The 72,089-nt window shown below is 41.4% G+C and overlaps 1 protein-coding gene across 1 annotated transcript; it reads right to left on the reverse strand.

Annotated features, from left to right (window-relative positions):
- Positions 1–5,362: 5,362 nt before the first annotated feature.
- On the reverse strand, positions 5,363–33,256 carry LOC134603697 (mucin-3A-like). Its single transcript, XM_063449875.1, has 14 exons — positions 33,217–33,256; positions 32,927–33,079; positions 31,461–31,586; positions 29,739–29,843; positions 28,899–29,003; positions 28,659–28,777; positions 28,509–28,567; positions 18,476–18,630; positions 14,762–14,824; positions 10,443–10,608; positions 10,012–10,167; positions 7,251–7,354; positions 5,717–5,790; positions 5,363–5,398 (listed from the first exon to the last, which is right to left on the reverse strand). Exons 1-14 carry the CDS (start codon positions 33,254–33,256, stop codon positions 5,363–5,365), a joined length of 1,461 nt encoding a protein of 486 aa, XP_063305945.1.
- Between the last annotated feature and the right edge of the window lie 38,833 nt (positions 33,257–72,089).

A 72,089-nucleotide genomic window follows, 5' to 3' on the forward strand; every position in this document is an offset into this window, starting at 1 on the left:
CGCCAAACTCCAGCGCAGCAGCCTGGCATTGTCCCCAGCCACCCGGTTTAGCCAGACTAACGGGTTGTGATCCGTGAGCAGGGAAAAAGCCTGTCCATATAAATACGGTTGTAACTTCTTCAAGGCCCACACCACAGCCAGGCATTCCTTCTCGATGGCGGTGTAGCTTACTTCCCTGGGTAATAACTTGCGACTGATGTAAGCCACGGGATGTTCTCCGCCATCGGCCCCGACTTGGCTCAGTACTGCCCCCAATCCAAACATAGAAGCGTCTGTGTGTACAAGAAAATGTTTCGTTGGATTGGGAGCTGCCAAGACAGGGGCATTTATCAGTGCATTTTTTAGATGTTGGAATGCCTGCTCACACTCCGGGGTCCAGGTTATCTGGCGGGGAAGGTTCTTACGGGTCAGATCAGTGAGGGGTTTGGCCAGGGCACTATAATTGGGGACAAACTTCCTATAATACCCCGCTGTCCCTAGAAATGCTAACACCTGGGTCTTAGGGGTAGGCCATTGGGCTACAGCCTCTATTTTGGCTGGTTCTGGCTTCTGCTTGCCACAGGTACTCGGCCATCCCAATGCTACATTTAGCTGGTTTCAATGATAAACCGGCTTCCCTGATTCTGTCTAGAACCGCTCCTATATGGGCCAAGTGCTCCTGCCAGGTATTGCTGAATATGGCAATATCGTCGAGATATGCACAGGTGTAGTCTTGGAACCCATCTAGGAGTCGGTCCACCATCCGCTGGAAGGTAGCCGGAGCGTTTGGGGTGAATGGGGTGACAAAGGCGGACTTAGGGATGGCGTCCGGAGCCAATGGAATCTGCCAATATCCTTTACACAGATCAATAGTGGTAAGGTATTGGCCTCTGGCCATACAGTCTAGCAGCTCATCTATCCTAGGCATAGGGTATGCGTCGGATACCGTCTTTTCGTTCAATCTCCTGTAGTCCACGCAAAAGCGGGTCGTACCGTCCCGCTTCGGTACGAGGACTACGGGAGAGGCCCAGGGACTATCCGAGGGTTCAATCACTCCTTGCTGGATCATCTCCTCGATCTCCTTGCGCATATTTTCCCGCACCACTTCAGGGATGCGGTATGGGGTCTGGCGCATGGGAAGATGTCCTGGGGTTTCTACTCGGTGGGTAGCCAGAGGGGTGTATCCAGGTACATTAGAAAAGGTCTCCTGCTTCTCTCGCAGTAGTTGTTGTACCTCGATATGCTCCTGTGGACTCAACCGATCCCCCAATATAACCTCTCCTAAATCTCCAGACAGCTGTCCGTCTCCCAGCAGATCGGGGAGGGGAAGGCTGTCACATTCTTCAGAGGTGGGTGCACAAATAGCCGTCACCTCCTCTGAGCGTTCCTGGTAGGGCTTCATCATGTTCACATGGATCATGCGTCGCCCTCCAGTCCCTGCGCAGGGGCCAATTATATAAGTGGTGTCACATCTCTGTTCCACCACTCTATAAGGGCCTTGCCAGGCGGCCTGTAGCTTATCATGTCGGACAGGTTTTAAAATCAAAACTTTCTGCCCCACTTGGAAGCTACGGTCCCTGGCGCCCCGATCGTACCATGTGTGCTGGCACGTCTGAGCCGCCTGTAGGTTCTCCTTTACCGTATTTGTTAGCGCTTCTAGGCGGTCTCGGAGGGCCAAAACATATGGTACAATAGGGGTGCCGTCTGCGCTACGGTCTCCCTCCCAATGTTCCCTAATTAAGTCTAGGGGTCCCCTTACCCTCCTTCCGAACAACAGTTCAAATGGGGAAATTCCTGTGGATTCCTGCGGCACCTCCCGGTAAGCAAATAGGAGGTGAGGCAGAAATCGTTCCCAGTCTCGGTGGGTCTAAGCAAAGGTTCAGAGCATTTGTTTTAAGGTGCCATTGAACCGTTCGCAGAGCCCATTAGTCTGGGGATGGTAGGGAGCACTAATTATGGGCCTGACCTTGCAAAATTTCCAGAGATGTTGGGTGACTTCCGCCGTGAACTGAGTACCCTGATCCGAGATGATCTCCCTAGGTAACCCCATCCGGGAGAAAATCGGCATCAGAGCCTCAGCCACGGTGTCTGCGTGAATGTTGGTCAAGGCCACCGCCTCTGGGTAGCGAGTGGCGAAATCCACTACTGTCAAAATTTACTTTTTGCCAGATGGGCTAGGTTTCCAGAGGGGGCCTATGATATCCACTGCTTTTCTATAGAAAGGTTCTTCAATTATGGGTAGTGGGTGTAACTTGGCCTCATGCCTATCCCCCCTCTTTCCTACCCTCTGGCACGTATCGCAGGTGTTGCAATATTTGCGCACCTCCTGGCTAATTCCTGGCCAAAAGAAACTTTGGGTCAGCCGATACCTGGTACGGCTGACCCCCAAATGTCCGGATAGCGGAATATCGTGAGCTATCCGGAATAATTCGGTTTGGTACCTCTGAGGTACTACAAGCTGTCTTACAATCATGGGGTCTGACCCAGCTACCTGCTTATCAGATTCCCTGTACAATAACTGCCTATCCTATACAAATCTTTCCCCCTACGCCCCAGGGTGGTCAGAGGTGACTTTATCTCGATATACCTGTAGGGTAGGGTCAGTGATCACCTCTGCCGCAAACTCGTCAGGAGGGGCCCAAGGGACACAGTCTAGGGGAGGGGAAGGATCTCTTACCTGGACCTCCGGCAGTGTGTTGTAGTCCTGGGTGCAGGCCTGTTGCCTGGTGACCACTGGGTGTGCTTCCTCAGTGTTTTGGGGCTCAAATGCAGATGTAGTTTTGCAGATGTAAATGCAGATAAAGTTTTTAAATGTGGCTTTTGGAGCTGCCGGTTTTGGTTGCCTGCGTGCATCCAGATACTTATCTGCCTTCCTGGCAGCTTCGGTGAGGGATGTAGGGTTTCTGTACCTTACCCACTCCTGGACTTCGCTGGTCACTCCCTCATAGAATTGCTCCATCAGCATCATCTGGATTACATCCTCCATGGACCGTGCCTTGCTAGCTTGCACCCACCCTAGTGCTGCCCTTTGTAATCTGCATGCCCACTCTGCGTGTGAGTCTTTCTCCACCTTCTTTAAATCTCTGAATCTCCGCCGGTATGCTTCTGGTGTTATAGCATACCTGGCCAGTATAATTTCTTTTACTTTGCTGTAATCTAGTATTTCCTCATTAGGTACAGTACGATATGCCTCTGCTGCCCTCCCAGTTAACCTTCCGGACAAAATAGGTACCCAGTCCTCTGCACTGATTTTATGCAGTGCACACAGTCTCTCAAAGTCTTGCAGGAAAGCGTCTATCTCTTCCTCTGCCTCCACATACGTTTTAAAAGCCTGATATGGTATCTTAGGCTTACCTTCTTGTGGCATATTTACTGCAGAGCCGTGTTCTGGGGATGCTGTTGTCCGATTCCTTAAGATGAATTCCTGGACCTCTGTCATAGTCTTTGAAATAATTTCTGCTGGGGGGCTTTCCCCATAAAAAGACAGCCTAAATTGTAGCTGCCTCTGGAACTCCATCTGTTCCTGTGTTTCGCCCGAATCCCCCTGTTTGGGAATTGAATTGCCATCCATTTGGTACTCCGCCATAAGTTCAGTAATGAGTACCGCTTTCTTCTTGTTGCTGGCTTGTATACCCCTTGCCTCTAGGAGGTCCTTTAGCGTGGAGCGTTTTAGCGTAGCAAAATCAATCTCCATCCGTACTCCATTTACGCATGTTCCTCTGTGAGTCTGTATCCCAGCGCTGCCAACCAATGTAGCGGAGATACAATATTCTCCCGGTTATCTCCGCTTATAATCCAAGTGACGCTCAGGAACAAGGCAATTGTAAATCCACAGGCAAGGTTTCAAGCAGGCAAAGTAACACAGCAGTATCCCAACAGCAATCCCAATAACTGGACGACACACAGTTTCAGGAGCAGAACTGCTGGCTGGCACATCCAGCCTGGCTTTTATTTCCATCTTACACATATAAGACCGCCCACAGGGGAGGTGTAAAATAGCCAATAGCATAACGGTTGCAACCCACAGATTCCCTCCCCTTAGCCTGATAAGGAAATCCACTTATTCATACAGTAAAAACATAACTTTTACACAATATTTATAACTTCTACAATATTCGTGTCACAAACATAAAACATACATTTTCTTAATCAGCATACTTCAATTAGGAACACTCTCAAAAAACATCCCAATCCCTCCAGTAGATCAATAGTTAGCTGGAGGTCCCTTTATGACCGACCGCAAGCACATTTTCCTGCCCAAAACAGTTCCATGGATTTGGGCTGTGCGGTCGGTCAATTTCTGGCATAAAAACGAAGTCCCGTTCGAAGTGTTGCCGGTACTTCGACTTTAGTCGAAGTGTCGAAGTGGAGTCGATGGTAAGGGTCGGTGGTGTTCGAAGTTAAAATGGCCGCCGCCACGTGGTCCTTTGTTCGAATCCGTTCACTTCGGCGACTTCGACCACTTCGACTACTTCGGCACTTCGACGGTATCCGAAGTGCCCATTTAAAGTTGCAACACTGCTCTGAAGTAATCTAAGGGCCAGGAACAGTATTTGTCTTTAGGGACAAGATAGGGTAGGTGAGGGCAATAAAACCATACAGGGAGGGGGCAGCCAACAACAGGGTTCCGCTACACACAGTTACATAGGAATGGTACAGGACAGGCTTAATGCGTTCTGCTACAGTGTACTAATATTGTTTTCATATTTAATTGTACCCTATTGTATCAATGCAATGTTTTGTGGACACTGGACATACTTGAAAACGAGAGAATTCTCAATGTAATTTTCCTGGTAAAATATTTTATAAATAAATAAATACATTTGTGACAGCTACAGTTTTATTTATCCTGCCCCAGTAAACACTATTGAAATTAACATTAGATCAGTACAAATTCACTTTCTTATACTTTTCTTCACCATCATCACAAGAATCTTTGCATGTTTGCTGGGTAATGTATCCTCATTATTCTTAACACACATTTAGCAGTCACACACAGAATCATGGGAACTCATTAATTTTAACTAGTTGTCAGATTGTGCCAGAACAACCTTGCATTTAATGTCACAGTAAATGGAAATTAAATTTACAGTGAATTGAAAACAAATCCTATACATCAAACAATAAAATCGAGATCTGCAAGGTCATACAAAATGTGAGTTACATTCTTGTGTGTCTACTCTTCTGTGGTGATGGTTAAGAGTTTCTTGTTCTATCGCATAATGTGGTGTATAATTATTCAATTTTGAATGATAGTCATATTTAAGTTTCCCATGAAAATGTCTTCATAGAGAAAGTATCTGGTCTGGTGGATTGTCATCTCTGAGTTGTGTTCTGCCTCAATGATTGAAGAGAAATGGCAGAAGATGTCCTGGTTGACAAATCAGTCTTTCAAAACCTCTGGTCTCTGTATTTTAACCTGTACAAGAAGTAAAGATTATGTAAAGGTTAGTGAAGAAAGAGGACCAATAATTAAATAAGAACACGGGGAAAAAAAGTTGAAAGAGTTTCAATAAATGAATGTATTGTACAAATTCTAAAATTCTGATATGAAAATTCCACCCAACAGAGATGGAAAAGCACAATGCCATGACATAATGTTCAACAAAATACAATGTCAATCTATAAAAAGCAGTCAATCATAAATAAATATAAGAATGGAAATAACAAAAGTCATTTAGGGAAGGAAAGAAAGAGAAATTATATGAAGAGGAAGAGAAAGTCAATCTTTGCCTACCTGGATGGTTGTATCTACATTCTCGAGGGCTGGTCGGAATCTCTCTTTGGCAGATAAAGAACTTTGCTGATAATCTGGACAAAGAGGAACATTTAGTTAGACATGGTTACTAAACATCCTTCCCTGCATAGGGGCACAATAAAAGAGCAATGCATCCATCCCTCTGCTTGCAAGGTGACACCAACAGAAGAAGCTATGAGACAGTCTCTACTCCTGCGGGCTGATACAGTGATACAAACAGAAAGAGCTATGAGTCTGTCCCTGGAATGTTTTTAGTAACACCAACATAAGGCTGATTTATAATTCTCAGTCATTCTAGAGTAGCTGGATTGTGGTACTTTTAAGCTGTTTACATACTATTACAAACTGCCCTTTGTAACTGGCCCTTTAAATTACAAATTACCCTGCTTCCCTGGGTTGTGGAGAAGCCTATTTGCCAGCCTCCTTCCTTATTACTATGGCCCCTGGGAGATTGTGCCCCTGAAAACGTATGGACTTTTATTGGATGTGTATGGCCCTTTAAGAACCGGCTGGGGACATATTGTGACTTTGGTGAACCATGCCCCTTTAAGACTATGTCCCCAGACATGTAAAATAACTTGTTCCTGGTTTTCTCCCACTTGGTTCAGTAAATGGGGCTTACTGAACCAAGTACCACACAGGCGGACCACCCAGAAGTGGAAGTGTGTCATCAATTTACCTTCCAGGCTGGGAGCCTGCTGTAGGTAAATTGCCGACCGCCGGGTGGCCACAGTTTGTGCAAATGAACACGTGGCGGTGGCTATCTTTGTTCATTCGAACGAGATCAGTGATATGTAGCCAAATCTATGGAACTGAAATCGGCTACACATTTTCACGAACACCGCTGACCCTTACCTTCTCCTAAACTCCATTTTCAGCTTTAGAGACTAAGTCCCGTTCGACAGTTTGAACTCACCGCTATACATATATTTTTAAAGTTACAGTGTATGTATAAATACTGTATTTTTCCTGCCTGTGATAATTATGTTAAGCATTGTGTACCATAATTATATCACAGGCAGAGGGGGAGGATTTTGTGTGTAATTGCTGGGTGTGTTTTCTGTAATGTACGTGTGTTGGTTGTTCTGTAAAACCATGTGGGTGGTCCTATGTAAGGAAAACCTGCATAAAAGAAGGCCTTTTGGTGCCAAATAAAACAGAATGACTTGACCCTCTAACTTGCAGCCTTGACTCATGTTTGTAGGGGACAGCTATAATCACTACAGGGATTGCTATGCTCTTCATACTCCCTTAGCCACTGAGCTCTTGTAAGAGCTCTTGTTCCTGATCCTGCTTCGCTCTACAGAAGGAAGAGGTTCACCTACTGGAACCTGGAGCCTGGTCGTAGGTCCAGGGTGGATAGCAGACGGCGAGATCCTAGCCCAGCAACGTCAGTTCGTGGAGTCTGCAGTGCTTATAGTGTCTACGGTGCTGATGGTCCTTTGGTGAGCGCTAAGAGAATCCTTTCTATGCTCCAAGTTCCAGCTAGCCTGGAGGCAACCGTAACACATACCTTCATATACTGCTTCACTTAGGTTGGTGATTCCTCGCACAACACTCCATTCATCGTCATTGTCTTCATACCATGATTTTTCATCATCTTTGAATAACGTATGCCTAAATTCACAAAGCGTTGCAGTTATATAACTATCTGAGCGCACAATGTACAGGTATAAGGGAGCTAGAATATTACAAATGATTGAGATCAGGCCAGATTATATATATATATATATATATATATATATATGCAGAAATAAGGGAAGCACTCTCCGGTCTTCATAAAAAGTCCTTTAGTATTTTATTTCCAAATTTTCAAATAACGATCGACGTTTCGACCCCTCAGGGTCTTCCTCAAGATCAGTGTATCAATAAACAGATCGACAATAAACAAAAAAAAAACAGATCGAAATACTCTACTCATGGCTTCCAGTTTTCATCCCAAACAGTTTAAAAGATCATTACCGATATCACAGTTTCTGAGGGTCCTCAGATATAACACAGAAACGGACAAACGAGACACACAGATCCAAGAGATGTGGGAAAGATTTAGAGAACGAGGATATCTACCGTGTACACTCAAGGCGGCACATACTAAAGCAGTGGACATTTGGAATCGTGAGAAAACTACTTCCAAAAATAGGACAACACCCAAAACACCGAGGATCTATCTCCCTATCACTTTTCATACAGGGACCTCGATCATCAGAAACTCCATTCATAAAAACTGGGGTATGCTTAGATCGGACAAATCTTTACCTAGAACATTCTTGGAAACACCCATATTAAGCTATAAAAGAAACAAAAAATTGAAAGATCTCCTGGTCAAGAATGATCCTATAGCCAGTTATCGCAAGCCCGCTCTGATCTCCAAGAAAGGTTGCTTTAAATGCAGTGGGTGTGTGACATGTGGTCACATGATCAGTGGTACAACTTTCGCCCATCCTCATAGTGGCCTCAAAATCAAAATACCACACTATATTACATGTACCACTGATCATGTCATATACATGATCACATGCCCCTGCGGACTCTCATATGTGGGGAAAACCGACTTGACCCTACGGGATCGCATAAGAGGACATAGATCTACGATTATGACCGCATTCAGGGATCAACATAGCGACAAACCAGTGGCCAAACATTTTTTAAACTTGGAACACAGACTCCCGACTCTCAGATTTGTGGCCATAGATCATGTGCCTCCCATGTCCAGAGGAGGGGACAGATCGAGGATCTTGCTACAACGAGAGGCCCAATGGATATATCGATTGGACACTGTCGCCCCTAAGGGGCTCAATGAAAATATTATTTTGTCTATGTTTCTATAATTGGGGTATAGAACACCGTGAGATGTGTTGTATATATTTGAACTTTTCATTTAGTCTCTCCAGCTGTCTCTCTTGCTCCGTTCTCTCTGTGTTGCATTCTTTTTCAGTCTTTCTCCAGTATCTCCTGGTGGCTCCTGATCGATAGAATAGGTCTTCAAAATGACTTACTCCTCAAGAATATGGCTATTTATCCCCGAGCCGCCGACTCTATTATACATAGAGTTGGAATAGTTATTTTTGACAGTTATGACATAGCTGCCCTGCTTTGCGTCTTTACATAGACTATGGTCATCATAAGCTAGTTCTCCATTGTTATGTTGGTTATGATATGGTGGATATCACCTTTATATGTATTTTTCTATGTCCTATGTATATATAAGATTAGGTGATATAGCTCTCTGGGGAGATCTATATGACATCTATGCACATTTTCTTCACTGCATGCAATTTGGCACTATTTTCATTGCGTGATCACATACGTGGATTCACTGTAAAAGTCTTACAAATTTGTTTGCATCTTATATAGCTGTATGCATAGCTATTCCTACATTTTTCATAGTTCACATTTAATTTACATAGATATATATTCACATATCTATACACTGCTCGGGATAGATAACTCTGTAAATGTTTTGTATATGGGTTTCCTAGCAACACATGTACACGTCAGCACGCACGTAGCACGACGGGTCACGTAGTCACGTGATCGCTAATTCACTTCCGGGTTTACACGGAGGAGGGGAGGTGATTCAGTCACGATTGGTGAGTACATTATTGATTATGCTATATATTTGGTTAATGTTTATTGATACACTGATCTTGAGGAAGACCCTGAGGGGTCGAAACGTCGATCGTTATTTGAAAATTTGGAAATAAAATACTAAAGGACTTTTTATGAAGACCGGAGAGTGCTTCCCTTATTTCTGCATATATATCTTCTACACGTGGGATAGCACTAAGGCATCTATAACTTGATTTTTGAGATAGGGTGAGTGCCAAGCATATTTGTTTTTTATATATATATATATATATATATCTCAAAGCACAGACACATAACACAAGGAAGCAAACAATACATTACAAAAACAGTATTTTAATAAATATATAGGGGTGTATATAAAAAATACCCCTCTCTGTCTCATTAGAGATATCTTTGCCAGAAGCTCAAGGAAGCAGGCTGAAGGGTCAGTGTTAGGACCTGCTTAGGGGGGTCTGCCTTGATGTTGGCAGGCGGGCATTCCCTCCAATGGCCATTGGAGCAACTAAATGACCTCCATTTGTCTAAATATACATAGGGCTTAAGGTGAGAGTGCAGGTAACTTTTTCTTTTCTTTGGTTTTTACTATATATTGGGGCTGATGTGTACTGTAGTCATTGCTGCCGGCCCAGTAGGGATGGGAGTGAGCGCAGGACTTCTCTTTTTGTATTTACAAAAACAGTACTTACTTTTTCTGGTGTTTTCGAAACATGAAGAAACTCAAAGTGAAAATAAATATTACAAGCACTGCAATTGCCGCACCAATGCCACCATATAATCCTGCCTTTAATATCTTTCCCTGGCACCCCTGGGAGGTATATATGTATGTTTCTGTTTTTGGACAACTGCAAAACAAAGATAGAGCAATACAAAGTTACTAAACAAAAACATATCACAAAAACACACATTTTAGGCCAGACAAACAACTGTTAACATATAATTGCTAAATCCGGGAAGCATTGCATTCAATATTAGATAATGGATTCATTATAAGTGTCTTTGCGTGAGGCTGTATTTATGTACTATCGCACCATATCTCATTACATAATAGAATGATGTATCAATTGGAAGCATCATTTTGTACATAGTGATTGTTCTATAAACCATAACATATACTCACAAGCAATGTGCTCCTGTGACCTTTTGTAATTGGCAGGTGCCATCATGACAATTTAAATAGCTTTTTGAATTTGGACTGCAGCTTGAAACACAGATCAGGCTATTATTAACAACGATTGGTTGAAAGTGTTCCTGAAAGCCAGACTGAACAACTTCATTGCAGCGATCTGCAAAAAGACAATACAGATACATTCAGATTATTTCTTTCATGCCTACTACCAATCAGGGCTGGTGCAAGGATTTTTGCCGCCATAGGCAAAAAAAATATGCCGCCCCCATATGTTCTGCTCACCATGTGACATCATAATGCCCCACCCAAATGATCTGCCATATAGGACAACACCAGTGCTGCACACAGTGTCTTATCTGAAAAGGCAATGTGTTTACCTTAAAAAGCCTGCAGGGACAGGCTATAGACACCAGAACCACTACATTAAGCTGTAGTGGTTCTGGTGACTATAATGGCCCTTTAATGTGATGTAAATTAGAGACTAGTGCCACTGAAAATATACTGGATTGCTTACTTACCACCAGATGAGGACAAGAGGATGAGGATGGGCTCAGGCTGCAGTCTGGATCCACTGGTCTGGTGTAGAAGAGGATCTCTGGAGACTGTTTGTAACAGTGTCCACAAAAATCAATGAACAAGAAGCAGACCCATTTTTTTGGGTCACTTACACAGCTCAAGGTCTGGGCCCCCAGGGCCTGACCATGAGTATGTCTACAAGGCCCGTCCACTGTAACGGATACCTTCCGTTAATATACGCTTCCTAGCTTGCGCCGAGGACCACAAGCACCGCACTGGACACCACAACCACCGCAGACTCCACAACTGCCATAGCTTAACTGGAGCCTCGCCGTCTTCCGTCCACCCTTCCATCAGCTTCTGTCCTCCAGGACCGTGTGGGGAAGACCTCTCCTCCAAGGAGAGTGTAACAGGAACAAGCTCTTAAAAGAGCTAAGTGATTAAAGCTCAAGGGAGTATGCAGAGCATAGCAATCCCCAGTGTGAATATAGCTGTCCCCTCCAATCACGAGACAAGACTACGTGTTGAGGGTCAAGAAGATTTGATGTTTAATGGCAGGTACTCTGCTTTTATTCAGTGCTCCCCTGCAAGGGAGACGCCCCCAGGCAATTAGCCATTAACCAATCAGACAACGGTTACATCCCACAGATTCCCTCCCCTCTGCTTGGGAGATAATTGAGTTTCTTACTGTATCTCCTCAATTATCTCCAAGCTAAAAACTTATACCTTTTATGCATTTTTATAACTTTCTGATTTTTCATCACACAGGAATAAAACTTATATTTTTATGAACAACACAACTTCGAAAAAAACATATTCAAAATTCGTACAAATCCGTTCAGGGGTTCCAGAAATATTAAAAAGTCTCTTTGGACCGACTGCACACCTGTTTGCATGCCCAAAACAGTTCCACAGATTCAGGCTCTTTGGTCGGTCTATTTCTGCCCTGAAAAGTAACAAAGTCCCATCCGAAGGCGGCGTTCGAATCGTTGAACACACTTCGACTTCTGTCGAAGTGTCGAAGTGAAACCAGGGTTGTGTTTCCGTGGTGTTCAATTGTCTACTGGAGGTCTATTTTACACCCAAAATGACAAAGTCCCGTTCGAACGTGTGTTTGAATCTTCGAACGGGACTTAGTCTCCAGCCGCAGTGCCGAAGGGCAGGGGAAGGTACAGGTCAGCGTTCGACTGGATTAAAATGGCCGCCGCCACCACGTGTTCGACTGTCTAATGGCGGCCACTTCGACTACTTCGGCACTTCGGCTGTATCCGAAGTGCCATATCGAAGTACCAATCTTTTGTACAAAACAGTTAAAGGGCCAGAAACAGCATAATATAAGTCCTTAAGTCCCAACTCAGTTCCTTAACCCCTTAAGGACACATGACATGTGTGACATGTCATGATTCCCTTTTATTCCAGAAGTTTGGTCCTTAAGAGGTTAAAGGGCAATCCATCCCAGGGCCATAGTCGCAGGGCAGGAGGCTAGCAATCAGTCCTCTCCAATGCCCAGTGACAAATGGTAGTTTGTCACATCCACCTACATGGCCCACCCATGAGTTCGCTCACAGGGAGTGGAGTGTACGTGTGTAGGGTATGTTTTATGTGTTATTGTAGAGGATGTAATGTGTATGTGTTCTTATGGAATGTAGTGTATAGGGATAACAATTTGTGTAAGGTATGTAGTGTGTGTATAGGGGATGCAGTGTGTGAGGAATGCATTGTGTGTTTCTGGTTGTATGTGTAAGGGATCCAAGGTGTGTTTCTGTGTATGTAATGTATTGCAGTGTGTGTCTGTAAAGGGTGCATTGAGTGTGTGTAAGAGATGCATTTTGTTTCTGTGTGTGTGTAAGAGAAGCAGTGTGTGTGTGCTTAAGGGATGCACTGTGTGTTTCGGTATATCTGTGTATGTGTATGGATGCATTGTATATGTGTGTAGTTTGAAAGAGAGGGTTTGTGGGGTAGGAAAAGGGTTGAGAGGGGAGCAGGGTCTTTATTTTTTTATAGTGCTCTCCCCTCCTCTCCTGTCAATTACTGCTCTCCCCTCCCCTTCTGTCCATCAGTGCTCTCCCCTCCTGTCCCTTAGTGCGCTCCCTTTTCCCCCTGTCCCTTAGTGCTCTGCCCACCCATCCCTCAGAGCTCCCCCTCCTGTCGCTTAGTGCTCTTCCCTCCACTCCTGTCCCTTAGTGATCTCCCCTGTCCCTTAGAGATCTCCCCTGCCCCCTGCCCCTTAGTGGTCTCTCCCCTCTCTTCCCTGTCCCTCAATGTTCCACTCCCCTCCCTGTCCCTTTGTGTTCTCCCCCCCCCCCACTTAGTGGTCCTCTCCACTCCCACCTTTTTCCCCTAAGTGGTCCTCTCCACTCCCACCTTTTCCCCCTAAGTGGTCCTCTCTACCCCCCATTTAGTGGTCCTCTCACTCCCCCCTCAGTGGTCCTACCTCCCCCTCCTTAGTGGTCCTCCACCCCTTAGTGGTCCTCCCTCCCCCCTTAGTGAACCACTCTCTCCTCTGCCCCCTTAGTGGTCCTCTCTCTCCCCCACCCTCTCTTAGTGGTCCTCCCTCTCCCCCCCTATCCCTTAGTGGTCTTCCCCCCCCAACCCCTTAGTGGTCCTCTCTCTCCCCCAACTCCTTAGTGGTCCTCCCTCCCCCCTAGTGTTATCCTCCCTGTTTTATCTTCTATCGTTGTAGCGTGGGCGGATACAATCTGTCAACATTGAAGTTGCTGTTTAGTAGATAGGAGAGTGCGCTGGATCTTGTGTATTGTTTATTGTATAATATGGCCCCCAGCAGCACCCCATTTAAGCATGTTCAGGTGAGTGCAACAACCTCCCCATGTTATATATATATATATATATATATATATATATATATATATATATATATAAATAAATATATATATATATATATATATATATATATACATACATATTACACTCTGTTAACCACCACAATCACACTCAGTCAAGTCCCGTACACAATCATACTCTCTAAACCCTTGTACAATCACACACACATTGACCACAGATAAGCCACTTATGTCTGTAGCTTAGGGAGGGGCAACGAGAGGGCCCTTCTTTGAATCTTGCACTGAGGCCCAGCTCATCTTAGTTAAACCCCTGAATGAAAATATGAAATTATCAAATAAATGTACACAGAGTTATTCATTAAAGTAAGAATTGTCAGAAATCCGACTTGAATGTCAAATGGAATGCCTAAATAATCAAAATGAAGAACAAATTTGACTTGGAGAATTTTTCCAATACAGCTATTTATTTTAAAATTCACTTTTCCAAGCAATTCTCACTTCAGAGAATAACCCCGACCGTGATTTTTAAAGACATTTTTAACATTTACTTAGTCTTTAATATTTTGTCTTTGAAGGGCCCCGGATCTAATTTTGTCCGGTGGCCCAGATGGCTGTCTGTCCGTCCCTGCCTCCTGGTGTTCAGCTATGTAAGTGAAAAATAGCCACTAATGCATTATAAATTAAACCATTAAGGATTATTGTTTGAGGAAGTTTTTTTTACATTAAATCACTATGTTTGTTGTTTTTAATTTTCAGATGCAGCTTATAATTGTTTGGGCACCAATATTTTTTATGTTTATTGGTCAAGTTTGCTTGTCGATGCCAAGCACTGTTGGCTGCTACATGAAATATCACTTTACTATTTTATTATACTATTTCTCCTATATTTTTATTACATAAGGTGTTCACTAATTTTGAGAGCCAATTTTAGTCACCTTATTAGCGGATTTATCTGAAATATTTTGTTGAACAACAGAACTAATATTCACGTACCTTTTTCACTTTTTGGAAAAACAGCAGTTAATTTGCTGTTGTCTACGTCAATACACAGTTTTGCTGCAATGGAAAGAAACAAAAAGGTAAAGATAAGCAGCCCCGGTGGGCTTACAAACATCCATTGCAGAAGGGCGAGACAATCGGGGGATTATTCAGTAAAGTATGAATTATCGAGAATTCAGCTTGAACAGGAAGCAAATGTTTAAATTTAGGTCAAAACAGAAAAGAATCAGACAATTTACATGGTTCTATTTGAATGCCCTAAAATTCATACCTTAGTGCAGGGGTTCCCAACCCAGTCCTCAAGTAGTACCTACCAGTCCAGAAATTAGGGATTACCCTGTTGTGTCTAAAGTGTTATTTCTTTTCTAAAAACATCATAAACACAATTGGGTAATCGTTAAATCCTGAACTGTAAGGGGTTACTTGAAGACTGGGATGGGAACCACTGCTTTAGTGGATATTTCTGTTGGTTGGAGGCAACATCTCCTGAATAAATCAAGAAATATTTTTTGCATTTATTTTTATGCCATTCTCAAGTCACGGTGTAGAATAGTGGTTTTCAATCTTGTTTGGAACCATTGATACTTCTTGGAAGGGAGGTCTGGCCAGCCTGGCTTCAGAGCACCTGGGTTATATGGTACGTGTGGTATCCAGTACAAGACATACTTCAGTCACAGAAAAATGTCCATGACACATCTACTTTATTTTTCTTTTTACCTAATCAGTAGCTTAAATTGAACCTGTCATGACAGATATAGGTTTGCTGTTTATTAACCTTCTGCCTTGACTCATGTTAACAATTAAGAGTTTCTTCCCTTAAAGGGACACTATAGTCACCAGAACAACTACCGCTTATTGTATTTGTTCTGGTGAGTATAATCATTCCCTTCAGGCTTCTTGCTATAAACACTGTTTTTTCAGAGAAAATGTAGTGTTTACATTACAGCTTAGGCTAGGGATACCTCTACTAGCCACTCATCAGATGTGGCAGTGCTGCAGAGTGAGCAGCACTGCCATTCAATGTCTCCAACCTCTGCATGCAGACACTGAACTTTCCTCATAGAGATGCATTGATTCAATTCATCTCCATGAGAAAAAGCTGATTGGCCAGGGCTGTGTTTGACTTGTGCTGGCTCTGCCCATGATCTGCCTCCTTGACAGTCTCAGCCAATCCTGTGGGGAAGTATTGTGATTAGCTCAGACCACCACTTCTAAATATGTCAACAGAGTCAGGTAAGGGGCAGAGGCAGCAGTTGCAGACTTGAATACAAGTAAGATTTTACTATATTTAGGGAGTCAAGGTGAGGCCAGTAGAGCTAGATTGTGGTTTTAACACCATAGGGTCCAGAATACATATTTGTGTTCCTGACCTATAGTGTTCCTCTAATACTATTAGAAGCTCATATTCTAATGTATACCCATTATCCCTGTCTCCTGCTGAGTGCATCAAACATGTTTTTTAGAGGGTGTTACACTAAAACATAGCTCTCCTTTATAACCCTGTTTGAGAAGCACAATCTTGCATTCCACAACAGGTGAAAGTATCCAACACTTTATGTTGGTTTTATGGTATGTAAATAAACCTTATCTGTTCTCCCTCACCCTCTCCATTCTCAGATTGTTTGTCCAAAGCTCCTGAACTAAATCATACTGACTTTTTATCCTTTGCTACTGACTCTTTCACACAGAGCCTGCCCCTCTCCCTCCTTCCTATTTCAAACATTGTGTTCCGTTAGCTTTTTTTTTATCTCTGTACCAATAGGCACAGAAATAAATGAATGCCCTTTTCCATCTCTTATTTTAAAGAAATCTGTTCAGTTCTGCTAGTACAATTTATATTGTTTATGCCATGACACAGGTATGCTGTAGTGAAGATGGTTTTAAATGTGAAACCTTTCTTTTAATACATAGTATTAAAGAATAGGCAACACTTAGTTATTTGTAAAGGCCAAAATAGCTTGATTGATTTGTAAAAAAGAGGAGACCCTTGAGACAAACAAGGGGATCCTAAGTAGCAGTTCTGAATACACAGAAAGAAAAATGACTGGGTAGTACAGGGTAAGAGGCATAAAATAAATAACGCAATTACGCTAGGTAGTGGAAGTAGAGTGCCCCAGCAAACGTGTAGAAAGGGGGTATATGGTATATACCTGTTCTATATACCTGATCTATGGTATATACCTATTCTATATATCTGGTCTAGCTGTGCACAAAAAGGTGAAGGGTGAAGAGAACCCCCATACTGACGACAAAAACAATAATAGCAAAACAGCCTGCCTGTCAATAAGGACATTTAAAGTAGAAAAATCTAACTCTAATGAAGAACTCTGAGTATCCAACAGGATTGAGCTGAGTAGACTTGAAACGTCAATGACCTAGTGAAACATAGAAAAAAATGGTAGTCTGCCTGTAAATGTGGGGTCATCCAGGGTGGATAAACCTAGCCCCAATAAGCTCTGATCACCCCACAGGAATAAGCTGACTACACTTGAAACGCCAATCCCTATGTCCGGTCAGTAAAGATACCAATTAAACACTAACTTGTGAGAAAAACATACTGCCTAAGTGCTACCTAGTGAAAACATAAATTACGGTAAAAAATGATGCTATGTTTTCACTAGGTAGCACTTAGGCAGTATGTAATTGCGTTATTTATTTTATGCCTCTTACCCTGTACTACCCGGTCATTTTTCTTTCTGTGTATTCAGAACTACTACTTAGGATCCCCTTGTTTGTCTCAATGGTCTCCTCTTTTTACATTGTCTTTATTTTGGGTTACCCCCTGTCAAGTAGTTCTGTGATAGGCATCGTTTAGGATTGATTTCACACGATCACACGTTCGGTTGTGACCGTGTGTATCAATTTCTTTTTCTTGATTCCAATTTTGATTGATTTGTAGATCTAAGTTTTATTTGCCATGAAAGGTATGCTTTAGTCACGTTGGTTTTGAATGTGAAGCTTTCCTTTTAATTCATAGTGTTAAAAATGGGTAGCACTTATAAATGCTGGGGTATCCACTAAATTGTGACATTTTTGAAATTCAAAGTGAATTTCACATTTTAGGACAAATTAGCGGAACTTAAAACTTGGTTGGTTTGTAGATATTTTCCATTTATGGTAGCTATTGTGACCTAACATTAGATATTCACATGAATCCAGTTTGAATTTCTGGCAATTCACAGTTCAGTAACTAATCCAGTATGATTAGTTTGCCTAATCTAAGTAAAGAATAGATTCACCTTAATTACTAAACGTCATGTCACATATACTCAAACTGTGAGAGATGCAAGTGTCTCCCAGGAAAGGGATCCAAATCTATCTTGTCAGTGAACGTATTACTTGCTGTTGTTTAATGGATAATAAGGGAGTTCCTTCAAGTAGTGCTCTACCTACGTTAGGTCCACTCTATTTATTTGCTGTCCATAAACATTAAAATTAAAATTATATCTAAGAAGACATGGTAAATTTGCCAAAGTTAGATTTCATTACATAAATCACACCTGCAACGTCTGGCTATGCCAACTTCAAAGTAGCACATGCTCGTTTGTGTACTTGAATGCAGATGCATTTAACCCCTTAAGGACACATGACATGTGTGACATGTCATGATTCCCTTTTATTACAGAAGTTTGGTCCTTAAGGGGTTAAAATGTGTATTCTAGCAAGTAAGACACTCTATAATGCACACTTTATTTACCAAATACTTACATCCGTTTGATTCACTTGTGCAATTATTATTTCTAAAATTCTCCAAGGTCTGATTGACTTTCTGAAGTATCTCCTCGTACTGTTTAATCACAGACTCATTTTCATTATATTCAGCCTCAACAATCACCTCGTGTTTAACATAGACAGAGCCATTGCTGCAAGAAATAAACAAAGTCTGGTAAAATGTAAAAAAAAAAAAAAAGCTACAAATATAGAATAAACCCAAATAAATCTATACTGTTTTTTTTTAAATATATATATATATAGCTTGCAACTATTCATGGCAGTCTATACAAATGGGTTAGCTACGCCCCTTACAGCCAACAGGACAGGAAAACACCATTCCTAAGGTCCTCAGTTTTCTTCCTGTCCTACAGCCCTTCGGATGGTAGAATTTTGCTCCCTTTACTTATGGACATATATATCTTTATTACTTTATTTTGGGTTTACTATTTGCTGTGGTGCCTTTATTCTGTGGTACCTTTATATTATGGAGTCTTAATACTGTGGTGTCATTAAACTGTGGTGCCTTTATCAAGTTGTGCCTTTAAACTTTGGTGACGTTTGCACCTTGTTTCCTTTTAATCACCTTGCAGACACTTTTACTTTATTTCGTATGCTCCCCCTCAATTTATTCACAGGTCCCTGGGTGTTCAGGGGCCATGTATGCTGCAGACCAAGCTCTCTACCCCATCTCTAACCTGCAAATGTGCAGTTCGTGTCTTAATGGGACAATACCGATGACTTGCATTATGGGAATACAAGTCGCTGCGACCATATTGGATGACGTAGCACGCTGCAACACTTTTGGGTTTAGAGCCGGATGAGGATCAATAAAGGGACAACGCCACGGCTTCTGAAGTGCTTCAGAAGTGATTTCCTGCAGGAGGATCTATGGCAGATGGCACCGGGCTAAAACTCTCCCGCAAGAACCCTGTATATCACTTCAGGGTCGACGTATGGGCTTGGAAGCTGGGAGTCCAGGATGCTTTGAACGGAGAGACAGATGATTTATGCATGCTGACGGGCTAATGAAGGGGCATGTCCGTTTATATTGGCAATAAGAATTAGTATTACGGAGAACGCTGGACCCTGCGAGGGGTGAAAGATCCTGTCTAGATAGCAGATCTGTTCCTAAGAAGAGTGTTTTTTGCTGGAAGAATGGATAAAGGAACTGGAGCACCGGGTATGGCAGGAGCTGTGGCTGGAAGATGCCTACATGGCACTCTGGTGGTATGCAGCACAGTATATACACTGGACAGCCGAGCATGACAAGCCAGAGGGAGAGGAGTTTGATGGCCCTGGTTTGTTATGGGAGTCTTTTTCAGAGCTTGAGTTTGGGAGCTCTACACAAACCCGGTTCTGTGTCATCTTTGAGTGGAGGGAGAGTATGCACGACTGGGATGACCCTCACGAGGTGGAGCAAGACCTGGCCTACCTAGTAACCTGAGAGATGGAGCTGGAGCAGGACTACCAACATCTGTTCCACTCCATTGAGAAGGAACGGCAGAAAAACAGAGTAACAGACCCAGATCCAGAATCCTTCAGCTGGGACAATATTGTGGAGAGTTACTGGGAGGAACCCCAGGCGGCAGGTGGAGATGGGACCGAGGTCTCTCCACCGGCCCTACAATGATGCTGGGTGGTCGGCCCAGATCCCCAGTGGCAGATTGATTTGCAGGGAATAGAGAGCAGAGTCTCCTTTCCCCAGCGGCAGTGTGTGGTGCAGGGAGTAGAGAGCATCGTCTCGCCTCCCCAGCGGCAGTACTCCTTGCAGGGAGAGGAGAGCCCTGTCTCCCTCCCCCAGCGATAGAATGAGCTACAGGGGGCAGAGACAGTCGGTCCTGCTCCCCAATAGCAGTGTATTTTACTGGGAGAGGAGAGCCTCGTCCTCCCTCCCCAGCGGCAGAGCGAAGTGCAGGGAGTGGAGAGCATTGTCTCCCCTCCCCAGCGGCAGGACAATGTATTGGGAGTAGAGACAGTCTGTCTCCCTCCCCAGCGGCTGAAAGTGTGTAAGGGAGAGGACCCTGTTACCCCCCCTCCCCAGCGGCAGCTTAGCCGAAAAAGGGGAGACAAAAAGCTCCACACCGGTGCAGATGGGGCCGTAGTCTTTGTGCCCAGACCACAGGGGGTAGGGAAAGTCGGTCCTGTCCCCCAGTAGCAGGGATATTTATCCAAAGGGGAGACAGTCTGACTCGAACCCTACGGGAAAAGTAATAGGCCAGGGTATCTCTTCTAACTCATTTAAATTGAAAAACGGTACTAGACAAGGCTGTCCACTTCTCCCTCTTCTCTATGTCATGACCATTGAGGTACTGGCATCTTAGATAAGAAATAACAACAAAATAAAAGGTTTTAACAACCATGTGGAAATAAAAATAAAGCTGTACGCAGACGATGTACTTATTGTGTTGGAGGACCCAGTAAACTCATTAATGAATCAATGGAGGTGATAGTAGGATATAGCCGAACTCAGGAAATGTGGCTGCTTTATAAATATCAAGAAAAGCAGTCTCACACTAGCTCAGAGGATGACATTTCTGGGTGCAGAATTCTATACCCTCCAAGACACCATTTTCCCTATCTCAGGAAAAGTTCCATGGATTGTGGAAGTTTTCTCTCCCAGTTTCTTAGTTTTCACTTAGCAACAGCAAGAAAGTGGATGCAGCTACTAGGAATCCTGGATTCCACCATCAGACGTGTCAGATGGGCTCACTGGCATCTCAAGGACCTCAAAGGTCCTTTCTGTCTCAATTTTGGGAGCCCCTACCCCCCCCCCCCTTGCTCCCACTGCATCCCCTACCCCCCTGCTCCCACTGCATCCCCTACCCCCTTGCTCCCACTGCATCCCCTACCCCCCTTGCTCCTACTGCATCCCCTACCCCCCTGGCTCCCACTGCATCCCCTACCACCCCCTGGCTCGCACTGCATCCCCTACCCCCCACTTGCTCCCACTGCATCCCCTACCCCCCTGCTCCCACTGCATCCCCTGCTCTCTCTGCAGCCCCTACCCCCTGCTCCCCCTGCAGCCCCTACCCCCCTGCTCCCTCTGTAGTCCCTACCCCCTGCTCCCACTGCATCCCCTACCCCCCTGCTCCCACTGCACCCCTGCTCCCTCTGCAGCCCCTACCCCCTGCTCCCTTTGCAGCCCCTACCCCCTCTGCAGCCCCTGCACCCACTGCATCCCCTACTCCCTATGCAGCCCCTACCTCCACTGCATCCCCTACCCCCTGCATCCCCTGCTCCCTCTGCAGCCCCTACCCCTCTGCTCCCTCTGCAGCCCCTACCCCTCTGCTCCCACTGCACCCCTGCTCCCTCTGCAGCCCCAACCCCACTGCTCCATCTGCAGCCCCCCCCGCTCCCACTGCATCCCCTACGCCCCTGATCCCACTGCAGCCCATACCCCTTGCAGCTCCTACACACTGCAGCCCATACCCCCTACAGCCCCTACCTCCCACCTCCCTCTGCAGCTCCTAACCCCTGCGACCACTGCAGCCCATACCCCCTACAGCCCCTACCTCCCTGCTCCCTCTGCAGCCCCTACCTCCCTGCTCCCTCTGCAGCCCCTACATCCCTGCTCCCTCTTCAGCCCCTACCCCCTGCTCCCTCTGCAGCCCCTACCCCCTGCTCCCTCTGCAGCCCCTAGCCCATAACCCCTACAGCTCCTACCTCCCTGCTCCCTCTGCAACCCCTACCTCATTCAGCCCCTACCTCCCTGCTCCATCTGCAGCACCTACCCCTGCTCCCACTGCAGCCCCTACCTCCCTGCTCCCTCTGCATCCCCTACCTCCCTGCTCCCACTGAATTCCCTACCCCTCGGCTCCCACTGCAGCCCTTACCTGCTGCTCCCACTGCATCTCCTGCCCCCTGCACTGTGCGCAATGGTAGGGTTTTGCTTTTGGTAGTGGCTAGTGGGCTACCCAACTGCTCCCACTGCAGCTCCTTTTACCCTTTGCACCCACTACATCTTGTCCCTCCTCTGCACCCACTACAGCCTCTATTCCCCCCTGTACCCTCTGCAGCCCCTTTCACTCACACCCTTTACAGCCCCTTCCTTTCGGCACCCTCTGCTGTCCCTACCCCTTTGCACGCACAAACATAAAGGGACACTATAGTTACCAGAACAACTACAGCTTAATTTATATTATACAGCTTAATGTAGTTGTTCTGGTGAGTATAGTCTACCACTGCAGGGTTTTTGCTGCAAAGACTGCCTTTTCAGAGACAATGCAGTGTTTACATTGCTGCCTAGGAACACCTAGGCGCCTCCTGTGTCAGTGTTGCAAAATGTGCAGCACTGACATTCAACATCTCCATGCTCTGCATGTCGACGCTGAACACTTGTCATAGAGAAGCACACACACATATATATATATATAGCGATTTTCGCTATATATATATGTGCACAGAGGGCAATAAATAAAATAATACTCCCCTTTCCCCCTATTTTACACACACACTGAATCCTTACAAGCACACTCTGCACTACACACACACACTACATTCACTAAACACACTCTGCACTACACACACACTACATTTACTAAACACACTCTGCACTACATTCACTAAACACACTCTGCACTACACATACACCACATTCACTAAACACACTCTGCACTCACTACAAACACTACATTTACTAAACACACTCTGCACTACACACACACACACACACACACTACATTCACTAAACACACTTTGCGCTACAGACACACACTACATTCACTATACACATTTTGCTCTAAACACACACACACACACTACATTCACTATACACATTTTGCACTACACACACACTACATTCACTAAACACACTCTGCACTACATTCACTATACACTATCTGCACTCACTACAAACACTACATTCACTAAACACACTCGGCACTACACACACACTACATTCACTAAACACACTTTGCACTACACACACACACACACTATATTCACTATACACACGTTTCACTCACTACAAGCACACTACATTCACTACAAACACACTACATTCACTATACACACTACATCCACTACAAAAACACACACTCTGCATTCACTATACACACACATACATTCACTACACACACACTCTGCATCTAATGCATGCATACAAACATTACATACATTACACAAAACGTACAATCTGCATCCATTATACACACTGCATCCATGACACACTTACTGCATCCACTATACACACTGTATCCATGACACACATACCGCATCCACTATACACATTCTACATCCACTATATACACTGCATCCATGTCACACATACCGCATCCACTATACACACACACTTCATCCTTGTGGGCGGACTCGGGGCTGGCCCCGGGGGCCCAGATCTTGAGCTGTGTCAGGGGCCCTAAAATTTCTGATGGCAGCCCTGATGCTGCTTGTGGCTAGTACCCCAGAAAATAGAATGTGTGAACTCCAGGTTTTGTCCTGTGAACCCCCATTCACTAATTTTCAACAGGATATGGTTGCATCCAGTACCAGAGATCCTGCCTAAGGTAATCTTCAAATTCCACTTGTACCGGGAGCTTGTGTTATCTTATTTTTTTACCCTTATCCTTCCTCTCCAGAAGCATATACCTGGCATTATCTGGAAGTGGTTAAAGCACTCATCGTTTATCCTGAAAGAACCAGCTCTTTCCATAAATCATCTAGACACTATTTTCTCCCATTTGGCCACAGAAAGGGTGAAGTGGCCTCCACCTACACCTTGAGACAGTGGGTGGTAGTAGCCATGTCAAAGGCTTATCAATGCCATTCTCTACCTGTACTGAAGGGTATCAGTCATAATGCAGTTGTAGCATCTTGAGCTTCTGTGGCAATGGTCTCTCTTGACAATTTTTGTAAAGCTGGCACTTGGCATTACATACTGGATGTTAAAGCAGCCAATGGAGCGCTATTTGGACGTTAAGTCTTTAACTCAGTTCAATCTTCTTTTCTCTGTTGACTTGTTCTAAATATTTGATTTGCAGTTATTTATGTTTCTGTCCCTCCCTTTGAAGCTTGGGTATTCACATTTGTATAGGCTGCCATGATAAACCAGGAAAGTGGAAAATGTATTCATACTTACTGTCATTTTCTTTTCCTGACAGCATATACTACCCACCCATTAAGATGACTCTATCTACGGTAGAGCTTTTCACTGACTGAGGACCTTAGGAATGGAGCCTCCTTTTGGAGTCTTTAGTGTTTTTCCTGTTCTATCGGCTGAAAGGGGCTAAACTAAACCATTTGTATATGCTGCCATGCATAATAGCCAGAAAAAACAAAATTATGCTAAGTATGAATACATTTTCCACTATAAGTGATAGTCTGGCATTCTACTTATAGAAAGGAAAACAAAAACAAAATTTGATATCTGCTTGCTTCCCAGTGCAATTTAAAAAAAACAAGAGCACTCTCTGGGACCTACCAAACCAAAATGTCATGTATTAAATAAATATAAGATCAATGTATTAACCAACCAGGGTCTTTATCAAGGATGTTTGTAATGGAGGTACCATATACAACCTGAAACAACAATGAAACACATGCATTTAGCCCCTTAAGACCAGAGGGCGTACTATTACGTCCTTTTTAAAGTGGCTCTAAACGCCGCAGGGCGTAATAGTACGCCCTCCGTTTTTTTTTCACTTACCCGGTCGCCGGTTATCCCACGCCGGCGATCCCACGCCGGCGATCGCGGTTGGGGGGACTCCCAGGGAGCCCCCCGCGGCACGTCTGCCCTCTTCAGCCCCCCCGAGCCATGTGAGAGTGAGGTCCTTGCGAGGACCTCACAATCACATGGCCGGGATAGCTGGCCTGTAATGACAGTTAGTCCCCCTGCTGGCTGAAAATCAAATTAAATCAAGTTAAATAAGTGTAAAAAAATATATATATATATACTTAGATCATATATATATATATATATATATATATATATATATATATATATATATATATATAGGAAACATGGGGGGATGGTTGCACTCACCTAAACATGCTTAAATGGGGTGCTGCTGGGGGCCATATTATACAATAAATACACAAGATCCAGCGCACTCTCCTATCTACTAAACAGCAACTTCAATGTTGACAGATTTTATTAGTTTGTAAAAGATTTTTTTTAAAAACACCTAATCTAGGCAAAAAAAAAAAAAAAAAAAAAAAAATGGGGATTTAGTTACATTATATGATCATACATTGCATAAGCCTGCCACAACGTCAATGTACCCCATCTTTGGCAGGTCCTACTCTCACAGTCTAATGTCTGCTCTTATGAGATTAACCACTTACTTGGGAAAAAATTCCATCTGAGGCTCTCTGCAGTACAAGGCTAAATAGGGACCTGAGATGAGGCACCTGTAACAGGGAGGGGTGCAGAACCAAGGAGTTGGCTAGACTCCCAAATATATATAGGAAACATGGGGGGATGGTTGCACTCACCTAAACATGCTTAAATGGGGTGCTGCTGGGGGCCATATTATACAATAAATACACAAGATCCAGCGCACTCTCCTATCTACTAAACAGCAACTTCAATGTTGACAGATTTTATTAGTTTGTAAAAGTTTTTTTTAAAAACACCTAATCTAGGCAAAAAAAAAAAAAAAAAAAAATGGGGATTTAGTTACATTATATGATCATACATTGCATAAGCCTGCCACAACGTCAATGTACCCCATCTTTGGCAGGTCCTACTCTCACAGTCTAATGTCTGCTCTTATGAGATTAACCACTTACTTGGGAAAAAATTCCATCTGAGGCTCTCTGCAGTACAAGGCTAAATAGGGACCTGAGATGAGGCACCTGTAACAGGGAGGGGTGCAGAACCAAGGAGTTGGCTAGACTCCCAAATATATATAGGAAACATGGGGGGATGGTTGCACTCACCTAAACATGCTTAAATGGGGTGCTGCTGGGGGCCATATTATACAATAAATACACAAGATCCAGCGCACTCTCCTATCTACTAAACAGCAACTTCAATGTTGACAGATTTTATTAGTTTGTAAAAGTTTGATCAAAGTATATATATACACATATACACACACACACATACACTGTCTATGTGTATTTTAATTTTAATATATATATAATTATATATATATATTAATATCAAATTACACGTAGACTGATACTGATTAAATATATATATAATTATTGTTATATATATATTTATATATAATATAAAAAAATATGTAAATACGTAAAAAAATAAAATACAAAAAATAATTAAAAATAAAATATTAAAAAATATATAGATGTGTTTTATTTCGTTCTAACTGTATTGTGATATTAATATATATATTTATTTATATCAAAATACATGTAGAACGAAATAATATATATATATATCTATATACATAAATATATACGTATATATCACTATATATATATACCTATATATAAATAAAAATATTTAAAAAATATTATATATATATATAGGATCTTGAAAAAGACCCGGCAGGGTCGAAACGTCGATTGATTTTTGTACACTTTTTTGATGACCAAATAAAGCACCAATTTGTCCACTAATTTGAAGACCTGTGAGTGCATTTTGATTTTTTTCATTTATGAGTATATATATATATATATATATATATATACGTATATATACACATATGTATATATATATATACATATATTAATTCTACACATATATTTATGTAATAATTTTACATAATTAAGTATCCTAATTAATTACAATTAGCGGGACCTGCCTGACAACCCATGCCGAAAGTATAGGGAATTTAATTTGCTAGCACTATATTTAACCCTATAACCTTCCACGACACCATAAAACCTGTACATGGGGGGTACTGTTGTACTCGGGAGACTTCGCTGAATACAAATATTAGTGTTTCAAAACAGTAAAATGTATTAACGACGATATCGCCAGTAAAAGTGACATTTTTTGCATTTTTCACGCACAAACAGCACTTACACGGACGATAATATTGCTGCAATACTTTTTACTGTTTTGAAACACAAATATTTGTGTTCAGCGAAGTCTCCCGAGTACAACAGTACCCCTCATGTACAGGTTTTATGGTGTTTTCAAAAATTACAGTGTCAAATATAAGGCTTGTGTTTCATTTTTTTCACATTAAAATTCGCCAGATTGCTTACGTTGCCTTTATGACCCTATGGTAGCCCAAGAATGAAAATTACCCCTATGATGGCATACTATTTGCAATAGTAGACAACCCAAGGTATTGCAAATGGGGTATGTCCAGTATTTTTTAGTAGCCACTTAGTCACAAACACTGGCCAAAATTGGCGTTTTTTGCATTTTTCACACACAAACAAATACTAACGCTAACTTTGGCCAGTGTTTGTGACCAAATGGCTACTAAAAAAGACTGGACATACCCCATTTGCAATACCTTGGGTCGTCTACTATTGCAAATGGTATGCCATTATGTATGTAAATTTATTTCCTGGGCTACTGTACAGTCTCAAAGGCAACGTAACCAATCTGGCGAATTTCAATTTCAAATGTAACACGCTATATTTGACCCTGTAACTTCCCAAAACACCATAAAACCTGTACATAGGGGGCACTGTTTTACACGTGAGACTTTGCTGAATACAAATATGTGTATTTTATTGCAGTAAAAGCAAACAGTATTATGACATTGACAGTTAAAATGTCATGTAGAACTAAAAAAATAAACAAAAATCTTATTTTCGCCCATTTTTTTCATATTAAATTATGTTTCATAGCTAAATATTTTATATTAAATGAAAGCCCTGTTTCCCCTGAATAAAATGATATATAATAAGGGGGGGGGGTGCATTTAATATGAAAGAGGTGAATTACGGTTGGACAGACATATAGCGCAAATGCCAGGTTTTGTTTACATTTTGTTTCGTTCACAACTTGTACATTTGGCTGAGGTCTTAAGGGGTTAACTCTATATTTAAGATTAAATGTATGAGTTTAATTGTTTACCTTTTTCAGGTACTCCAGAACATATATATAGGGACTTGTGGTTTACCCTACTGTTTATAGGTCATTGTTTTTCGGGTGACCTACCTCAAACTAATGACTATCGCATCTTTATATCCAGGTAGATCTTTATAGAATACTTGCATCTATAACAAAGATGGGGAGAGGTGAAAGGTTATACTGTGCAACTGATGTATAGATTGCTGAACGATTCACATACTTTGATCACATTCTCACCTCTAATTTAAAGTTCTTTATGAATTCATAGTATTCATGTGAGTCAGTTTGATTCAAGGCAGGTGTATAATTCATGTTAGTGATTCTCAGGTTCACTATGACAGTGGTATTAACATTACCTGCCAGGAGAGAGATACAAAGTCAACTGTTAATTTAGAGCCAGCAGGTCATTTCTAGGGATGTTGATGGATCTGTGGTGGCCTGTACATTTCTCATGATCTGTCAAATTGAAACACTTACCACCAACCTCAACTCTGTCTACCACACTCTCACACGAGGGCCCATAAAACTGATCGAGGCAAATGCATTTAACTCCATCGTAGGTACCTCCATTCTGACACAAATCTTAAATAAAAATAATACAATTTGCTGTTCATTGAAATAGTGATAGAAGATAGTAGAGAATAAAGAAATGCATAATAAAAGAATGATATATTTATATTGAGAACGTTTGAGAGATAGATAAACAACTCAGCTACACACAAAAACAAAAGTGAAACACTTGTTTTCAAAAAGCAGATTATCTGGGTTATTCACTTAACACCTTATATTGTCCGAATGGACAAAATCTGGTGAAAACAACGGAAAGCCAACTGCATTGGCAATTCTCATATTTATTAAAGCAAGTCAGGATTCAGCTGGTCTGGGAATTCATTGTATTCATCTGAGCTGTTTTGACTCAAGCCAGATTTATAATTCATGTTAGCGATTCTCAGGTTCACTATCACAGTGGTATTATTTTTACTTCAGTTCAACTTTTAATTTAGAGCCAGCAGGTCATTGCTAGGAATGTTTATGGGTCTGTGGTGGCCTGTATTTTTTCATGATCTGTTTTCTCTAATATGATGATTATGTTATGAATTTGATTAATTTCTACCCTGTGGTGCTAGCTATAACACAATGTTGGCTCTAATCATGTAGCATGTATTATTGCTATCATGGTTTTATTTTTAATATTCAACTCAAGGTCTTTTTCTTTATCTATCATCTTGTTTCCAGATTACATAATCTGTATAATCAGATTCAAAGTTCTGGCTCTGATCTGGCTATCCTGTCAAACTGTCAACTTGAAACACTTACCTTCAACCTCAACGTTGTCCACCACACTCTCACACGAGGGCCCATAAAACTGATCCAGGCAAATGCATTTAGTTCCATCATAGGTACCTCCATTGTGGCACATAACTAAAAAAACAAAAAACAAAAAAACGTGCTGTAAATTAAAATGTGTATAGAAGATAGCAAAAAAAAAGAAAGGCATGGTAACAGAATGAGGGGTTTCTACTGATGTTTGACTGCTCAGCTAATACTAGGGTAAGTGAATCCATATCAAGAGGTCACAAAAGATAAGAAACTCAGCTATGCATCAACACAAATGTGAAACACTTGTTTTCAAAGGGCAGATTATCAGGTTTATTCACTAAACATCTGATTTTGTACGAATGGACAAAATCCTGTGAAAACAACCGAATGCCGACTGCATTGGCGATTCTTATATTTATTACGGCTAACAGCGGTCAGGATTCGGTCGGTCTGTAACATTCATTTGAATGAGTTCGGAAATTCAGTGATTTACGCATTCAAACCAATCTACAGCACCAGAATTGTAGATTTATCAACGACTACATGGCGGCTGATGATAAACTGAATAAATCCAGCAGGATGCTTTTTCATAAATTGTCATTCACTTGCTATTTGCAAGTGAATTGATAAATTGAAGAACTATTTGACACTAGGTCCCCTGTCCCTTAACATGTAAAGTAGCCCCATTCTATGCAAATAGGTGAGGGCAAATTATTGGGTTACTAGCTACAGTGTTGCAATGGCAATGTTTAGAAGACATGCCCGACCTGAACTTGTTGACTTTATATTTATTCCATTTTTTTAAAGTAGTTTGGCTAGCTAGCGCTGGCCAGCCGACACATAATTAACTCAATCCCTCCACCTAGGGATTTCAGCGAGTTGTCCACTGGCTACTAGCACTGCCACAGGGCAAATTGTTTGGTGTTTTTTAATCCAGGCTCAGAATTTAATTCTCCGAGCCTGGATTTGTCGCATTTGGCCGGAATTTCAGCTGTTCAGCTGATTTCAGACAAAATCCAGATGCTGTTCAGGTCCTGAATGACAAAATCTGGACTTTGATGAATTCCGTCAACACTGTCCATTTTTTGCAGTCCGTATGTCCTGTATGTAGTCGGATGGTTTTGCTTCATTATTTATATACTAATCTCATGTACATTGTCTCTAATACCATACGTGTAGCACTGGATTCCCATTTCTTACTGCAGTAAAAGGATATCCCATGTTTCAAATAAATGTTATGATAATATTTTTTTCAAATAACAATCATTTGGTAGTAAAGGAGCTAACGAACCCTAACTTTAACTCTCAAAAATAACTAACTAACTCTCCCCCTACACCCCTGGGACATTGCAGACTAGTTTAGTGAAGAGAGGGTAGAGGAAACTCCAGGGTCCCCCTGCTGCAGGTCCTCTCCAACTCTTGCAAGCCCCAGCTGTCAAAAGCATTGCTTTTGAAACCTGTGGCAATGTTCTGACGAGGAACCTGGAACTCCTGGGCTCCATCTTTCCTATATTGGTTAGGGTGCCACCAGACCTCTCTGGCAATAGGTAAACAGTAAAATATTAAATTAAAATGAAAACTGCTCTCTCACATCAATACACAATCCCTATCCTTCCTACCTAAAAAAATTTACACACATACTTTGGGTCCACTACATACACACTGCATCCACTACATACACACTGCATCCACTAGACACACACTGCATTCACCAAATACCTGTAGTTTTAGTTGTTGGTGAGGTGGTGGGGGACGTAGGAGCGGTAGTTGTAAGTCTGGTGGTTTCTATGGCTGAGGTACTGGCGACTGGAGGGATCTGTGTTTGTGAACCAGTTTCTGTAGATCCTTTTGATATTTAAATTTAATATAAAAGATACTTAGAAAAATATACATGTAGAGTAATATAATAAATATATGATACTAAAGCATTTATTAAAAGAAAGCAGAATGTCTGGGGTGTGGATACATACATTTACCACTCGAACTTTGGTCTTATGGTATATTTATCTATGTACATGTATAGATCGATAGACAGACAGAGAGAAAGAGAGAGAGAGAGAAAGACAGAGATATAGACAGCCAGCGGACATCGATACGTACCTCATTTGAGTGCACACCTGGTGCCTTTTTAGTAGCATTTACCACTCAAACTTTGTTCTTCTGTTATTTGTACATGTGTATATATAGAGACAGACAGGCAGTCAGACAGTTAGGCATCGATAAATACCTTATCTGGATACCCACCTGGTGGTGTTACAGTATGGCTGGTAGTAGGATACAATCTAGTGGCAGTGGTTTGTGAAGCGGTGGTAGACAGAGGAACAGTATTTGTAAGTGCAGTGGTTTCGATGGGTGAAGTACTGGTGACAGGAGGGATCGGCGTTTGAGAAGTCGCTTCAGTAGATACTTTTGATATTTAAATGCAATATAACAAATACTTAGTTAATGATACATGTAGATTAATATAAATGATACATGGTACTAAAACATTTTTTAAAGGAAAATAATGTCTGAGTTTTGGAGACATCCATTTACCACTCAAACTTTGGTCTTATTGTATATGTATCTATGTTCATGTATATATAGAGATAGCTAGATAGACAGACATACAGAAAGACATTGATAAGTTCCTTATATGGATACCCACCTGGTGTTGTTACAATATGGCTGGTAATAGGATACAGGGTAGTGACAGTGGTTGGTGAAGCGGTGGTAGACAGTGGAACAGTATTTGTAAGTGCAGTGGTTTCTGTTGTTGAAGTTCTGGTGACTGGAGGGATCGGTGTTTGTGAAGCATTTTCTGTAGATCCTTTTGATATTTAAATTTAATATAAAAGAAACTTAGAAAAAGATACATGTAGAGTAATATAAAAGATGTATGATACTAAAGCATTTATTAAAAGAAAGCAATGTCTTTGTTTGGAGACATACATTAACTTTCCTCATATGGTATATTTATCTAGGTAGATGTATAGATAGATCGACAGACAGACAGAGAGAGTGAGAGAAAGACAGAGACATAGACAGACAGAGGACATCGATACATACCTCATAAGAGTGCACACCTGGTGCTTTTTCAGTAGTATTTACCACTCAAACTTTGTTCTTCTGTTATTTGTACATGTATATATAGAGATAGATAGGCAGATAGTTTGGCATCGATAAATGCCTATCTGGGTACCCACCTGGTGCTGTTACAGTATGGCTGGTAGTAGGATACAATGTAGAGGCAGTGGTTGGTGAAGCGGTGGTAGACAGATGAACAGTATTTGTGATTGCAGCGGTTTCTTTGGGTGAAGTACTGGTGACAGGAGGTATCGGCGTTTGTGAAGCAGTTTCTGTAGATCATTTGATATTCAAATGTAATATAACAAATACTTAGTAAAAGATTAATGTAGATTAATATAAAAGTTATACGATAATAAAGCATTTATTGAAGGAAAATTATGTATAGACTTTGAACATATTCATTTACCACCCAAACTTTGTTTTATGGTATATGTATCTATATTCATGTATATATAGAGATAGATAAAGAGATAGATAGATAGATAGATAGATAGTGTCAGGATACTGTAGATTCCCAACACGCAGAACTTAAGTAGAAAAAAAGAAAATACCTAAGACGTATTACCGGGCCTTAGAATGGCCAGATTTAACGCATAAAGGTAAAATGCCAGGGAAAAGACAAGATGAAGAAATAAAGCAAGCGGTGAACAAGCCACGGGTCAAGGAACTGAGAAATCAGAATAGTCAGGATCCAAGCCAAAGGTCAAAGAATACAGACATCGGATAGTCAATAAGGGAAGCCAAGGTCAGATACACAAGAAATCAATACAAGGAACACGCTCTCTCTGATAACCAACTGGAAACCACGACAGGGCACAGAGAAATGGACAAGATGTTCCCTGATAGGCTGCATGGAAACATGTGATCATGGGTGTGACAGATAGATAGATAGATAGATAGGTCTGATGATATATGTATCTTATCTGGATACCCACCAGGTGCTGTTACAATATGGCTGGTAGTAGTATACAGTGTAGAGGCAGTAGTTGTTAAAGCAGTAGTAGACAGATGAACATTATTTGTAAGTGCAGTGGTTTCTGTGGGTAAGGTTCTCGTGACTGGAGGGATCAGCGTTTGTGAAGCAGTTTCTGTAGATCATTGTGATATTTAAATGACATTTAAAAAATACTTAAAGGATAATAAGGTCTAGGCTTTGGAGATATTAACTTACCAGTCCAGCTTTGGTCTTATGGTATGTATATTTAGATAGATAAATAGATAGATAGATAGATAGATAGATAGATAGATAGATAGATAGATAGATAGATAGAGAAATAAACAGACATTGATACATACCTTATTAGAGTACACACCTGATGCTTTTTCAGTAGCATTTACCACTCAAACGTTGTTCTTCTGGTATGTGTATGTATGTGTATGTAAATATATAAATAGGTCAGACATATGGTCTCATGGTATATTTATCTATGTACATGCATAGAGAGAGATAGATAGATAGATAGATAGGTCTTATGATATATGTATCTTATATGGATACCCACCTGGTGATGTTACAGTATGGCTGGTAGTAGGATACAATGTAGTGGCAGTGGTTTGTGAAGCGGTGGTAGACAGTGGAACAGTATTTGTAAGTGCAGTGGTTTCGGCGGGTGAAGTACTGGTGACAGGAGGGATCGGCGTTTGAGAAGTCGTTTCTGTAGATCCTTTTGATATTTAAATGCAATATAACAAATACTTAGTTAAAGATACATGTAGATTAATATAAATGATACATGGTACTAAAACATTTTTTAAAGGAAAATAATGCCTGGGTTTTGGAGACATCCATTTACGACTCAACTTTGGTCTTATTGATAAGTTCCTTATCTGGATACCCACCTGGTGTTGTTACAATATGGCTGGTAGTAGGATACAGGGTAGTGACAGTGGTTGGTGAAGCGGTGGTAGACAGTGGAACGGTATTTGTAAGTGCAGTGGTTTCTGTTGTTGAAGTTCTGGTGACTGGAGGGATCGGTGTTTGTGAAGCATTTTCTGTAGATCCTTTTGATATTTAAATTTAATATAAAAGAAACTTAGAAAAAGATACATGTAGAGTAATATAAAAGATGTATGATACTAAAGCATTTATTAAACGAAAGCAATGTCTTTGTTTGGAGACATACATTAACTTTCCTCATATGGTATATTTATCTAGGTAGATGTATAGATAGATCGACAGACAGACAGAGAGAGTGAGAGAAAGACAGAGACATAGACAGACAGAGGACATCAATACATACCTCATAAGAGTGCACACTTGGTATTTTTTCAGTGGTATTTAGCACTCAAACGTTGTTCTTCTGTTATTTGTACATGTATATATAGAGATAGATAGGCAGACAGTTTGACATCGATAAATGCCTATCTGGATACCCACCTGGTGCTGTTACAGTATGGCTGGTAGTAGGATACAATGTAGAGGTAGTGGTTGGTGAAGTGGTGGTAGACAGATGAACGGTATTTGTGATTGCAGCGGTTTCTTTGGGTGAAGTACTGGTGATAGGAGGTATCGGCGTTTGTGAAGCAGTTTCTGTAGATCATTTGATATTTAAATATAATATAACAGTTACTTGGTAAAAGATACAGTTAAATTTATATAAATTAAACATGCTACAAAAGCATTTATTAATAGAATGTAATGTCTAGGTTCAGGAGATATTCATTTACTACTCGAACATTGGTCATATGGCCTATGTACATGTAAATAAAGAGACAGACAGACAGACAGACAAGCAGAAAAGCAGATTTTGATAAAAACCTGCGTACCCACCTGGTGCTGTTACAGTATAGCTGGTAGTAGAATACAATGTAGTGGCAGTGTTTGGTGAAGCGGTGGTAGACAGTGAAATAGTATTTGTAAGTGCTGTGGTTTCTGTGGGTGAAGTACTGGTGACAGGGATTGGTGTTTGTGAAGCAGTTTCTGTAGATCCTTTTTATATTTAAATGTAATATAAAATGTATTTAGAAAAAGATACATGTAGAGTAAAAAAAGGTACATGGTATGGAGACATTTATTTACCACTCAAACTTTGATCTTATGGTATATTTATCTATGTACATGTATAGAGAGAGGCAGACAGACATACAGATAAATAGATAGATAGATAGATAGATAGGTATATGTATTTTATCTGGGTACCCACCTGGTGCTGTTACAGTATGGCTGGTAGTAGGATACAATGTAGTGGCAGTGGTTTGTGAAGCGGTGGTAGACAGATAAACAGTATTTGTAAGTGCAGTTATTTCTGTGGGTGAGGAACTCATGACAGGCGGGATCGGCGTATGTGAAGCCGTTTCTGTAAATGTAATATAACAAATACTTAAAAAAAGATACGTGGAGATTAATATAAAAGGTATACGATACTAAAGCATGTATTAAAGAAAAACAATGTTGTGTTTTTTGAGACATTCATTTACTGGTTAAACTTTGGTCTTATAGTATATTTATCTATGTGCATGTATATATAGATATACAGACAGACAGAGTACCAGGTACCCACCTGGTGTTGTTACAATATGGCTGGTAGTAGGATACAATGTTGTGGCAGGGGTTGGTGAAGCGGTGGTAGACAGTGGAACAGTATTTGTGATTGCAGTGGTTTCTGTTGTTGAGGTACTAGTAACTGGAGGGCTCAATGTTTGTGAAGCAGTTTCTGTAGATCATTTGATATTTAAATATAAGATAACAGATACTTGGTAAAATATACATGTAGATTAATATAAATGATGCATGCTACAAAAGCATTTATTAATGGAATGAAATGTCTAGGTTCAGGAGATATTCATTTACTACTCGAACATTGGTCATATGGTCTATGTACATGTAAATAAATAGACAGACAAGCAGGTAGGCAGAAAAGCAGATTTCGATAAAAACCTTATCTGGGTACCCACCTGGTACTGTTACAGTGTGGCTGGTAGTAGGATACAATGTAGAGGCAGTGGTTGGTGAAGCGGTGGTAGACAGTGGAACAGTATTTGTGATTGCAGTGGTTTCTGTTGTTGAGGTACTAGTAACTGGAGGGCTCAATGTTTGTGAAGCAGTTTCTGTAGATCATTTGATATTTAAATATAAGATAACAGATACTTGGTAAAATATACATGTAGATTAATATAAATGATGCATGCTACAAAAGCATTTATTAATGGAATGAAATGTCTAGGTTCAGGAGATATTCATTTACTACTCGAACATTGGTCATATGGTCTATGTACATGTAAATAAATAGACAGACAAGCAGGTAGGCAGAAAAGCAGATTTCGATAAAAACCTTATCTGGGTACCCACCTGGTACTGTTACAGTGTGGCTGGTAGTAGGATACAATGTAGAGGCAGTGGTTGGTGAAGCGGTGGTAGACAGTGGAACAGTATTTGTAGGTGCAGTGGTTTCGGTGGGTGAAGTACTGGTGACAGGAGGGATCGGCGTTTGAGAAGTTGTTACTGTAGATCCTTTTGATATTTAAATGCAATATAACAAATACTTAGTTAAAGATACATGTAGAGTAATATAAAAGATGTATGATACTAAAGCATTTATTAAAAGAAAGCAATGTCTGTGTTTGGAGACATACATTAACCACTCAAACTTTGCTCTTATGGTATATTTATCTATGTAGATGTATAGATAGATCGACAGACAGACAGACAGAGAGAGTGAGAGAAAGACAGAGACATAGACAGACAGAGGACATCAATACATACCTCATAAGAGTGCACACCTGGTGCTTTTTCAGTAGTATTTATCACTCAAACTTTGTTCTTCTGTTATTTGTACATGTATATATAGAGATAGATAGGCAGACAGTTTGACATCGATAAATGCCTATCTGGATACCCACCTGGTGCTGTTACAGTATGGCTGGTGGTAGGATACAATGTAGAGGCAGTGGTTGGTGAAGCGGTGGTAGACAGATGAACAGTATTTGTGATTGCAGCGGTTTGTTTGGGTGAAGTACTGGTGACAGGAGGTATCGGCGTTTGTGAAGCAGTTTCTGTAGATCATTTGATATTCAAATGTAATATAACAAATACTTAGTAAAATAATTATGTAGATAAATATAAAAGTTATACGATAATAAAGCATATATTGAATGAAAATAATGTATAGGCTTTGAACATATTCATTTACCACTGAAACTTTGGTCTTATGGTATATGTATCTATGTTCATGTATATATAGAGATAGATGAAGCGATAGATAAATAAATAGATAGATAGATAGATAGTGTCAGGATACTGTAGATGCCCAACACGCAGAACTTACGTAGAAAACAAGAAAATACCTAAATATGCCTCCAAAGAAGCAAAAAGACAAACTGACTCTGGCCACTGCAACCAATACTGAAAGACCTAGAAATGTCAATATTTTCTGTTCACCTAAAGCACAAGATAATTCTTCTATTATTAGACTATCGCAGGGAAGCAGAAGAGATTCTATCTCCTCCAGCCATGACCACCCACATCTGCTCCCACTTCAAGTGACGCAACAAACACTTAATGAAGCTTTGGAAACTTTATATCTTAGAATAAAACAAGACTCTGATGATAATTCAAGTCTATTAAGGTCAGAAATAAGGGACCTATCTAATACTATACAAGAACAAGTAAATACTATCCAGGAACTCCAAAGAAATCTTGAAGAAATGAATTTAAAGTATAAACAACTTGAAGGGAAAAAGCAGTTGTTAGAAATAAAACTTGGAGATTTGGAGGACAGATCAAGGATCCATAATATTAAAATACGCGGCATTCCAGAAACCATCAAATACGACCAATTAGACCACTTCCTTAGATCCTTCTTCCAAAAGATTATTCCGGAAACATCTTTAGGGGATTTACCTTTTCAAAAATACCACAGGTTAAATAGACCAAAGAACCTTCCATCTACTGTACCCAGAGACATTATTGTCTGTTTTTCCAATAACATTATCAAGAACCAGATCATGCGGTCAGTACAGAAAAATGGGATCACTGACTTTAAGGATACTAAAATTTTTGCAGACTTATCCATATTAACCCGACAGAATAGGAAAAAAATCGCTAACCAGACTGCAATACTGAGACAAAAAGGAATTAAATACAAGTGGAATTTTCCAACGACATTATCAGCATTCTATCAAGACCAAAGATTTATTTTTAAAGATGCTACTGAAGCACAAGAAACCATCGACTCGTGGGGTATAAACTAATTATAATCTAAAAAACTGTTAATTATCAATGTCGATTAATTTTGTCTGATTCTAAATTAGATATAATAGTCTATGCTAGAGAGGGAATGTGTTTGTTTGTTTTTTCCACAGTGAGATAATTTTGATGATTATTATAAGTATATAGAGGAGCTACTGAAATTTTTATAGTTAGCTATGATGATATACACCTAATGCACTTTTTTTTTTAAAAAAAGGAAAAGAAAGAAAAGGAAAAAAAGAAAGGAAAAAGAGAACGGATGAGATTTATTGACCTGATTAAATCACAATGGTTTAGAGATTAATGTTAATTCTTGTTCGGTTGAACTATATGGTGAATGGTAGGGGTATTGGTAAATTAGTTTTCCTTCCGCCCAATTTTGGGTCCTACTAGCAATTTATTTATTCTCACAGAGATATATTTTTGATGATTAATATAAGCTTAAGAAGACACCCACAGTGTTACATTATATATTTTTTTTATTTACTCACTATACTTTTTATTTACTCACTATATTTTTGATTATGAGGTAAATTCTATACATAGGACCTATTGAAATTCCTATAGTTAACTATAATGATATACACTCAATGTATTTTCCTTCAAAAAGAGATTTACTGACCTGATTAAATTACATTAGTTTAGAGACTAATGTTAACTCCTGCTCGGTTGAACTATATGGGGAATGGTAAATTAGTGGGGTTTTTTCTATTTCTTCCCTCTCCCTTTCTTTCCTCTCTATGGATCTGACTTCTGTACTAATTATAATCTATATTGGTGACTTAGCTTAATATTTAAATGGATTTATATATTATTCTATGAAATGGATTTATATATTATTCCATGACCTCAACCTTCTCCACCCCCCCCCCCCCGTGACCTCACTCCTGCAATCCAGGCAGGCTTATCCAAAGGGTTACTATTGGGTTACCCTATTGGAATACCAATGGGGATTCTGCTCCACGTATTGGTATGTAATTTTTGTTTTTCTCTTGTGAAATGTTTGTGTGTTTTTATTCTTTTTTTTTTTTTTTTTAGGCCGGTGGAGAGGGGAACAAAGAACGGTGGAGACTACTTTTTTTCTTGATGACACTTAATATTGTTTCATGGAATGTCCAGGGGCTGAACTCACCCCAAAAGAGGGGAGCCGTATATAAATTTCTTAATGAAAATCTAATAGACGTTGCATTTATCCAACAGACCCACTGGATTAACTCGTCAGACAGATTGTTGAAATGTAAGAAATTTCCTTGGGTATTTGCCTCAAATTTAGAAGGGAAGAAAAAGAAAAGAGGTACTGCTATTATTATCTCCAATAGATACATAGTTGAAACTATACATTTCTCTCCTGATCCTTTGGGTAGATATGTTCTCCTAGTGGTTAAAATAAATGGCATAATCTATACCTTGGTTAATATTTATGCTCCCAACCGCAATCCAGAAATATTACTTGATCAAATTATGGAAACACTAGATGAATCAACTAGTAGTAATATATTAATGGGAGGTGATTTCAATTGTGTCATGGACCCAAGAAAGGATAGAAGTCATAAACAAATAGGAAATTCTAAACTACTAAATAGTTATCCATATAACTTAGCAGACTTTACCGCTAAAAATACTCTCTATGACTGCTGGAGGATATTTAATCCAAATGAAAGGGATTATACTTTCTTTTCCCATGTCCATCAGACATATTCACGTATTGATATGCTTTTTGTAAAAGTAGGCCTTTTAGACTCTATCATTAAAGCAAGCATTGGTTCTATAATATTATTGGACCATGCCCCTATATTTCTGAAAATTAAATCTAAAGATAATTTTAGACCTAGGACAAGGTGGAGACTAAATGAAAGTCTACTGAAAGTTGACCATATTAAGGAGTCTATTATCATGGAAATTGAGAACTTTTTAAATATTAATAATAATGGAGAAGTTTCGGCCTCCATAGTATGGTGCACTCTTAAAAGTTTTATTAGAGGATTACTAATTAAATATGGTTCTGAACTTAAAATAAAGAAGGGTGATACTCTTCAGAAATTAAGAATTAAATTGGCCGAGAAAGAATATTTAAATAAAAAAGTAACAACTAAAGAACTAACTGAAGAAATAAGCAAATTTAAATTATCCATTAAAGAAAAAAATCTATGATATAGTGAATAAGAACCTTACACTTCTTAAACAAAGATGGCATCATAACAGTAATAAAATAAATAGAGACCTTTCAAATAAACTTAAAAACTAGAATAAAGATAAATCTATAAAAAAAATAATTTCAGGAGACTCCCACTTAACTCTACCAAACGATATCGCTAAGGCATTTGGGGACTACTATAGTTCCTTATATAATCTGGATGAAGTTAAAGCTACCGACCTAGAAATTGATAGATTCTTAAGTAGTCTCAATCTCCCTAGAATAGAATCTTCTAATTTAGAAAGACATAATGCTCCAATTCTATTAACGGGGATTACTGAGGCAATCAACAGTTTAAAACCCAATAAAACGCCTGGTCCTGATGGATATTCGGCAATATTCTATAAAACCTTCCTTAATTCCATTTCTCCTATTTTATTGGAAATGTTTACAAAGGTATCTTCAGAATCTCCCTTTCCAAAAGAAATGATGATAGCTTCAATAATACCTATCCCAAAGCCCGACAAAGACCCTACTCAAATTACTAATTATAGACCGATCTCATTGATCAATACAGATATAAAAAAAAATTCCAGTATATTGTCCAATCGTCTTAAAGATGTTATAAACTACGGAATTGGAGTAGACCAATCGGGCTTTGTAAAGGAAAGAAGTGCTACTGACAATACCCGTAGGATTTTTAATTTAATTCATAGAATGAATGAAAGTGGATTGGGTTCGGTCATTATGGCCCTCGATGCCGAAAAGGCCTTCGACAGGGTCAATTGGAGATTCCTTGACTCTGTCATGGGCCAGTTCGGCATCGTGGGCCAATTTAGGAGTAAGACTATGACATTATACAAGAATGCCTCGGCAAAAATCAGTAACCCATTCTTCGATTCAGATATCTTTAAAATTAATAATGGTACTAGGCAAGGCCCCGCTATTATACATATGGCCCCGCTATTATACATATTGTCAATAGTACCATTAGCTGTCTCGATTAGGCAAAACATCAATATAAAAGGAGTGGAAATGCGAGACAGCGAAGTTAAAATAACCTTGTTTGCGGACGATATTATTCTTTCTTTAGTTAATCCCCGGGTATCAATTACACACTTATTAAGTGACATAGCTATATATAGTTCCTTTTCTAATTATAAAATCAACATGAAAACAACTCAAATCATATCTTATATGTTAAGTGATACTGAAAAGGAAATAATAGCCAAGCAGTTTCACTTCGTATGGGCTAAAGACGAGATTGAATATTTGGGGATAAAGATCTCTTTTGACACTGCCAGTGTAATTCAATCGAACTATGAAAACTTATTTAGAAACCTACAACATCAAATTATCAAATGGAAACGACTAGAACCCTCCTGGATTGGCAGAATAAATATGGTTAAAGCATTTTTGATACCGAAACTCTTATATCTTTAGGGCAATTCCTTTTAGAATTAAGCTGGAAATGCTTAACCGGTTTCAAAACTTATCCTCCAATTACATATGGGCAAATAAACCCCCTAGGATTGCATTTGAAATATTGCGTAGAAGTTATACGAAAGGAGGGAAAGCTTTTCCGGATGTATATAGGACTTATGAAGCCTGTAAAGCATCTCAGTTACTAATGTGGATAAATATGGATCAGGATACCTCACCATGGTTTAGTATAGAACAGGGGTAGGCAACCTTCGGCTCTACAGATGTTTTGGACTACATCTCCCATAATGCTTTTACAGCCATATTGCTGGCAAAGCATCAAGGGAGATGTAGTCCACAAAATCTGTAGAGCCGAAGGTTGCCTACCCCTGGTATAGAACAAGAAAGCAGTCCTAAACATAAATGATCTATTTTGCTGTGGATAGGCATATTAGACCTAGCTGCACTGGAGAAAAATCTATTTTCCAATAATATTCTAAACGACATGGTTACAACCTCCAAAATACTTATGAAGAAACTTAATTTGAAAGATAGAATATTTTATGATACTCCAATAGAAGTTTTACGTTATGTAATGATAGATTTAGATATCAAATCCTGGTTCCAATTAGGGATAAGTAAGACCTCAGAACTATATGAAGGTTATAGATTGACCACATTTAATCAACTACAAGCAAAATATAACATACCCACAAGTGACATATTTAAATATCTAAGACTAAAGAATTTCCTAATGTCCAAATCAGGGCCGGACTTAGGCCTTTAGACGCCCTGTGCGAAAAATCTTCATAGCGCCCCCTCCCCCCATCATCCATGTATGATGTAATGTTTATGTTGTCTGTGTATGTGATAGTAGGTGTGATGACTGTGTGTGATATGTATGCTATGTGTTGACTGTGTGTGATATTTTTAATGGGTGTATTAACAGTGTGTGATATGCGTGTATTGGTTGTATGTGATACACACACACACACAGAGTCAGACGGCCATACACACACAGGAAGACAGTCACACACACAGAGGCAGACAGTCACACACACAGGCAGACAGTCACGCACACAGGCAGACAGTCACGCACGCACACACACACACACAAGCAGACAGTCATACACACACACATACACTCACAGGCAGTCATACACACAGGCAGTCATGCACACACAGACACACACACAGACAGACAGTCACACACACACACACAGGCAGACAGACACACACACACAGACACACACAGACAGTCACACACACACACAAACAGGCAGACAGTCATACACACAGACACACACAGGCAGACAGTCACACACAGACACACACACACAGGAAGACAGTCACACACACACACACACAGGCAGACAGACACACACAGACACACACAGGCAGGCAGTCATACACACAGACACACAGACAGAGGCAGACAGTCACACACAGACAAACACAGGCAGTCACACACACAGACACACAGACAGAGGCAGACAGTCACACACACACACACACACACACACACACGCAGACAGTCACACACACACACAGACACACACAGGCAGACAGTCATACACACACAGACACACACAGGCAGACAGTCATACACACAGACAGAGGCAGACAGTCACACACACAGACACACAGACAGAGGCAAATAGTCACACACAGACACACACACACACAGGCAGACAGTCACACACAGAGACACACAGACAGAGGCAGACAGTCACACACACAGGCAAACAGTCACACACACACACAGGCAGACAGTCATACACACAGACAGAGGCAGACAGTCACACACACAGACACACACACAGAAGCAGACAGTCACACTCACACTGACAATCACTCAGTTACCTGTGGAGTTCATTGTGGAGGCAGTGCAGCTCCTGGAGACTGTTTGGTGGGGACTCCTTCCTGCTTCCCCTGCAGCAGTTTTCCGGCGCTTTTAGCTCCGCCCCCGCCGCATGGTAAGCCCCGCCCTTGCCGCAAATTTTTAATTTTTTTTTATATTCCGGCCGGCCATATGTGAGCTGTGCGGCCGCAGGGCGCCCCCTGCTCCATGGCGCCCTGTGCGGCCGCACAGCTCGCACACCCCTAAGGCCGGCCTTGGTCCAAATTAATTTGTAAAGAACACTATATAACCTTCCAAATTGCTAATAGACAAAAAAAAGGGAGCATTGCTAGATTTTTTAAACTATTCGATCTAATGGACCAGGATCCTCAAATCTCTTCCTTTAATAAATGGGAAATTGATATTGGTAAATCCATACCTTTTGTAGAATGGACTAGAGGTACTCAACTAGTAAAACAATCTATCCATAATGTAACACTATTGGAAACTCACCTTAAACTAATATATAGATGGTACTTTGTTCCAACTAGAATGCATAAGATCAATCCTATTCATAGTAAAATTTGCTGGAGATGTGGATTGGAGGATGGTACAATATATCATATATGGTGGGAATGCCCTAGACTAAACAATTTGAAAACACAGTTGGTCGACTTGGTAAAATCCTTATACCATGATATAAATGAAATTAGCCCACAAATGTTTCTATTTAATATCGGCCTCCCTACACAGCATAACAATCTAAGTAGACTTTTGACCCATGTTTTCTGTGCAGTCAAAATGAACATTGCTAGATGTGGGAAATCCCCTATACCTCCAGAATGGATAGAAATTATGGCTCAAATTGAATCTCAGCATAAAATGGAGACGAGTTATGTTTTTAACTCGCAACCTAGGAAAAATGAAAAGGTTTGGTCCCTTTGGACTTCCAAATATCCAAGTATGACCTAATCATTTCTCCAGATTGTTCTTCCTCTCTCCACGGGGCTTTCCCTCCCCCCCCTTTTTTTTTTTTCTTTTTTCTTATTTCTTGTTTTTTTTATGTTTAATGTTTATATATAATTTAAATATTCAGAATACTTTGATAGATATTATCACTTATATTGTATGAATATATTAATATCTGACATTACTATTTATTGTTATAAGCACGATGCACTTGGAGCGATGAGGAAATATGGTATAAACAAACGTGATTTTATGTATTTGTTGAAACTTCTTGAATAAATATGATGAATACAAAAAAAGAAAACAAGAAAATACCTAAGACGTATTACCGGGCCTTAGAATGGCCAGATTTAACGCATAAAGGTAAAATGCCACAAGACAGGGAAAAAACAAGATGAAGAAATAACGCAAACGATGAACAAGCCATGGGTCAAGGAACAGAGAAATCAGAATAGTCAGGAGCCAAGCCAAAGGTCAAGGAATACAGAGATCGGATAGTCAATAAGGGACGCCAAGGTCAGATACACAAGAAATCAATACAAGGAACGCGCTCTCAGATATCCAACTGGAAACCACGACAGGGCACAGAGAAATGGACAAGGTAGGCCTAAATACCTTTAGATGTTCACTGATAGGCTGTATGGAAACATGTGATCATGGGTGTGACAGACAGATAGATAGATAGATAAATCTGATGATATATGTATCTTATCTGGATACCCAGCTGGTGCTGTTACAGTATGGCTGGTAGTAGGATACAATGTAGAGGCAGTGGTTGGTGAAGCGGTGGTAGACAGATGAACAGTATTTGTGATTGCAGTGGTTTGTTTGGGTGAAGTACTTGTGATAGGAGGGATCAGCGTTTGTGAAGCAGTTTCTGTAGATCATTTGATATTTAAATATAATATAACAGATACTTGGTAAAATATACATTTAAATTAATATAAATTAAACATACTACAAAAGCATTTATTAATAGAATGTAATGTCTAGGTTCAGGAGATATTCATTTACTACTCGAACATTGGTCATATGGCCTATGTACATGTAAATAAAGAGACAGACAGACAGACAGACAAGCAGAAAAGCAGACTTTGATAAAAACCTGGTGCTGTTACAGTATGGCTGGTAGTAGGATACAATGTAGTGGCAGTGTTTGGTAAAGCGGTGGTAGACAGTGAAATAGTATTTGTAGGTGCTGTGGTTTCTGTGGGTGAAGTACTGGTGACAGGGATTGGTGTTTGTGAAGCAGTTTCTGTAGATCCTTTTTATATTTAAATGTAAAATAAAATGTATTTAGAAAAAGATACATGTAGAGTAAAAAAAGGTACATGGTATGGAGACATTTATTTACCACTCAAACTTTGATCTTATGGTATATTTATCTATGTACATGTATAGAGAGAGGCATACAGACATACAGATAGATAGATAGATAGAGAGATAGATAGATAGATAGATAGATAGATAGATAGATAGATAGATAGATAGATAGATAGGTATATGTATTTTATCTGGGTACCCACCTGGTGCTGTTACAGTATGGCTGGTAGTAGTATACAATGTAGAGGCAGTGGTTTGTGAAGCGGTGGTAGACAGATAAACAGTATTTGTAAGTGCAGTTATTTCTGTGGGTGAAGAACTCATGACAGGCGGGATCGGCGTATGTGAAGCCGTTTCTGTAAATGTAATATAACAAATACTTAGAAAAAGATACGTGGATATTAATATAAAAGGTATACGATACTAAAGCATGTATTAAAGAAAAACAATGTTGTGTTTTTTGAGACATTCATTTACTGGTTAAACTTTGGTCTTATAGTATATTTATCTATGTGCATGTATATATAGATATACAGACAGACAGAGTACCAGGTACCCACCTGGTGTTGTTACAATATGGCTGGTAGTAGGATACAATGTTGTGGCAGGAGTTGGTGAAGCGGTGGTAGACAGTGGAACAGTATTTGTGATTGCAGTGGTTTCTGTTGTTGAGGTACTAGTAACTGGAGGGCAGGGCCAGATTAAGAGCCCAGTGGGCCTGGTGCTGACAATTATGATGGGCCTAATTACAGAATTTATCGACCAAAAACACTAAAACAGTCATACCTCTCAAGCGTCATGTATCTGATGGAGTTGGTGTTGGAGGGAAACTCAAAGGATGCAGCTATAAAAAAAAAAACATACTCTATGCTAATCTCTCTCTAATTTATGCTTTCATCTTTCAAATAAATCCATACCCCCTAACAGCAGTGTCCAGTGAAGCAGGAAGTCAATGGGCGGGGTAAAAGGGTGGGCCACTGACGTGAATCACGTGACCAGAACTACCAAAAGGGGCGAACATGCCCAAAAAGGGGGCATGTCTTTCAAAAGAATTGGAAGGCCAGCCTGGCATCAGTGTCCCTATGTATCACAGTGTCAGTGTCCCCATGTCGCCCAGTTCCCTAGTCTCTCAGTGTATGTGTCCCCATTTCTTCAAATGTCCCTATGTCTCAGTGTGTCCCGTGTCACTCGGATACTAGGGGACACTGAGAGACATGGGGACACTGGGAGACATGGGGACACTGGGAGACATGGGGGCACTGAGACACTTGGGGATACTTGTTAGACATGGGGGCACTTGTGGATACAGATATGGGGACACTGAGACATTTGGGGACACTGGGAGAAATGGGGATCACAGACACTTGGGATACAGCGGCATGGGGACACAAACATTTGGGGAATCTAAGACGCTAGGGACACTGAGAGACATGGGAACACAGACACTGGGAGACTAGGGGACACAGTGAGACATGGGGACACTGAGACACTAAGGACACTGGCTGGGAGGCATGGGGACACAGACACTGGGAGACATGGGGGCACTTGTGGACATAGACATGGGGACACTGGGAGACATGGGGACACTGAGAGACATGGGGACACCAGGAACACGGAGACATGGGGACACAGACACTGGGAGACATGGGGACACTGAGACACTAGGGGACACTGATATACATGGGGACACTGGGAGACATGGGGACACTGGGAGACATGGGGGCACTGAGACACTTGGGGATACTGGGAGACATGGGGGCACTTGTGGATACAGATATGGGAACACTGAGACATTTGGGGACACTGGGAGAAATGGGGATCACAGACACTTGGGATACAGCGGCATGGGGAAACAAACATTTGGGGAATCTAAGACGCTAGGGACACTGAGAGACATGGGAACACAGACACTGGGAGACTAGGGGACACAGTGAGACATGGGGACACTGAGACACTAAGGACACTGGCTGGGAGGCATGGGGACACAGACACTGGGAGACATGGGGGCACTTGTGGACATAGACATGGGGACACTGGGAGACATGGGGACACCAGGAACACGGAGACATGGGGACACAGACACTGGGAGACATGGGGACACTGAGACACTAGGGACATTGGCTGGGAGACATAGGGACACTGGGAGACATGGGTACACTGAGACACTAGGGACACTGGCTGGGAGACATGGAGATACTGTTTCCCTAGTGTCTCCATGTCCCAATGTGTCTCCCTATCTCTCACAGTGTCCCCATGTCTCACAGTGTCCCCATGTCTCAGTATCCCCATGTTTCCCAGTGTCCCCAAGTGTCTCAGTGTCCCCACGTCTCCCAGTGTCCACTAGTGTATCTGTGTCCCCATGTCTCCCTGCTGCCTTTCCCCCCACCCTTCACTTACCTGAGCTGTAGTCTGTCTCTGCAGGCTGGGAGCTGCTGTGTGGACTCTCTGTGCTGTGTGGCTGCTCCCCCGCGGATCAGTGAGTAGAGAGAAGCAGGGAGATGCTGGAACTTCCTATCCCTGCCTCTCTCCATACACAGTGACCCCTACTGGCCGGTGCTGGTATTGCAGAGTAATCTCTGTTTATACTGAGGAAAATATTTGCATTTGTATTGCCAGTATTACTGCAATAGCCTCAAATATCAACTGTGCCTTATAATACCAGTCAGGTGGCAAACATAAGAGTAGTGTGTAAAAAAAAAGTACCAAAAAAAAACTTTTTTTTTTTTTTTTTTTAAATGGGCCTATTCCATGGGCCTGGGCCTGGAGCTGCAGCTCCATCAGCCCCTATGTTAATCCGGCCCTGCTGGAGGGCTCAATGTTTGTGAAGCAGTTTCTTTAGATCATTTGATATTTATATATAAGATAACAGATACTTGGTAAAATATACATGTAGATTAATATAAATGATGCATGCTACAAAAGCATTTATTAATGGAATGGAATGTCTAGGTTCAGGAGATATTCATTTACTACTCGAACATTGGTCATATGGTCTATGTACATGTAAATAAATAGACAGACAAGCAGGTAGGCAGAAAAGCAGATTTTGATAAAAACCTTATCTGGATACCCACCTGGTGCTGTTACAGTATGGCTGGTAGCAGGATGCAATGTAGAGGCAGTGAATGTTGAAGCAGTGGTAGACAGTGGAATAGTATTTGTAAGTGCTGTGGTTTCTCTGGGGGAGGTACTGGTGACAGGAGGGATCAGTGTTTTTGAAGCAGTTTCTGTAAATCCTTTTGATATTTAAATGTAATATAAGAGATACTTAGATAAATCAACATGTAGAGTAAAAAAAGGTACATGGTACTAAAGTATTAATTAAGAGAAAACAATGTTTGTGGTATGGAGACATCTATCTATAGATAGATCAACAGACAGACAGAGAGAGTGAGAGAAAGACAGAGACATAGACAGACAGAGGACATCAATACATACCTCATAAGAGTGCACACCTGGTGCTTTTTCAGTAGTATTTAGCACTCAAACTTTGTTCTTCTGTTATTTGTACATGTATATATAGATATAGATAGGCAGACAGTTTGACATCGATAAATGCCTATCTGGGTACCCACCTGGTGCTGTTACAGTATGGCTGGTAGTAGGATACAATGTAGAGGCAGTGGTCTTATAGTATATTTATCTATGTGCATGAATAGATAGACAAACGGAAAGACATTTATAAATACCGTATCAGGCTACACACCTGGCGTTGTTTCAGTATGCCTGGTAGTAGTATGCAAGGTAGCATCAATAGTTGTTAAAGTGGTGGGATACGGACTTGCTGTAGTTGGAAGTACAGTCATTTTTGTAGGTGAGGAACTGTCAACAGGAGAACTTAGTGTTTTTGAAGCACTTTCTGTATATTCTCTTGAAGTTGTATATGGACTTGAGGATATCACAAGGGTTGGATCCACATCTCCAGACCCTTCCAACGGAGAGCTGGGTGTCACGGTGGCTCTGACCGTTGTGGTGTCAGGTGGTGTGTCTGTTGGATCCATGTCTCCGGACCCTTCTGGCGGTGAGCTGGCTGTCACAGTGTCTCTGACCATTGTAGTGTCAGGAGATGTTTCTGTTGGATCCACGTCTCCAGACCCTTCCGGCAGTGAGCTGGCTGTTGCGGTGTGTATGAAGGTTGTGCTGTCAGGGGGTGTTTCTGTTGGATCCACATCTCCGGACCCTTCTGGCGGTGAGCTGGCCGTCATGGTGTCTCTGACCGTTGTGGTGTCAGGGGGTGTTTCTGTTGGATCCACGTCTCCGGACCCTTCCGGCGGTGAGCTGGCTATCGCAGTGTCTCTGACCGTAGTGGTGTCAGGGGGTGTTTCTGTTGGATCCCTGTCTCCGGACACTTCCGGTGGTGAGCTGGCTGTCGCGGTGTCTCTGACTGTTGTGGTGTCAGGGGATGTTTCTGTTGGATCCACGTCTCCGGAACCTTCCGGCGGTGAGCTGGCTATCGCAGTGTCTCTAACTGTTGTGGTGTCACAGGGTGTTTCTGTTGGATCCACATCTCCGGACCCCTCCGGCAGAGAGCTGGCTGTTGCTGTGTCTCTGATTGTTGTGATGTCAGGGGATATTTCTGTTGGATCCATGTCTCCGGACCCTTCCGGCTGTGAGACGGCTGTCATGGTGTCTTTGACCGTTGTGGTGTCAGAGGGTGCTTCTGTTGGATCCACATCTCCAGACCCTTCCATTGGTGAGCTGGCTGTTGCAGTGTCTCTGACCGTTGTGGTTTCAGGGGGTGTTTCTGTTGGATCTACTTCTCCGGACCCTTCTGGCAGTGAGCTGGCTGACGCCGTGTCTCTGACCGTTGTGGTGTCAGGTGGTGTTTCTGTTGTTCCAGATCCAGACCAACTTCCTTCTAACAGTGTATCCATTTTCCTGTTTTCATTATTTATTTCTTTAAAGCCATCTTTATTTCTGTCTGTGTATATAATGAAATACTTGTGTCTCTTTTTTGCTGAGTATACTTTTTCTTCATCATTTCCTGCCATTGTGACAGTTTTCTCAATATATTTTGACTCTAAATCAATTATGACATCGCTATAATTTCTTCCTCTACTTCTCTTATTTTCTTTCTGCTTGGTTTCCTGTGGTGAATTTGGTTTTTCATTACCCGTTTTTCCAATATTCTGCTGAACCTTTCCGGTAAAATCAAACTGTTGATGTTGCATCTTTGTTTTCCATTCCAAATCTTGGAGAATATAAAAATTTAGTTTACTTGTCTTGACTCGAATGTTATAGTTTTTATTACTGAAATGATTTACAAACTTGTGTGATATAATTTTGTTCAATTCATTCTTTTAAATCTGAATCATATGCTTAACCTATTTGATTGTATCAACTGTCAAATTAAAAAAAAATCAGTTTTCTGCTTTCAATCCAGTTTACCAGGAACACTTAAACCTGGATGAGCTGCATTTTCTTTATAAATGATTTCTAAAACTATAAGTCTCATTAACCTTTAATTAAGAGTATTATTGAGAATTGTCCGACATGATAGGAGGAAAATACTGTTAATGATACTGAAGTTTAAGATTAAATTGTACTTTTATTGCAAAATAAATAAAGTGGACGGAACTTGATCCGATAAAGAGTCCTAAAGTTCACATTGAAATAAATCATTAAGCAATATGGTTTGCTGTTTATTTTGTATTTTAACCCCTTTGCAATGCTCGACGGAAATTTTCTGTCACGGCAGTCCTACCCTTAATGATGCGTGAAGGGAATTTTCTATTATTTACTAATACTAAGTAATTCACAAACCGAGGATACCGCACTCACACTTAGGAATCCAGGTGCTTATCAGGGCCAAGGTGGAGGGAGGCGGATCAAATGTCCCAGCAGCACAGTGAACACTATGTACAGAGTGATTGGCTGCTGTTGGTCTGCCTCTGATGCTGAGGGAGCCAACAACAGCATTAACCCCACGATCGCCAGAACCGTGACAATCTGGTGTAAGTATTAGTAAATAAAATAAATTAGGTCCAGACACTCAGGATTGCAAAAAGAAAAAAAGGCAGGGTTATTGGAACACAAAGTGGAACTTTTTGTCCCAATTAATGTTCCAATAAACGTTTTGGCCTACACAGAGGTCTTTATCAAGCTATCACCTCAGTGTCACAGTATGTCAACCATAACCACAATTAACAAATTATGTGCGACACCTATTGAACGCGGCCAAAACGCTCATACCCATATATTGGAAAAAAACAGAAACACCGCAAAGGGAAGAATGGATACGCACAGTAGAAGAAATCCAGGGAGCAGAAGCGATGCACGCATCTCTACTTGGCAGAGCCGCCAAACATGCGGAGACCTGGACGCCCTGGTTCATGTTCGCCTCAGGGGACCTCTAGGTGGACGACGGCGGAGCTCATCACGGGTGAGAGGAACGGCTTCAAGCGATGACCTGGTCCACGGGCTCCGGCCGATCGGAGCGGTGGGGGCACGGGGGTGGACGGCTCCGAAATTACCCCCCCTCCCCCTTTCTTCCCCCCCTCTCTTCTCTTCTTGTCTTTTCTTTTCTACCACCCCACCCCTCCCTAACCCTCCCTATACCTGTACCCCATTCCCCCTCTCACTTTCTTTATATACATAATAGACAAGCCGGAAAATCCCGGCCCATATATAGATAGACGGATGTACAACTTATCTAGCCAAACCTGCACACACAGACTCATGCCACATATGTGCGACAGGCTCACATCTGGACAGGCCAATATACACTCTGACGACAACAGCTAACGGCCACCAAAAACTAATAAGCTATATATAGCACACACACAAAGGTCTCACCGGGTAATGGTAAAGACCTAGTGATACACGTTGACTGTTAACCTTACTACGTATAACTAGCGCCCTAACAGAGACCATGCCTGACAACCAACATATACAAGGGGAGCGATAAGTAGCCATTCGAAGACACATGGCTCCTAAAGGAAGCCTGTTACTTGTAATACGGTTTATTGAATGCAAAGGTACAAACCAGCGTTTTTGCCATATACCATAACACGATTATGATTGTATAGAATAATTGACTCATTTATATATTGTGTTTAATCGAACATTGGATCTAAAAGTCCACGAAAACGTATGTATTGTATTCTGCGGAACTAACACAAAAAAAACAATAAAAGATTTACAAAAAAAAAACAGTCAGTCAATTATACATCAAATTTATAAATATACATATTCCAGTGCAAAAACAGTGCATTCATAATTATTAAATTCCTTATAAATTAAAAAATTAATCCATGAGAAAGAAACAAGAAAGGAAAAAGTAAAAGAGAAGGGAAAAATAAGCAATATAGCTAAATAAGGATAAGTGCACCATAGTCACATACACCTGGAATGATTCCAAAACAGAATTTTAAAAAAATTGTTTAGGAAATTAAAAAATATGACCCCAGAAATATCAGGAGGCCAATAGTCGCATACACTTGAAAGGATTCCAAAACAGAATTTAAAAAAAAAAATTGCTTAGGAAATTAAAAAATATGACCCCAGAAATATCAGGAGACCAAGAGTGAGAAATACTGAGACACACATGATAAAATTCATATCCAAGCTTGGTACACATTCCTACAATAAGGAAAATTGTATGTAAACATTGGCACATTTTGACTGGTAGCGACCCAACTATTGAGGAATTTACAAGACCTCGAATGATGGCCTATAAGAGATGCTAAAAACAAACTGAAATCAGCCTATATGGTACACTTAAAAAAAGGGGGGTGACCCCTAGTGAAAACAGGCTGTAGGTTAGAGATAGTGTACCGAAACTGGATACTGGGATGAACAGCAGATCCGAGTCACAAGACTCAAATATAAAAGGCCTTGCGGTAAAAAAATAAGAAATATTTATTAGTTGTAATGAGATTGTTATTATAACTGTATTTTGATATTAATATATATATTTATTTTAAAATACACTTAGAATGAAAATCTGCGGCAAATAGGAGCCCTGGACTTACCTGGATCTACATGTATAATATAGATATATATTATACATACATATGTATAATATATATGATAAGATAATTAAAATATATGATAAAATAATTAAAACATGTTATAATATATTATACATATATTATGCATATATATGATTTTATTATAAGTGTACTTTGAGATATATACACATATATCTCAAAATACACTCTTTAATGAAATCATATATATGCATTATATATGTATAATATGTTATAAAATGCTTTAATTATAATATACTATACATGTATAGGAAATAAAAGTGTGTGTTATTATATGTATGTGTGTATGTGTATATATGTGTGTGTGTGTGTGCATATGTGTATATATATATATATATATATATATACACACACACGTATTTTATATATATATATATATATATATATATATATATATATACATACATATATAGAAAATCAATATAAATTGGAAAAAACATTTATAAAAATCAAATAAAAACGCTGACTTTGGCCAACGTTTGTGACTAAGTGGCTACTACAAAATACTGGAAATACCCCATTTGGAATACCCTGTGTTGTCTACATTTGAAAATGGTATGCCGTGATGGGGTTATTTCACATTTCTTTGCTACCATATGGTCTCAAAAGACAACATAGACCCAGCAAACCAATCTGGCAAACTGAATAGGGAAAGCCCCATATTGACCCTGTAACTTTCCAAAACACCATAGAACCTGTACATGGGGGGTATTGCTATCCTCGGTAGACTTTGCTGAACACAAATATGAGTGTTTACAACAGAAAAACATATCATGACGATGAAATCACTAGTAAAAGTGCAGTTTTTGTGTAAAAAAAAAAGTGCAAAAAACTAATATGAACGCTAACTTTGGCAAGCGTTTGTGGCTAAGTGGCTACTACAAAATACTGGACATACCCCATTTTGAATACGTGGGTGTTCTACCTTTACAAATGGCATGCCATGATGGGGTTAATTTTCATCCCTTGGCTGCTATGCGGTCTCAAAGGCAACATAGGCCCAGCAAACCGATCTGGCAAATTTTAATGTGCAAACATGGTAAAGGGGAAAGCCCTACATTTGACCCCTGTACGTTTGCAAAAACCAATAAAACCTGTACATCGGGGGCATTGTTGTTCAGACTTTTAATTCTGTTACAGTTCCAACGTTAACAAAGCTTAGGGGGCAGAAAGCTCCTGATAAACACTTAGTCAGAAATCAGACAAACTATAAAGCTGTTTGAGCTTATTAGACTATATTTTTAGTCCAACAGTGATTCCTAAGTTACAATTGCCTCCAGACAACTATATGGGCAAATTAATTGGCAGTGGGAAAATTAGAGTCTCTTGCTCTAACATCTAATCAGGGATATTTAGGGGTAAGGGGTGCCATTCCGTGTGCTAAATAAATCAGGTTGTAATAACCATTAAACCCTACTATCAGCTCTCCCTACTACCCTTCACCCTGTCAATATTATTCGCTTGCAAATATAGATGAATCACAGCAATAACCATGAGTCCTACTTTGTAATAGTTTGTGTGCAAGGTTCCAGTAATAGTGATCCTTTCCTTTATATTGATACATATTAACGATATACAACAAGTGGCTCTGCCCCTGATCTGCCTCTTTGTCCGTTTCAGCCAATCCTATGGGGAAGCATTGTGACTGGACCAGGCTACCACTTCTGATGATGTCAGCAGACTGCTTGTTGTTTTTTGAGGCAAACAGCATGCAGATCCACAGCTTTTGGCTTGAATACAGTAAGATATTGCATATTTGTGGAGGCATGAGGGGCCCAGGGGGATTAGATGGTAGTTTTAACATTATGGGGTCAGGAATACATGTTTGTGTTCCTGACCCTATAGTGATCCTTTAAAATACAAAATGACAAAGAGCAAGCTATTTGGCTTAATGATTTATTTCGATGTAAACTTTAGGACTCTTTATCGGATAAATCAAATTTGAATTATTTAATTATAAAAGTTACAATTCAGTACTTTCCTCCTATTACACCGGTTTGCATAAGTTACATGTGACTAGCCAAGTTTCTTAGTATTGGTTTCATTTGAAATTATAGTCCAGCTTTAGCTGGAGAGCCATTGGTGGTAACTTCAGAATAGGGAATTAGTTTAATAAACAATGAGTGTTGGTAGGTTGACAACCAATGTCAAAATGTAGCCATAGTAGCTGAGCTGCAAAGAAATATTTGATGTTTAATGAACAAGGTCAATTTTTTGCAAATGTTCTACTCCTGTCACCCTAGTAATTCACATTTTGTCAATATCAGTGGAACATAATCATCAATCTCCTAAAATAGACAACCATGGTGGCAGGTGAATTCGTGTAGCACCATAGCATGCCTCCATTTGTTCCAATCCTGAGTTGGAGTTTTATCTGAGTCGGTGATTCAGTACAGGTCTATCAAACCTTAACCTTTCCATTACACGCTATCTCGCACAAATGACGGGTATGTAACTTCTTTGTATCAACATGCCTTTTTGAGTTTTTATCTTGTATCAGTGATTCTTATTTTAACTATATTTTCTGGCTACTTCTCAAACAATCGATTGTCTGATTTTAAAAATTCACAAGATTATTTTTTTGCAAATCACATATTAAGCTTTAATTAAAATAATTAAATATGAATTATTTAAATAATATGTCGTACTAGCACCTCTGTTTGGCTTACAGGCTTTGTGTAATGTTTTTTACATACTATATATATACAATATTCAGGGAGTATTTCATATTTCATAGGGAATGATAGATAGATAGATAGATAAATAGAAGATAGACGTCCTTGAAAGAATTTTAATCAATTTAATTTATTTAAAATCAAGAAAATATTAAATAAATAAATATTATTTTATCATATTAACGCCGTTACGGCGTTCCATGCCGTCCCGCATTAAAAGGGCTTTAAAGCCGTTGCGGCGGCATGGAACGCCGTAACGGCTTTCAGCCCCAGGAAGAGAGGTGTACTCACCTCCGCTGCAATCCTCTTCTGGGGGGCTGCCTGACAGCCCAGGCAGCCCCCCTCCGGCAAATAAGGCCCCCGGGGGCCATGTGATCGCTCTCAAAGAGTGATCACATGGCCCCCTATAGCTGGCTGTGGATCTGCCAGCAGGGGGACTGTCTGAAATGTCAGACAGTCCCCCTGCTGGTGGGAAAGTAAAAAAAAAAAAAAATAGACGTGTAAAAATAAATTAAATATATTTATACATATATATAATATGTATATATATTATATATAATATATATATATACATATTATATATATGTAACATCATACAAAGTGTATTTTAATATTAATATTAAAATACACTTAGAATGACGTTACATATATATATATGTGTATATATATTATATATATATAATAGATGTACATAACAAAATACACTTAGAATGACATTCTATATATATCTATCTATATATAAAATACAAATAACAGCAAATATATATATATAGATAAATACATATAATTACATAAAAGATTACATTAGTATACACGTAGAATTTAAATACCTATAAATGCATATATATTAAAATTCTACATGTATATTTGAATAATCTTTTAACATAATTATGTGATTTGATTAATTAAAATTTGATTGACATGCCTGACAACACAGGGAGAAAGTGAAGAGAATTTAATTCACAAGCACTATATTTGACCCTGTAACTCTCCAAGACACCATAAAACCTGTACATAGGGGGTACTGTTTTACTCGGGAGACATCGCTGAACTCAAATATTAGTGTTTCAAACTGGTAAATTGTGTTACAACGATGATATTTTAAGTAAAAGTTAAGTTTTTTGCATTTTTTTACAAACAAACTGCACTTTTATGGTCTATATTATTGTTGTAATATGTTTTACTGTTTTAAAACACTAATATTTGTGTTTAGTGAAGTCTCCCGAGAATAACAGTACCCCCCATGTACAGGTTTTATGGTGTTTTGGAAAGTTAGAGAGTCACATATAAGGCTTGCATTTCATTTTTTTTCACATTGAAATTAGCTAGATTGGTTATGTTGCCTTTGAGAGCGTATGGTAGCCCAGGAATGAGAATTCCCCCATGATGGCATACCATTTGCAAAAGTAGACAACCCAAGGTATTGCAAGTGGTGTATGTCCAGTCTTTCTTAGTAGCCACTTAGTCACAAACACTGGCCAAATATTCGTTTTTTGCTTTTTTCACACAAAAACAAATATGAACGGTATCTTTGGCCAGTGTTTGTGACTAAGTGGCTACTAAAAAAACTAAACATACCCCACTTTCAATACCTTGGGTTGTCTACTTTTTCAAATGGTATCCCATTATGGGGGTAATTCTCATTCCTGGGCTACCACACCGTCTCAAAGGTAACATTTCTAATCTGGCAAATTTCAATTTGAAAATGGAATTTCTATATTTGACCCTGTAACTTTCCAAAACACCATAAAACCTGTTAATGGGGGGTACTGTTGTACTCGTTAGACATCGCTGATTACAAATATGTGCATTGTTTTGCAGTAAAACCTAACAGTATTATGACATTCACAGCTAAAATGTCAGACAGGAAATACACATTTTAAAAAAAAATCTTATTTTCTCTCAATTTTTTAAATTTTATTCATAATAAATTATGTTCCATATATGAATAATTAATGATAAATTAAAGCCCTGTTTCTCCTGAACAAAATGATATATAATAAGTGTGGGTGCATATAATTTGAAAGAGGGGAACTACGGGTGAACAGACATATAGCGCAAATTCCAGGTTTTGTTTACGTTTTGTTTTGATCAGAACGTGCACTATTGACTCCGTCCTGAAGGGGTTAAATACCTAAATACAAAGCATCTGTATGTCTGTAGGTAAAGAGCATTATTATCTTAGCCTTTACAGTAAGAAAAACTAGAAGTGTTTCTATGAACATTTCAGTTTACGTTAGATATGAGGTAGGGAGCCTAACAACGTAAACATTAATATACATGTAAATAGTAATAATAAAAGCGTATTTATCCAAACACATAAAACCCAAACATATACACAAATAAATAAAACACTTACATGCTGTCAAAACTGTTAGACTGATTAACACCATGATCACTGCTGCCTTCATGTAGATATTAATTGTCTCCCAAACTTAGAAAGCCTAGGAGTCTTCTACAGTAGTGCTTGGTCTGAAGACTAAACGATCAGCGTGTGATGAAGCTTTGTTACTTATTAAGAAAGTGTTACCTAGAACAACGTACACAGACATAGGCTTATTAAGACTGGTGAGTTGTTTGTTCCAATAAAAATCTGAACTTGTGTGTGAAATCTTGTTAATCACAGGTTACCGGATAAGAGAGGAATCAATGCCATATTTAAATAGTTATTGGGACAGCTAGATTAAACTTATTATGCAAATCATTGACATGGGAAAACCCACTGCAGACCTTGTCACCAAGAGCAGAAAGTCATATACATGTTGGAGTCGAGACACTAAACAGTGATACATTGGGGGGATGACTAGATTTTACATTGCCTCCTATATTTAAACATTGTAAGTTAATTCTGCATTTGACCACCACTGTAAAATTATAATACACTCTTCCAGTTTGGCTTTTTCCTTCACAAAAGAAAACTACTTCAACACGGGCAACGTCTATAAATGGTACATATTTCACTAGGAAGACCAGATTATATTGTGACAATTATCTGGCATCGGATTATGACTCATCTGATACAGATAATGAAAATTTGGGAACAACCTCACTGCCCCAGCCGCAGACTCCCATTTTACAAGCTTCTAATAACAACCGCGGTATACTAATAAAGGGAGTGAATTTTCAAACCCCAAGAAACTGCTATCAAACACAGAATCCAGGGGGACACGGAAGGGGAACAGGGAGAAGGAGACAGTATTAGTTTCTGAAAGGCAATCCACAGACAGTACTCCACTTAGAGTGATCAATCTATCTAATCGAATTTTACAGGAAAGTCATTCAAAACTCTTAGAGAAAGGCTTATTGTTTGTATCTGTCCCTGTGTTTGATAGATTCACATTGGTCACATTGGTCATTGTTTGGAAATTAGCCTGACACACATTTCACACCTTGTGACTGAGAGGAGGGCAAGATCCTTGGGACTATCAGGAAGGAACTACGAGTGCCTGATGATGCTTGTGTCCCTTCTGGAAGAAAATGATGATCAACTTAAAACCAAAAAGTAGTTTTTCTTCCCATTTCGGCAATTTTAGGAATATCGAACTGTAACGGCTACCCAGGTAGTGAGAGGGTATCAGCCGTTGGAGACGTCCTTTTCCCTGGCAAGCTGCTGCATAAAAGTAAAGCTGGTATAATCCCATCCACGAGATCCAGAGGTAGAGTCAGGTTCAGCTGTAAAAAGAGCAGAGTAATAATCCAATATAATTCCCTTTCAAGAACGAGACGAGGCTACGTTTTGAAGGGTCAAGAAGAACTGAGTGCTGGAACACCCAGGGGGAGGTATAAAATAGCCAATCACATACATGGTTCAACCCCCACATCTCCTCCCCTCAGATAACATGTAACATAATTAAAACATACACAATTTTACTCAAGTTCTGGATGTACCCCAAAAACAGTACCGCTGGATAGCTCTCATTCAGGGGAACAACATATCCAAATATCAGCCCATTCGGATGAACGGTTCGGGAGTTATGGAGTTCCAAAGTTTTGACCGACTGCACAGACAAACTAGCTGAAAATAGTTCCATAAGTTTTGGCCTTGCGGTCGGTCCTCGTTCGTACGGTAAAAGGGTACAAAAATCTTTCCATCCATTCAAATCTCTGTGGTTGCTAGAATCCCCATAGGTTGTTAAGTCTTTCTACCGAACAGCAGGGTGTTCGGTAGGTTTGGCACGAATCCCCGGTGCTATGGAGGTCTCAGCGGTGTTCGCCTGTTTGCATAGCCGTTTTTAGTTCCAGACGATTGCTGGCAAACACCACTGTTCATGCATAAGATGGCCGCGAACACATGCAAAGTCCCGAAATGGCGGCCACCTATACTTAACACAAAGGAATCGTGCTGACCCATACGGACGGCTGAAATAGAGCTGGGATGTAAAATATCCCTTATTTACCAGCAGGGTGGTCCGGTGTTCGGTAGTTTGATTTGTTTATTTATAAGTTGTATTACTACCGAACAGATAATATAAAATACAATTCCCTTGATTATTCCACAGGTACCAGGGAACTGTAAGGTTTTGTTACACAAACTCTTCCTGGAATCAATAAAGAGGGAGATTGAGAAAAAGAGACTTTTCATTCGAGACTTTTTAGGGCCATTTGTGACTATTATGCTTTATTAGTGCGGTAGATGACACTAACGAACATCTACCAATCCCCTGGCTCATTATCTACAAATATAATCAACAAAGCTCAAATTAGCTTACAGTCTATAGTAGGTGGGGTATAAAACACCTAATCAAATAAGGTGGGAGTGAAGCAGAGCTGGAGGAGAGAGTAGAGTGCTGCCCTTTAGGAGAGAACAAGAGACAGGTATGAAAGGTAGAGGTTACTCTGGGAGACAATAAGCTTTCCTAAAGAGATGGCATTTAAGGCACTTCTTAAACAATTGAAGACTAGGGGAGAGTCTGATGGCAGTAGGCAGGCTATTCCATAGGAAGGGAGACCCCCGCGAGAAGTCCTACAAGCGTGAGTTGGCCGTACTGGTGCGAGCAAGGGACAGGAGAAGGCCACGTGCAGAGCAGAGAGACCGAGAAGGGGCATACCTATGGATCTGTGAAGAGATATGAGGGGTTAGAATTGTTCAGTGCTTTATGGGTATGTGTTAGCACTTTGAATTGACTTCTACAGGATACAGGAAGCCAATGTAAGGAGGGGTGAGGTTTGAGAGGACTGACTAGAGAGGAAAATCAGTCTGGCGGCAGCATTCATTACAGACTGTAGCGGGGTGATATGGCTTTTTGGAAGACCAATTAGGAGAGGGGTACAATAATCCATGCGGGAAATTACTAGAGCATGGACAAGCTCCTTGGTAGCGTCTTACGTAAGAAAGGGGCAGATGTAGGCTATGTTTTTAAGAAGGAATCTACAGGATTTGGCAACATACTGGATGTGAGGTTCAAAGGTGAGGCTATAATCAAGCAATTGGTGGTAACACTGTGTGAGTCGGTCTCACTTTGGGCGTGATATCCTCTCTCACCTTTTCTTTGTGATACTTTAACACCCTCATAACCACTCATAACCTCTGAACCCAGATGTCTCTTTAACACTGTTAGCTCCCTCTTCTTCCCCCTGTTGCTGCTCCTCTACTCCTCCTATTAACTTTACCTCTACAAATGTTGCAACTCACATTACTGAGCGTATGTCCATGATCAGCATAGATATCTCTAATCTCTCTCCTACCTCTGCCAATACTAACCACAATCCCACACCTGTTATATGCTGACTCACACCTGCTACACCAGCAGAGTCTTCTAATCTGCTGCGGTACTCAATCCCCACCACTTATTCCCTCAATCGCATTTCCTCGCATCTCCCTCATGCTCTCCTTGACTTGCTCTACCCCTCACTAAAGTATTCAATCTCTCTATCTCCTCTGGCATATTTCCTTGAACATTCAAACATGCATCCATCCCCCTGATTCTAAAAAAGCCTGACCTTGACCCTAACTCCCTATCCAATTACCACGCTATCTAGCGATTACATTTTGCCTCCAAGATCCAGTTGTGTATGCTAGTTTGATCGACTACCTTGAATCCAACTCTCTGATTGACCCACTTCAGTCCAAGTTCAGTGTTCATTACTCTGTTAAAACTAACCCGAACAAAGAATTGCTGCTTTATACAGTGGTCGCTACTCTCTCCTAATTCTCCTTGACCTTTCTGCTGCTTTCGACACTTTTGATAATCAACAACATCTTCTCGTCTTCTGTAACCATGGTCTATGAGACTCTGCTCGCTCCTGATTCTCTTCCTACTTCTCCCAGCGCTCTTTCTGTGTTTCACTGCACAACCCTTCTCTGTTGGTGTTTGTTACGCTACTAGAGGTGATTTGGGTTGGAACTCAACTGCAGCTTGTAAACTCCCTAATTACAATAGTGAAGAAATGGAGAATCCTTAAGTATTAATACTGTAGCTTTAAGAAAGAGAGAATCACTGGTAACTTGATTCAACCGAAGTTTTAATAAGGGTTAAACTTAAATGAATTGCATTTAGGCAATAATCCAATATGAAGAAGTGCAAGTAATTATCAACACAAAGTTCATTATTTAGTAATTCTTCAGAGATGCATTAAGTAACATTCTTTAAGTTCATGAGATTAATCTTCAATAGGAACAATAATCAAGTAGCTAAGAATATTTGCAAAACAAGAACAGTTCATAGTGAATAAGCATGATGGGAGTTGTCCTTGATGAGATTAGTAGCTTGAAGCACTGAAAGTATTTGCAAAGCAAGAAACAGTTCATAGTGATTAAGCATGATGGGAGTTGTCCTTCATGTTAAGCATGATGGGAGTTGTCCTTCATGAGATTAGTAGTAGCAATGAAGATTTGAGTAAGAAAGCAATAGTTCATTAATAAATGATATTGTAGACCAATAGCTGAAAGATACACTTAAGGTTTATATGGGTAGTCCTCCAATAGTCCAGACATATGATCCACTTGTAAAGTAGCAAAGTATCCGTTCTCCTGTAATCCATTATGGCATGTAGCAATCCTTGCATTTGCTCAAAGGCTGGAACGGCTTGTCTGAGCTTGTGGAGAGGTAAGTCTGGTGGAAGTAGTTCCCAGTAGCTGAGCCTGTGGAGCCCACGGTCTCGCAGAGGCAGCTCACACGTTAGCTCAAACAATCAATCACCAAGCACCCTCCCTCTGGCCCAGTCTCCCTAAATACCGTCAGAGCTGTCTCAGAGAGGGGCGGGGTCCGGCTCCTCACAGCTGAGTGCCGAACCCGGAAGTGTTACTCCATGACAGTGTTCCCCAAGGTTCTGTCCTTGGACTCCTACTGTTTTCGATCTATACTGCATCACCTGGTAAACTCATCAGCTCTATTTGCAAATACACAGGTAGAAGAGTGTAAGATACCTTACGGTGCTCAGAAACAACTAAGTGGAATCTCCAAAACCAATTCCAGAAAAATATTACAAAAATACATACATTAGGTGGAGGACTAAATGTTCAACTAGGACATAGGTCTGTAGAAAGAACCATACATTTGTCAAGCCAATAGAACACTTGAAGCTCTTCAGACATTGATGAGGCAGATATCAATCAGTATTAACCTCAGTGGAATGCAGTGATGTGTTGATGAATTTCCCTCAATTCTTGTTTCTACATTCAGATTTCTGCTTTATGCTAAATAAAGTTTCTCCATCTTCTTTTTTATCTCTAAACAATATTGCGAAAGTTTTAAATACTAAAATGGTACCATGCAATGTTAGTTATAGCATGATCTGTTTCTGCCACGATTACAGTGTGATCCAGCCCGCAGAATTATGTTGCACTAGTGATGTACCGAACTGTCCGCCGGCGGACAGTTCCCGGCGAAATTAGCTTGTTCGCGTTCGCCGCGGCGGGCGGACACATGCGCAGTTCGATCCGCCCCCTATTCGTCATCATTGGGCAAACTTTGACCCTGTGCCTCTCGGTCAGCAGACACATTACAGCCAATCAGCAGCACTCCCTCCCTTCCACACCCTCCAACCTCCCTCCCAGCATCCATTTTCGATTCATTCGGAAGATGCATGCTTAGTGAGAGGAGGGAAAGTTTAGCTGTGCTGATTACATAGGGAAATTGATAGCTAGGCTAGGATATTCAGTGTCCACTACAATCCTGAAGGACTCATCTGATCTCTGCTGTAAGGACAGCACCCCAAAAAGCCCTTTTTAGGGCTAGAACATCAGGCTGTTTTTTTTCCTGTGTAATGTAATTGCAGGTGCCTGCCTGCCACCCTGTGTGTCAGGCTCACAGCATATACTGTGCCCACTTGCCCAGTGCCACCACTCATATCTGTTTTAACAATCGGTTAAGCTTTACATTTAAAATAATTTTTTTTTTCACTGTAATAGAAGAGCAGTTGCCTGCCTGCCAGCTTCTGTGTGAGGTTGGATGCCTTGCCCATTTGCACAGTCAGTGCCACCACTCATATCTGTTTTAACAATCGGTTAAGCTTTAGATTTAAAATAAATATTTTTTTTTCACTGTAATAGAAGAGCAGTTAGTTGTCTGCAAGCATCTGGGTGTCAGGCCTACTTCAGCGTGTGCCCTGCACAACCCTGCCAGCGTGCTTTGACAGTTGCCAATCATATCTGCTGTCTCTTTAGCGTGCTTTTACAAATAAAAAAGGTTTCCAGTGTAAGCTAATAGCAGCCAGTCAGTGTCCTTCAAGCGGCTCTGTCAGGCCTTCCTTCAGCGTGTGCCCTGCACAACCCTGCCAGCGTACTTTGACAGTTGCCAATCATATCTGGTGTCTCTATAGCGTGCTTTTACAAAGAAAAAAGGTTTCCAGTGTAAGCTAATAGCAGCCAGTCAGTGTCCTTCAAGCGGCTCTGTCAGGCCTTCCTTCAGCGTGTGCCCTGCACAACACTGCCAGCGTGCTTTGACAGTTGCCAATCATATCTGGTGTCTCTTTAGCGTGCTTTTACAAAGAAAAAAGGTTTCCAGTGTAAGCTAATAGCAGCCAGTCAGTGTCCTTCAAGCGGCTCTGTCAGGCCTTCCTTCAGCGTGTGCCCTGCACAACCCTGCCAGCGTGCTTTGACAGTTGCCAATCATATCTGGTGTCTCTTTAGCGTGCTTTTACAAAGAAAAAAGGTTTCCAGTGTAAGCTAATAGCAGCCAGTCAGTGTCCTTCAAGCGGCTCTGTCAGGCCTTCCTTCAGCGTGTGCCCTGCACAACCCTGCCAGCGTGCTTTGACAGTTGCCAATCATATCTGCTGTCTCTTTAGCGTGCTTTTACAAAGAAAAAAGGTTTCCAGTGTAAGCTAATAGCAGCCAGTCAGTGTCCTTCAAGCGGCTCTGTCAGGCCTTCCTTCAGCGTGTGCCCTGCACAACCCTGCCAGCGTACTTTGACAGTTGCCAATCATATCTGGTGTCTCTATAGCGTGCTTTTACAAAGAAAAAAGGTTTCCAGTATAAGCTAATAGCAGCCAGTCAGTGTCCTTCAAGCGGCTCTGTCAGGCCTTCCTTCAGCGTGTGCCCTGCACAACACTGCCAGCGTGCTTTGAAAGTTGCCAATCATATCTGGTGTCTCTTTAGCGTGCTTTTACAAAGAAAAAAGGTTTCCAGTGTAAGCTAATAGCAGCCAGTCAGTGTCCTTCAAGCGGCCCTGTCAGGCCTTCCTTCAGCGTGTGCCCTGCACAACCCTGCCAGCGTGCTTTGACAGTTGCCAATCATATCTGGTGTCTCTTTAGCGTGCTTTTACAAAGAAAAAAGGTTTCCAGTGTAAGCTAATAGCAGCCAGTCAGTGTCCTTCAAGCGGCTCTGTCAGGCCTTCCATCAGCGTGTGCCCTGCACAACCCTGCCAGCGTGCTTTGACAGTTGCCAATCATATCTGGTTTCTCTTTAGCGTGCTTTTACAAAGAAAAAAGGTTTCCAGTGTAAGCTAATAGCAGCCAGTCAGTGTCCTTCAAGCGGCTCTGTCAGGCCTTCCTTCAGCGTGTGCCCTGCACAACCCTGCCAGCGTGCTTTGACAGTTGCCAATCATATCTGCTGTCTCTTTAGCGTGCTTTTACAAAGAAAAAAGGTTTCCAGTGTAAGCTAATAGCAGCCAGTCAGTGTCTTTCAAGCGGCTCTGTCAGGCCTTCCTTCAGCGTGTGCCCTGCACAACCCTGCCAGCGTACTTTGACAGTTGCCAATCATATCTGGTGTCTCTATAGCGTGCTTTTACAAAGAAAAAAGGTTTCCAGTGTAAGCTAATAGCAGCCAGTCAGTGTCCTTCATGCGGCTCTGTCAGGCCTTCCTTCAGCGTGTGCCCTGCACAACACTGCCAGCGTGCTTTGACAGTTGCCAATCATATCTGGTGTCTCTTTAGCGTGCTTTTACAAAGAAAAAAGGTTTCCAGTGTAAGCTAATAGCAGCCAGTCAGTGTCCTTCAAGCGGCTCTGTCAGGCCTTCCATCAGCGTGTGCCCTGCACAACCCTGCCAGCGTGCTTTGACAGTTGCCAATCATATCTGGTGTCTCTTTAGCGTGCTTTTACAAAGAAAAAAGGTTTCCAGTGTAAGCTAATAGCAGCCAGTCAGTGTCCTTCAAGCGGCTCTGTCAGGCCTTCCTTCAGCGTGTGCCCTGCACAACCCTCCCAGCGTGCTTTGACAGTTGCCAATCATATCTGCTGTCTCTTTAGCGTGCTTTTACAAAGAAAAAAGGTTTCCAGTGTAAGCTTATAGCAGCCAGTCAGTGTCCTTCAAGCGGCTCTGTCAGGCCTTCCTTCAGCGTGTGCCCTGCACAACCCTGCCAGCGTACTTTGACAGTTGGCAATCATATCTGGTGTCTCTATAGCGTGCTTTTACAAAGAAAAAAGGTTTCCAGTGTAAGCTAATAGCAGCCAGTCAGTGTCCTTCAAGCGGCTCTGTCAGGCCTTCCTTCAGCGTGTGCCCTGCACAACACTGCCAGCGTGCTTTGACAGTTGCCAATCATATCTGGTGTCTCTTTAGCGTGCTTTTACAAAGAAAAAAGGTTTCCAGTGTAAGCTAATAGCAGCCAGTCAGTGTCCTTCAAGCGGCTCTGTCAGGCCTTCCTTCAGCGTGTGCCCTGCACAACCCTGCCAGCGTACTTTGACAGTTGCCACTCATATCTGGTGTCTCTATAGCGTGCTTTTAAAACCAAAACTTTGTTTCCACTGTAATAGAAGAGCAGTTGCCTGCCTGCCAGCTTCTGTGTGAGTTTCACAGTGGATACTGTGCCCTCTTGCCCAGTGCCACCACTCATATCTGTTTTTACAATAGCTTAAGCTTTAGATTTAAAATAAATAATTTTTTTCACTGTAATAGAAGAGCAGTTAGTTGTCTGCAAGCGTCTGGGTGTCAGGCCTACTTCAGCGTGTGCTCTGCAGACCTGTGCCAGTGTGCTTTGACAGTTGCCATTCATATCTTGTGTCTCTATAGTGTGCTTTTACAACCAAAATTTGTTTTTCACTGTTATAGATTGAATAGCAGTTACTTGTCTTCAAGCGGGTGTCTCAGGCCTACAGTGTGTGCTCTGCAGAACTGTTACAGTTCACATTGCCAATCATATCTGGTCTCACAGTAGCTTGCACGCATAGTACCACTAATCCCCCAAAAAATGACAGGCAGAGGCAGGCCACCCCGCAGGGGCCGTCGTGGTCGTGGTGCTGTGATTCCCTTTTGCCCTAGAATAATGCCCAGTTTTCAGAAGCCACGTACCCTGAACTTGAAAAGTTCTGAGGACATAGTTGACTGGCTAACACAGGACACCCAATCTTGTACAGCCTCCGCTCGGAACCTTGACGCACCATCCTCCTCCAGCTTAGCTTCAGGCACCTCTCAAGATAGCACTCACCCGCCTGCCGCCACCACCAAAACTAGCACCACAGCCGCTTTACTTGGTATGTCAGAGGAGTTATTCACACACCCGTTTGAAGAAATGAGTGATGCGCAACCATTATTGCTAGAGGATGTAGATAACAGGGATATGTCTCAGGCAGGCAGCATTAAACACATGGAGGTACGATGTGATGATGATGATGTTGTACCCGCTGCTGCTTCCTTTTCTGAATTGTCAGATACAAGCGAAGCGGTTGATGATGACGATGCGTCCATGGATGTCACGTGGGTGCCCGCTAGAAGAGAAGAAGAACAGGGCGAAAGTTCAGATGGGGAGACAGAGAGGAGGAGGAGGAGACCAGTTGGAAGCAGGGGGGGGTCGTCGCAAGGAGCTAGTGGCACAGTCAGACAGCATGCATCGGCACCCGGGGTCAGCCCGACAGCACGCCAATCAACGCATGCTGTGTCCACCACCAGAATGCCGAGCTCAGCAGTGTGGCATTTTTTTTGTGTGTCTGCCTCTGACAACAGTGATGCCATTTGCAACCTGTGCCAAAGGAAACTGAGTCGTGGGAGGTCCAACACCCACCTAGGTACAACTGCTTTGCGTAGGCACATGATCTCACATCACAAACGCCTATGGGATCAACACATGAGTACAAGCAGCACGCCTACTCTAAGCCGCCATCCTCCTCCTGGTCCAGCATCTTCAGCCACGTCAACCACTGCTGTCCTTCTTGCCCCCTCTCAACCATCCGCCACTCCGTCTCCCGCCTTGAGCAGTTCCCGCTCATCTGCCCACAGTCATGTGTCTGTCAAGGACATGTTTGAGCGTAAGAAGCCAATGTCACCAAGTCACCCCCTTGCCCAGTGTCTGACAGCTGGCTTGTCCGAACTATTAGCCCGCCAGCTTTTACCATACAATCTGGTTGAGTCTGAGGCGTTCAAAAAATTTTTAGCTATTGGGACACCGCAGTGGAAGGTACCCGGCCGGAATTTCTTTTCACAAAAGGCAATCCCCAACTTGTACTCGATTGTGCAAAAGGAAGTCATGGCATGTCTGGCACACAGTGTTGGGGCAAGGGTCCATCTGACCACTGATACCTGGTCTGCAAAGCATGGTCAGGGCAGGTATATCACCTACACTGCGCATTGGGTAAACCTGCTGACGGCTGACAAGCAAGGAATGCGTGGCATTGCAGAGGAGTTGGTGACACCGCCACGAATTGCAGGCAGTCCTGCTGCCGCCTCCTCTACTCCTCCTACTCCATCCTCTTCCATAACCTCCTCGGCTGAGTCCTCTTGTGCCGCTGCTTCTTGCTCCACATCAACGGCACCCCCCCAGCTCCCCAGGTACTATTCCACATCCCGGATACGGCAGTGTCACGCCGTCTTGGGTTTGACTTGCTTGAAAGCAGAGAGTCACACCGGACAAGCACTCCTGTCCGCCCTGAACGCACAGGTGGAAAAGTGGCTGACTCCGCAGCAACTGGATATCGGCAAAGTGGTGCGTGACAACGGAAAAAATTTGATAGCGGCATTGAAGTTGGGCAAGTTGACACATGTGCCGTGCATGGCACATGTGTGTAATCTGATCGTACAACGCTTTGTGCATAAGTACACAGGCTTACAGGACGTCCTGAAGCAGGCCAGGAAGGTGTGTGGCCATTTCAGGCGTTCCTACATGGCCATGGCTCACTTTGCCGATATCCAGCGGCGAAACAACATGCCAGTGAGGCGCTTGATTTGCGACAGCCCTACACGTTGGAATTCAACACTCCTAATTTTCGACCGCCTGCTCCAACAAGAAAAAGCTGTTAATGAATATTTGTATGACCGGGGTGCTAGGACAGCCTCTGGGGAGCTGGGAATTTTTTTGCCACGTTACTGGACGCTCATGCGCAATGCCTGTAGGCTCATGCGTCCTTTTGAGGAGGTGACAAACCTAGTCAGTCGCACCGAAGGCACCATCAGCGACATCATACCATTTGTTTTCTTCATGGAGCGTGCCCTGCGAAGAGTGCTGGATCAGGCTGTAGATGAGCGTGAAGAGGAAGAGGAAGAGTTGTGGTCACCATCACCACCAGAAACAGCCTTATCAGCATCGCTTGCTGGACCCGCGGCAACGCTGGAAGAGGATTGTGAGGAAGAGGAGTCAGAGGAGGATTGTAGCTTTGAGGAGGAGGAGGAGGAGCAAGACCAAACACAACAGGCATCCCAGGGTGCTCGTTGTCACCTATCTGGTACCCGTGGTGTTGTACGTGGCTGGGGGGAAGAACATACCTTCAATGACATCAGTGAGGAGGAGGAACGGGAAATGAGTAGCTCGGCATCCAACCTTGTGCAAATGGGGTCTTTCATGCTGTCCTGCCTGTTGAGGGACCCTCGTATAAAAAGGCTGAAGGAGAACGACCTGTACTGGGTGTCCACGCTACTAGACCCCCGGTATAAGCAGAAAGTGGAGGAAATGTTACCCAATTACAACAAGTCGGAAAGGATGCAGCATTTGCAAAATAAATTAAAAAGTATGCTTTACACAGCGTATAAGGGTGATGTCACAGCACAACGGGAATCTAACAGGGGGAGAGGTGGAAGTCATCCTCCTCCTCCTCCTCCCACGACCACGCCGGCAAGGACAGGACGCTTTAAAGACGTGTTGTTGATGGAGGACATGCGGACCTTTTTAAGTCCTATGCATCGCCACAGCCCTTCGGGATCCACCCTCAGAGAGCGACTCGACCGACAGGTAGCAGACTACCTCGCCTTAACTGCAGATATCGACACTCTGAGGAGCGATGAACCACTTGACTACTGGGTGTGCAGGCTTGACCTGTGGCCTGAGCTATCCCAATTTGCGATAGAACTTCTGGCCTGCCCCGCTTCAAGTGTCCTGTCAGAAAGGACCTTCAGTGCAGCAGGAGGTATTGTCACTGAGAAGAGAAGTCGCCAAGGTCAAAAA

Source organism: Pelobates fuscus, chromosome 3 (assembly GCF_036172605.1).
Source record: "Pelobates fuscus isolate aPelFus1 chromosome 3, aPelFus1.pri, whole genome shotgun sequence".
Taxonomy (NCBI): Eukaryota; Metazoa; Chordata; class Amphibia; order Anura; family Pelobatidae; genus Pelobates; species Pelobates fuscus.

Excerpts from the sequence above, each read along its gene's own strand:
- LOC134603697 (XM_063449875.1), bottom strand. The coding sequence starts at position 33,256 with ATGAATATAGATACATATACCATAAAACAAAGTTTGGGTG. Across the intron at positions 14,825-18,475 it reads CACAAGTGAATCAAACGGAT|CAAAACTGTGTATTGACGTA; the intron begins GTAAGTATTTGG and ends TTTCCATTGCAG. Across the intron at positions 5,791-7,250 it reads AAGTGAAGCAGTATATGAAG|ATTATCAGCAAAGTTCTTTA; the intron begins GTATGTGTTACG and ends CTCTTTGTCCAG.